We start from the raw sequence: 72089 nt of genomic DNA, 5'->3' as shown, positions 1-72089 counted from the left end.
AGTGACGATTTGAATTTTGTCACTAAAAATGCTCTATTAGTGACGGTTATGAAAAACCGTCACTACTAGTTTGAGTATTAGTGACGATTTTGACAACCGTCACTAATACTTATGTCACTAAAAACTAGTTTCCCCATGCAAACCATCATGGGAAACCACTTTTTGCACGGGAATCCCAAAAAAATATTAGCGACGATTCTTGGGGTATTAGTGACGATTTCAATGCATCACTAAAAGGATAGACTATTAGTGACGGTTAATTCTGTTATTAATGACAATTCTCTAAACTGTCACTAATAGTATGTTATTAGCGACACTATTAGTGACGATTTATGGAAACCATCACTAATAGTCTAGTATTAGTGACGGTTTATGAAACCGTCACTAATAATTTTCTTGATCTAAAAAATATAAAAACAATTTATTCAACTATATTAGTAACAGCTCCAAATCTTCGTCGCTATTAGTCTATTACTAGTGACGGTTTCCTAAACCGTCTCTAATAGTTTTTTATTTTAAATAAATATAAAAATAATGTAATTAACTATATTAGTGATGGTTTGAAAAATCCGTCGCTAATAGTCCAGTATTAGTGACGGTTTATGAAACCACCACTAATAATTTTCATTATTTAAAAAATATAAAAAGAATTTATTTAACTATATTAGTGACGGTTTTCTTAGACTATCACTAATAGCCTATTAATAGCTACAGTTTATGAAAATCATCACTAATAGTATTTTTTGTATTTTAAAAATATAAAAAAATTTATTTAACTATATTAACGATGTAGACACCCTATTTTTGCCCTAACCAAATAGAACAAGGGGTTCCTTTTTTGTTATTATTTTATTATTATTATTATTACTTTCTTATAATTATTTTTATTATTTATTATTATTATTAATTTACTATAATTATTTTGGATTATTACTATTGCCACTACTATTTTTACCATTACCTTATTATTATTATTATTATTATTATTATTATTATTATTATTATTATTATTATTATTTTCTTCAAAATTAATACTTTATTATTATTTTATTATTATTATTATTATATTTTATTATTTTCCTATATTACTAGCATATCTATAGAGGTGACGACCGTTCGTCAACATCAGCTCCAGCGGCAGCGGCGGTGTCCCCCTTCACGATCCCAGACCACCTTGCTGTTTCAACCGCCATATATAGTCATCAAGCTCCGGCAACGAACCTACCCCAGCACCACCGTCACCAACCTCGCATCACTCACAGCAGCACCATCTCCAAGAACACATTGCCATTGCAACAGAACCACCCCTCCGCCGTCGTCACCTCAGGGCTACCGTCGTCGCCTTTGCGTCATCGCCATCGCCGTCAAGCTCACTGTCTGTCCAACCTCCACGCACCGGCCGCCAGCCCTCTGCTGCTACACCGCCATCCGAGTGAACCTACCGCCAGCCCTCTGTTCCTGCGCAGCCATCCGAGTGAACCTGCCGCCAACCCTCTGTTCCTGCACAGCCTCCAACTGAGAGTCTCCTGCTTCGACAGTTACCTGTTTCAGCTGCAGAGACCATCCGAAGCACGAGGTTCCCTCCTCAGTCCGCCACCTCACGGCTACCTAACGCCAGCACGGACAGACCACGGACACCATCTATAGGATCTCCGGCCATCAGCTCCTCACGGCCGTAGTCACAGTGTTCTCAAAGGTGGAATTTTTATGTGATTATTAGGGAAGTACCTGTATTATTATTATGTATATAGATTTTCATTCTATATTATTTCTACTATAATATACATATTGCAGGTTATTATTTTATATTGTTATGCAATATCTCGGCTTACCATATTATGCTGTCACCATTATTTTTTGTTTTGTTAATTTTGTGTATATATTTTATCATTGTTTATGAGGCTATTATTATCATATGGTATTATCATTTAACATGCATATTTTTTATTTATTATTATTGTTGTTGTATAACATGTCGTATATATTTTAATATTTAACATATGTGGGTTTCTTTCGCTTTTGTTAAATGTTATTGTCATTATATTTACTATATGCATACTCATATTAGTATTTTAACACATTTAGTATCAGTATTCTAGGACTTTGTCATATTCATATACAAGGGTATCGATTATTAGGTCGAGTTTGACATTTTGGTATATATTAGGTAAGTTACTATTATATTTAGTATGATAATACATAGAATATTATGGTGTTATTATTTTTTTTATATTAGGTATTATTTATTAAGGTATTTTTTTTTTATTCTAATATACGTGATATTATGTTTTACAGTGTCTTTAGTATCTTAATATATATAGTGTTATGGTATCTTGTCACTTATCTTGACATTCATAATATTTTAGTAGATATGTGTTGCTTATTACCCTATTACCATATATTAAAACCTCCCATATTAATATTTTCCTATAAAAAAAATTCCTATAAAATTTCCAAAATTTGGGAGTGTACTTTCCTAAGTATTTTCTTAATTTTTTATCCCTATGATTTAATTGCGGGGGGTATTAGCCTTTGAGCTTTACGTACCTTAAGCTCTGAGGGAATATATATATATATATATATATATATATATATGTATATATTTATTTATTTATTTATTTTTTACATGTATTTATAAATTCATAAAAAGGAATAATTTAAGAATTATTAGATTAACTTAGGGATAATTTCAAATTAATTAGGTACCGTTCGTAAGAACGGGCGCGTAGGGGGTGCTCGTACCTTCCCCTCGCGTAACCGAACTCCCGACCCCAACTCTAGTAATGTAGACCGATTCTACCCCTAACAGGGTAGTAATCATGTGTTCTAACCGCACTAAAGGTTAGTGGCGACTCCTATACCATATTTTTCCTGAAAACATTAAATTGATTTTTGATTTCGCCGCCCGGGGCACCCGCGCCCCTGGGACGCCGCGACAGCTTGGCGACTCCGCTGGGGACTTAGAGAGTCGAGCCATTAATTAATTAGAAATTATCCTAAGTTCTAATTTAATAAATCTTTTAATTACTCCTTATTTTGTGAATATTTTAATTTGTAAATAACTTTAATTAATTGTAAATATCTTGCTTCCATAATTTACAAATAACCCTACTTAATTAAAAATATTTTGTTTCCTAATTGTGGGAATATTAATTGTAGATATTTTGTTTCTAAATATTCTAAATAGAGCCTATTAATTGTAAGATATTTTGAATAAGTAGATATTTTGTATACTAATCGTAAATATTTTGTTTCCTTATTTTTGTTTCCAAATTTTTTGTGAATAAACATATTAATTGCATATATTGTGTTTCCTTATCTTTTGAATATATATATTAATTGTAAATATCTTGTTTCCATATTGTTTATAGCATGTGAATAAATGTGGGGATAGTGGGATTAGGTTAAAAATTAAAATCACACACTCTCACGCTCTATACCCGAGCTTTCCTTACTAGGATTAGATAGGAGTGTAATAGCGTTTGTCCCCACGTGGCAGGGCTTGTGGGGACCCGCGAACCACTTCGCTCAATTTAAACTTTGTCTAAACCCCTCTTGGGTGAGGATGGAGGTTAGATTGGGAACCTTTTGTATATAAGAATTAGAGCCTACCCACACATATTTGTCTATAGTCTTCCTTAACTAGGATAGAGCCATGAAGAATCCTGTATATATATACCTACCTTGGGTTGGGACAGGAGCCACATCCTACTCCACGTATAGTATGTTGTATATATGGTGTGAGATACCTTGTATTATACCATGCATTCTGCATTCATTTTAGACTTACATACTACTTAGCCAGTATTCTGAAAAAACTCAATAATGAGACCATGGCCCATCCTTTCAAAAAAACGAAGCACTTGGCCCAAACATTTTAAAAATATGGGTCGGCCCAACCCTTTTCAAATAACTCGGGCCCAATTCTTTAAAAGCAAACTTGGGCCCGACCTTTTTCTAAGCAAAAACTTGGCCCATGCCTTATTTTCAAAACGGGTCAAACCCAGATTTCAAAAGAGTGCTTCAACCCCATTGCCTAAAAATTCGGGCCAACATTTTTTCAAGTAATCCAAGCCCAATTCCTTTTCAACTAAGGCCTCAGCCCATCATGAAATATGGGTCGACCAAATCCTTTTCAAATAAATCGGGCCCAATTCTTTAAAAACAAACCTAGGCCCGACATTTTCCTAAGTGAAAACTTGGCCCAGACATGATTTCCAAAGAGGGTCAAACCCAGATTTCCAAAAATGGGCTTCAGCCCTATCACCTAAAAATTCGGGCCAACATTTTTTTAATCCAAGCCCAATTCCTTTTCAACTAGGACCTTAACCCATCATGAAATAATTCGAAGCCCATATTTTAAAATACTTGAGGCCCAAGTGCACACTAAAGTCCATAAGTCCACATTAAATGAATCCGATGGGTTGACTAGCCTGGGTCAACCCCAACCTCAGAACATAATTTGACCATTTATAGAATCTAAGGTACATGGACCATCATCAAGGAAATGAATGGGTAAGGGAGAAATTGAATTGAAATCATGGCCCATCAATGGTCATGTTAATCTTGACCCGTTTTATTAGTGGGATTTTTCTAGAATTCTAGCTAAGTAGTAATTTAGGACATCATATTCATGCATTTCATTTCATACATAGTCATGCACGATAGGCTGCATGCATGTTTATATCTTTGCTTGTATATATAAGTGCACTAGTTGCATCCATGCATAAACACCTATTGCATACCCTAATCATGCATCAAAACACATTCACTCATGTAGTACATAATTGTGCATTCATGATTCTAAAGAGGAAATTGTTGGTTTTCAGTTCAAAGAGGTCGTTTGAGTAATATAAAGCAATAATTGAGACCACCACGCATCAGTACAATACCAGGCGAAGAGCGAGAGAAATGAGTGAACAATTGGAAAATAGAGTCTTGGGTCTAGAACAAGGACAAGAAGAGATAAATGACAAGATAAGTAAGGTTCTGGAGTTACTAATGAACAAGGGAAAGGCAGTGCATGTTGATCCCTAAGTAGATGTGGACCCCGCTCATCCCCCAGGTTTCACCCCAGATCATGGACAAACATCAATTCCACCGCCTGGTGTCATGGGGGGTCCACCGCCAAATATGCCTCCTTTCATCCCTGCTATGCCAGCACAGGGGTTCCCAGTGGTAGGAACTCCTCCGTTAGTACCGTCTGATATGGGAATAAGCAAATCTGAGGCTGAGCGTCGCTGCGACGTATTAGAAGAGCGTTTAAAAGCAATGGAAGGTTCTAATACTTTCGATTCAGTTAATCCAAATGACCTTTGCTTGGTACCGAAAGTCACCCTGCCGCCGAAGTTTAAAATGCCAGACTTTGAAAAGTTTGACGGGACCCGGTGCCCTCGAACACATCTAGTGATGTACTGCCAAGCAATGGCCGCTTACTCGGACGATGAAAAACTAATGATGCATTGCTTTCAAAGAAGTTTGACTGGATCCGCTATCCGTTGGTACATTCGACAAGATAAGGCTCGGGTCCGCACTTGGAAGGACTTGGCTAGTGCCTTTATCACTCACTACTGCCATGTGACGGAAATGGCGCCTAATCGCATGACTCTACAAGAAATGGAGAAGAAACCCACCGAAACATTCAGAGAATATGCTTATAGGTGGAGGGATATGTCAATCCAAGTGGACCCCCCGGTGAGTGACCGAGAGGCCATCTCCTTGTTCGTGAGCACATTAAAAGACCCCTACCGTACGCACCTTCGGGGAGCAACTCCCCATGATTTTATGGACATTGTGGCTGCGGGAGGAAGAATTGAAGGAGATATCAAGGCAGGCCTAGTCAAGGATAGCGGCACAGAAACTGGTTTAGGCAAAAGGTGGACTAATAGGAAGAAGGAGGAAGAGGCACAAATGATACAGGGGCAGTTTAATTGGAAGAATCAGTACAACAGAGGTGGGAACCAATGGCCCAAAAGAAACTTTGGTTTTGAGACCATGGTAAACCAAATGGCGCATACAGGCACAAGGCCCCAGATTGTTCACTTTGGTCCATCGAATCAACAAGCACAAGATAGGAATGTGACTAGAAACTTCCGAAAGGTGGACCCCATTCCTATGACATATGCTGAATTATTTCCGCAGCTGCGAGAAAGGGGGATGGTATCTGCAATCCCTGGGACACCCGTTGCGAACCCTCCTCCACAGTGGTATGATCCTGGGGTTCGTTGTGAGTACCATGCTAACTCTCCCGGCCATACTATTGACAGATGTTGGGCCTTTAAGCATAAGGTGCAATCATTAAGAGATGCTGGATGGTTAGCGTTCGACGACAAGCAACCGGGGGTCCAGTGGAATCCTTTGCCCAAACACGAGGAAGGAAGTGGTTAACATATCCAGGAGGTTCCCAAATCAATGGTTTCAGTCATTATCCGCCGAGGCTAAAGTGATGGAGTACCAAACTTTTGACTATCTAATCCTTTTCAGTTGATGTTCTTTTGTTTTCCATTGTTATTTGCTTTTCGTAATCCGTGGACGCCTGTGTCTCGGAATAGTTTCTATATTCAATAAGATGAATTATGCATTTCGTTATCTCACTTGCATCATGAGTCCCATTGCCAAATTATGTTTGCTTATGTTTCATGCCGGAATAGGGAAAGTAATATTGCCAGTGTTCATGAGCTAGAAAGAGATGTTAAAAGATGAAACAATCATTGAATTCAGACGTTATGAAGAAGTTTTTTGTTACTTTCAGAAGTGGCTACGCTGTTCTGATAATTTCCTATCAATTAATCTCACATGCTTTGATCAAATGATGGATAGCCCTCTTTGGCCAACCAGTTATCCCTAAAAAGAACCCAAACAATGATTTACCATTTGTTAACCAAATTGAGCCTGAATGTTAAACCATCTTTTTCTTAAAAGTCAGATCACCAAAAATCCAACCTGGGTTTGGGTCCCTTAATGTTTGGCAAATCATTTGAGACAATAGTCATTACCAAAATGATGGCAGGCCACTTTTCTGCTATCCAAAAAGTAAAAGAAGAAATCCCTTGACAACCTTTTTGAGCCTGAAAAATTCATTCCTTGATTAACCCGTCAAAGGATCACACCCCACACTGGGGCAGTTTTTAAAAGATTGGTCCCAATTGAAGTTCAAATGAAAATGATGTCAAGATTCCTTGATAAAAGGAAAAGTGAAAGTTGCAGTAAAAGAAGGGAAAAAAAAAAAGCAGAAGGAAGAAGAAAGAAAATAAGGGACTTACTACATATGTGATCTTTGACCAAATTACCCTTGATGAAATTGATGATTTTGAGCCTTATGTATTTCCTTTCTTCTTTAACCCATATCCTTAGCCTACATTACGGTTCAAATGAAAGTCCTGACCAGATTGGTATACATTGTTGTCTTAAATGATTTGTCAGACTCAATACTGAGTCTGAACTACATAATGACCTGATCCTGAAAAGGTATGTAGGCAGCTTGTTTAAATAACAAGTTCGGTCAACATTTTGCCAAAGCGCCTCAACTCGAACTGGGGGCATAACACATTATTTGGGGTGGTATTATTGAGCCTTAGTTTCCCTTTTATTCTGAAATCCTACATCCTTAAGCCTACGTTTCGTCCTGAGTCTTAAAGACCATATTGAGATCAAAGCATGGGTTGATGAAACAGGGGCAGTGGAAGAGAAGGACAGTCATCTAGGCTTGGAAATCAACATTATACGACTTTTGAATACTGGTATGAATTTTTCCTATGATAGCATTGAAACATAGTAAAACATTTATTTTGTGCGGATGGCCTTTTGATTTAGTAAGTTGATGTCATAGTTGCATAATCATTCCTCGTTCTTTAAAATCATAAAAAAAAAAAAAAAAAAAGTAAAAAAGGGAACCCTTCTTATTCTTTAGAGCATTAAAAGAGGATGGATAGTCAAAGAGTTTTAGAACCACCAGAAATTTCTATAAAGAAGATCCTTGTGGGGAAAGAGCAGTCAAACTGGGGCAAATGTTATGTCAAGTTCAAAAGGAATCCAATAATAGAGGCAAGATCGGTGGCAGATGAATTTAACTGGGGCAAATCCCGAGTTGAGTCTCAGTAGGTCCCGTTCAAGCACTTTCTTATCAGATTGGAATAGGAAATAAGAGTCAAGATCAGCTGTAGGTCCATTCAACTGGGGCATATTTTGTGATTTTTGAGCTGAGTCAATCACTTTCTTGATTGGATGAATAAAGAAGATTAAGTCAAGATCAATTACAGATCCATTCAAATGTGGTGAATTTCATGTAGAGACCAAAGATGAGGTCATTGGGAGAAAAGATTCATGCATTACCATACATCTCATGCATTGCCATGTATTTCATGCATCACCTAAGATTTCATGCATTTTCATGCATTCCATGCATTACCATACATCTCATGCATTGTCATGCATTTCATGCATGCATTATCATCCATTGCATGCATTACCTATACTTCATGAATTACCATACATCTTATGCATTACCCTGCATTTCCCGCATTACCATACATCTTACGCATCGTCATACCTACATTTCATATATTACCATACATCTTATGCATTGCCATGCATTTCAGGCATTACCATACGTCTTATGCATCGCCATGCATTTCATGCATTACCCTACATTTTCACACATTACCACACATCTTATGCATTTCATGTATAATCATGCATTTCATGTATTATCATGCATCTCATGCATTGTCATGCATTTCATGTATTACCATGCATCTTATGCGTTGTCATGCATTTCACGCATTACCATACATCTCATGCATTGCCATTGTGCGTTTCATACATTACACAAAAAATAAAAATGCATACATATAATCACAAGTTAGTAACATGCATATTAATAGCAACATATCATTGCATTATATGTTAGCAACATGCATATATATAGCAGCATATCATTGCATTCTAGCATCACAAGCAGCAATAGAGCACCCTTCACACTTGTTTTGAGCTTTCGAATGATTATTTGACATCCTTGATGGAGAGATTCATGTTGTGAGCTGGGGTAGCTGACCCCAAGCACACATGGATTTACTTGGAAAATTAGGGCAAGTTGACCCCAGACACATATTGATTTATTTTGAACTGGAGCAATAGATCCCAAAGACAAGGGGATTCATTCATTGACATTCGGACTTTACCCCAAGTGTATTCTCCAAATAGAGTAACAACTTTCAAAACTTTGCTTGCACACCTTGTTACTGGTTGAGATGGCTAGATCATCGTGTTCCTACGGCTCGGATTCTTACATTCGAAGCAAGCCATCATCGTGTCCCTACGGCTCGGATTCTTACATTCGAAGCAGGCCATCATTGTGTCCCATGGCTGGATCATCGTGTCCCTACGGCTCGGATTCTTACATTCGAAGCAGGCCATCATTGTGTCCCATGGCTGGATCATCGTGTCCCTACGGCTCGGATTCTTACATTCGAAGCAAGCCATCATTGTGTCCCATGGCTGGATCATCGTGTCCCTACGGCTCGGATTCTTACATTCGAAGCAATCCATCATTGTACTTTGGCGCTCGGGTTCTCAAACCCAATGCAAGTCATTCTCATGTACTTTGGCGCTCGAGTTCTCAAACCCAGTGCAAGTCATTCTCATTGTGCTTCGGTGCTCGGGTTCTCAAACCCAGTGCAAGTCATCATCATTGTACTTTGGCGCTCAGGTTCTCAAACTCAGTGCAAGTCATTCTCATGTGCTTTGGCGCTCGGGTTCTCAAACCGAGTGCAAGTCATTCTCATGTGCTTTGGCGCTCGGGTTCTCAAACCCAGTGCAAGTCATTCTCACATACTTTGGCGTTTGGATTCTTACATTCGACGCAAATTATCCTTGATTGGCAAAAGCAAACAATACCTGATTGAAAAGCCCAGACAGTTGAATGGCTTGGCTAAAATAGGTGTCTTTTATCTTTACAGGCTTGTTGCTACAAAAATGTAGGAGAGTTCCTACCGTTACATTGAAGCAACTAAGCCTTCAAAGAGGGGCAGCTGTAGACACCCTATTTTTGCCCTAACCAAATAGAACAAGAGGTTCCTTTTTTGTTATTATTTTATTATTATTATTATTACTTTCTTATAATTATTTTTATTATTTATTATTATTATTAATTTACTATAATTATTTTGGATTATTACTATTGCCACTACTATTTTTACCATTACCTTATTATTATTATTATTATTATTATTATTATTATTATTATTATTATTATTATTTTCTTCAAAATTAATACTTTATTATTATTTTATTATTATTATTATTATTATATTTTATTATTTTCCTATATTACTAGCATATCTATTATCATTATTATTATTTTTCATTTTTATTTATTATTACTAGTACGTTTATTTTATTTTTACTTTACTATAATTACTTGTATTTTTCATTTATTTTTTTTGGATTATTTATTATTTATTATTATTATTATTATTATTATTATTTTTATGTTATCATTATTATTATTATTACTTTTAATAATAGTATTATTATTTTATTTTTATTAGTATTAATATTATTATTATTATTATTATTTTATCTTTATTATTTTCTTACTATAATTATTTATTACTATTTACTATTTAGTAGTATTATTATTACCTTATTGATATTTGTATTATTATGATTATTATTATTAATATTGTTTCCCTCTTCATTATTACCAAAAGCATAGAAAAATAAAATAAAATCAAATCAAGAGGGGAAGGTTTGTTTTAGGGTTGCCAATTTTTTTTTATATATGGGGGCACAGCGCTGCAAACACAGCCACGGGGGGGCAAGACCAGAAGAAAAAAACACCAAGAGAAAAAAACCTAGCCGTAGACTCTGATCCTCTCCTCTCACATTGACTCCCAGCCGCAGCCCTCCATCCTCCCATAATCATCTCGCAGACACCATCCATCCAAAACCTCCAGCTTAATCAAACCCCACGCTCCCTCTCCTCACTCTCTTCTCCATCCTCACATAACCCCACGGCCAGCCCAACTTCTTCTCACCTTCACGCTCGTGCCCATCCTAGAGGTGACGACCGTTCGTCAACATCAGCTCCGGCAGCAGCGGCGATGTCCCCCTTCACGATCCCAGACCACCTTGCTGTTTCAACCGCCATATATAGTCATCAAGCTCCGGCAACGAACCTACCCCAGCACCACCGTCACCAACCTCGCATCACTCACAGCAGCACCATCTCCAAGAACACATTGCCATTGCAACAGAACCACCCCTCCGCCGTCGTCACCTCAGGGCTACCGTCGTCGCCTTTGCGTCATCGCCATCGCCGTCAAGCTCACTGTCTGTCCAACCTTCACGCACAGGCCGCCAGCCCTCTGCTGCTACACCGCCATCCGAGTGAACCTACCGCCAGCCCTCTGTTCCTGCGCAGCCATCCGAGTGAACCTGCCGCCAACCCTCTGTTCCTGCACAGCCTCCAACTGAGAGTCTCCTGCTTCGACAGTTACCTGTTTCAGCTGCAGAGACCATCCGAAGCACGAGGTTCCCTCCTCAGTCCGCCACCTCACGGCTACCTAACGCCAGCACGGACAGACCACGGACACCATCTATAGGATCTCCGGCCATCAGCTCCTCACGGCCGTAGTCACAGTGTTCTCAAAGGTGGAATTTTTATGTGATTATTAGGGAAGTACCTGTATTATTATTATGTATATAGATTTTCAGTCTATATTATTTCTACTATCATATACATATTGCAGGTTATTATTTTATATTGTTATGCAATATCTCGGCTTACCATATTATGCTGTCACCATTATTTTTTGTTTTGTTAATTTTGTGTATATATTTTATCATTGTTTATGAGGCTATTATTATCATATGGTATTATCATTTAACATGCATATTTTTTATTTATTATTATTGTTGTTGTATAACATGTCGTATATATTTTAATATTTAACATATGTGGGTTTTCTTTCGCTTTTGTTAAATGTTATTGTCATTATATTTACTATATGCATACTCATATTAGTATTTTAACACATTTAGTATCAGTATTCTAGGACTTTGTCATATTCATATACAAGGGTATCGATTATTAGGTCGAGTTTGACATTTTGGTATATATTAGGTAAGCTACTATTATATTTAGTATGATAATACATAGAATATTATGGTGTTATTATTTTTTTTATATTAGGTATTATTTATTAAGGTATTTTTTTTTATTCTAATATACGTGATATTATGTTTTACAGTGTCTTTAGTATCTTAATATATATAGTGTTATGGTATCTTGTCACTTATCTTGACATTCATAATATTTTAGTAGATATGTGTTGCTTATTACCCTATTACCATATATTAAAACCTCCCATATTAATATTTTCCTATAAAAAAAATTCCTATAAAATTTCCAAAATTTGGGAGTGTACTTTCCTAAGTATTTTCTTAATTTTTTATCCCTATGATTTAATTGCGGGGGGTATTAGCCTTTGGGCTTTACGTACCTTAAGCTCTGAGGGAATATATATATATATATATATATATATATATATATATATATATATATATATATATATATATATTTTATATATATATATATATTTATATATTTATTTATTTATTTATTTTTTACATGTATTTATAAATTCATAAAAAGGAATAATTTAAAGAATTATTAGATTAACTTAGGGATAATTTCAAATTAATTAGGTACCGTTCGTAAGAACGGGCGCGTAAGGGGTGCTCGTACCTTCCTCTCGCGTAACCGAACTCCCAACCCCAACTCTGGTAATGTAGACCGATTCTACCCCTAACAGGGTAGTAATCATGTGTTCTAACCGCACTAAAGGTTAGTGGCGACTCCTACACCATATTTTTCCTGAAAACATTAAATTGATTTTTGATTTCGCCGCCCGGGGCACCCGCGCCCCTGGGACGCCGCGACAAATGACAGTTTAGAAAAACTGTCACTAATACTCTGTTATTAGTGATGGTTTGTGAAAATCGTCGCTAATATTTATTATTAGCAATGGTTTATGAAAATCGTCACTAATAATGTTTTTTATTTAAAAAATAGAAAAAAAATTATTTAACTATATTAGTGACGATTTAGAAAAATCATCACTAATAGTCTATTATTAGCATTTTATGAAAATTGCCACTAATAGTGTTTTTTATTTAAAAAATATAAAAAGAATTATTTAACCATATTAGTGATGGTCTAGAAAAACCGTCAGTAATAATCTATTATTAGCGACGGTTTATGAAAACCGTCACTAATAGTATAAAAAGAATTTATTTAACTATAATAGTAACAGTTTAGAAAAACCATCACTAATAGTATATTATTAGTGGCGGTTTTACAAAACCGTTACTAATAGTATTTTTTATTTAAAAATATAAAAATAATTTATTTAACTATATTGGTGACGATTTAAAAAAACTGTCACTAATAGTCTATTATTAGCGACAGTTTTACGAAAACTGTCACTGATAGTTTTTTCTATTTAAAAAATATAAAATAATTTATTTAACTATATTAGTGACGGTTGAGGAAAACCGTCACTAATACTCTATTATTAGTGACAGTTTAGGAAAATCGTCACTAATAGTCTATTATTAGCGACCGTTTATGAAAACCGTCACTACTAATGTTTTTTATTATTATTTTTTTTTTGAAAGGATTTTAATAAAAATTTGGAAAATCAATAGTTTGGTTAAATGTGTAGAATTTTTTTTTAAAAAAATTTATTTATAGATTTCAATATAATTACAAAAAAAGATAACTTGTTTTCAATTTTTTAAAAGTTATATAAAATAAACTTTGAAATCGTTTATTTTTAGAGTTTGGATTTGAATTTATGAATTAGAAAAAAATTTACATTTGGTCAATATAATTAAAGTCCAAAATCTGAACTTCATCGTCTCATTCACAATGTAAAAGTTAGAAATCTATAAAATAATTAAAAAATATTTCCTAAATTTTATATATAAATTTGAAAATTTTGAAATAAAACTATTGTCAACAACTTAAAAATGAAAAAATAAAATTATTTCCATAAGCATATAGTGTGAAAATTATTTATTGTTATTTATTTATCTCATAAATTTTATAAAATGCAAAATTAGCTAGTTTATGTTTTTGTATCTTCTTGAAAAATTAAAATGAAAAACAATTCAGAATAGATCAAGAACTTCCGGGAAATTCTGGCTTGAATTTAGTTGAAAGAAGGTTGAATTCTTGCTTGTCCCGACAAGATCATTCCAAGTTGGAGTTTTCATTAGGTACTACAACTAGTGGAAGAGTCATATATTGACTCGAGCAAAAGTAATGAACTATATGTTTATAAAAACGAGTAATCCTAAGACTTCACCATCTGATCAAACAAGAATGCACAGGAAAGGTTGCAATGCCTCAGCATTGAGGAATCTTAGCAATCCTAGTAAAGGACCTTCCAAGATCAAGGTAGAGCCGGTAAATGAATAGAGCAATGAAGAGGAAGATTTCCCACCGGATACGGAGGATCAACCCAATGCTAGGGTGACTCTAATATGAAATCAAAAGTGACACCAATGGTTCCACTAGAAAAGGGTGAAAGAAGTTGTCATGACTCAGTCGCATCAAGGAGTACTCTAAAATTGTCACTCATATAAGACTACTAGTGACGGTCTTGTTGGGAGAAACAACAATACTCAAACTCTCTCTTTGTATGAATATGTAGGAAACTATAAAATAGAGCAATATACATGTGGAAAATATATATCCAAACACCACAAGCACAAGACACACGATTTTTACGTGTAAAACCTTCCCGATGTGAGAAGGAAAAGCCACGAACTGTAGTCCACTCAAACAATTTCACTATCAATAATTACAGGAATACATGAGTCTTCTCTAGTCTTAATTAGGTGCATACAATCAACAACAATCTTTAAGAAATAGAATTTCTTGGCATAAATCAACTTCTACAAGAATTAAAAAAAGATCTCACCAAAACAAAGGCTACTGTTCACGAGCTAAAAAAAATAATAAAAAATGTTTAGAATCCAATCTCCATCTTTCACAATGAAGATTCGACCAAACCGACCATGAATTCTTGTTAATCAGACCAGTTGATCAAAATTGGAAAGATTTCCCACTCTGTGGCAGCGGAAAAAACCGAGGCTACTGTTTATGGGCTGAAAATCAATGCTTAATACTCATAATCCAATCTTTACCGTTAACAATGAATTTTCACGTGTTATGAACATCCATGTAAAGTTTCAGCTCAATCGGACCACGAATGCTTATTGATCGGAGTTGTTGATCAAGGCTGGACAACTTTCTCTCTCTGTGGCGACGGGAAAAACTGAGCCTACTGTTCATGAGCTAAAAATAATAATAAAAAATGCTCAGAATCCAATCTCCACAATTCACAATGAAGATTCACCTATCATAAATATCTCTATAATATTTCAGCTCAATCGGACTATGAATTCTTGTTGATCGGACCAGTTGATCTAGATTAGGCAGATTTCTATCTGTGGCAGCGGAAAAAACCGAGGCTACTGTTCATGGGCTGAAAATCGATACTGAATGCTCAGAATCTAATCTCCACCATTCATAATGAAGTTTCACGTGTTATGGACATCCCTGTAAATTTTAGCTCAATCAGACCACGAATGCTTGCTGATTGGAGTTGTTGATCAAGGCTGGACAGCTTTCTCTCTCTGTGGCTGTAGGAAAGACTGAGGCTACTGTTCATGGGTTGAAAACCAACACCGAATGCTCAGAATCCAATCTCCACCATTCACAATGAAGTTTCACGTGTCAAGGCTACATTGCAGTAGTATTTTTTTTGCAAGACTGGTCATTGATACAACATTTTTATGTTCAATTTTAAATGGCAAAGTATTAGTGACAGTTTTTTTAAACCATCATTAATAGTCTGTTATTAGTGACGGTTTAGAAAATCGTCAACGATTTAGAACAACTATCACTAATAGTCTGTTATTAGTGATGGTTTAGAAAAACTTGTACTACTTTTAAATGACAGAATATTAGTGACGGTTCATGAACAACCGTCACTAATACTCTGCTATTAGTGACGATTTTTAGAAACCGTCACTAATATTATTTTTTATTTTAAACATATAAAAACTATTTATTTAAATATTAGTAGTGATTTTTAAGAGTATTAGTGACAGTTTTAAAACCGTCACAAATACTCTAGCTGAGTAAAACCTTTGTATCCGTGCGAATTTCCCTTTTTTTTTCCAATGTTCCGCCTCAATCCCCACTCCTCTCCCTCCTCCCTCCTTTTCTCCTCCCTCATTTCTTCTTTCCAGCCTGTGCGCATCCTCTTCAGCCATCCCCGCCGCCACCGTTGCTCACATGAGTGTGTGTGTGTGTGTGTGTCTGTGTGTATTGAATACTGTAAAGAGGAAAATTGATGGTTTATGGTTGTGTAAGTTGCAAGGGATGTGGATCCTATGTGTGTGGAGGTAGATCTATTGATCTGCAATACTTTTTCCTTTTTTTTTCCTTTGTTGAAATCAATAGGATAAAACATTTTTTATTTGTTTTATTTGTATATATTATGAGATTTCGAGTAGAAAAAAAAATATTTTCATGGATTTTCTGTATATTACAAAATTAAAAGGATAAAATGAAAAAAAAATTTTATTTGAATTTTTTAAATATTGTGAAATTCTAAAAAAAAAATTAATTTTTATTGTTAGATTTTTTGCATATTACAAAAGTAAGGAATAAAAAAAAAATAGGGAGAGGGAACTGTTTGTCCATGTAGCTGCAACTCTACCAATTCTGATTATTTATTATTATGCTACATGAAAGGAGTTCCAATTTTTTTATAAATTTTACCAACTTTTAAGTAATCTACAAGGGCTAGCCACCGCTGCTGTGAAAATTTTCTGATCATTTTATCTAAAAGCCACATTGAAATTGATTTTAATCTTGCAGGGATCGAGGTCTCCAAATCCTTTTAGCTACTAGATTGGTATTGCCTTGCTAAGTGATATCCTGGGCATTTTATGTTAAGACCCTATGAGCAACCAAAAAGATGTGACACCAGAAATTTAACATGGTTCGGTTAATATCTACCTATGTCCACGGAGCACACACCCCAAATTCACTATTCGCCAAAAAATTACAACTCTTACACTCTCTCTCCCTCTCGTCCTCCTCTCTTTCTTCCCTCTGCTCTCTAAGCTTCTCTTCTCTTGTGTTCATATCACATTCCTCAGCTCTCTATTTATAGGGCTGATATTTAAATCACAATTAATACATTAAATTACAAATTTGGGAGTTTCATTCATCAAGATAAAATCAAAATAAATGGAGAGATAAATGGACCGCGTTTCCAACTCAGCTCCAGCTCATGGCTGTCTCTTGGCTCCAGCTACAACAATCTCTTACTTGGAGATAGAGACGCCTCCTCAACCAGTATCATGAGTAAATGATGTGCTCAAAATATGTCTTCAGGCATAAAGACCAACTGAAGTTGAACACAACTTCAGCTTCTCTATAGTCACCACCTTCCTGTCTGCTCGATTCCTACGGACTAATCTGATTGTTGTTAGCTTCACAACTAGTGCAAAGATGCCAGTGTAGTCAACCTCTTCCTTCTGTTCGAAGCCTTTGACTACCAACCGAGGCTTGTACCTTCTGGGGCCGTCATGCTCCTCTTTGATTCTGTACACCCACTTGTTGTGAAGGACCTTCTTACCTTTGGGCAACTCATCTAGTTCCAACATTCCGTTGGAGGTGAGGGACTTCATCTCGTCCTTCATCGCAAGCTCCCACTTGCTCAAATCTCCTGCCTGACATACGTCAACATAGCATTCAGGTTCTCCTCCATCTGTAAGAAGTAAGTAATCAATATATCTTCTGTTTGGTATATGGGACTGAGTAGATCTCCTAAGTTTCGGAGCTAGAGTAAGAGGCGGTGGTGCGATGATTTGTTCCACTAGTTCCTCCACCTGAGGATTCTTGGCATTTTACTGTTGTGTCCCGACACATTCTGAGTGGACTAGTTCTAGTCCCTTCTTCTTTGGGGCATGGGTGTTTATCTGGAAACTGACTCTCTTCTGTTTCCCGACTATACAATCCTCACACATGTCAATTTGTACTGACTGTAGACCACTTAATTTTTCCTTTAAGTGCATCATCCCGAGTCCCTTCTCGCTCATGTGACCGAGTCGTTCGTGCCAGATGTTGTTATCGTCATTTCTTGCAACAACTGAAATAGACGTGGAGACATTGGAGGTTAGAAAAAGTGTTCCGATTTTCTTACCTCACGCAATCATTAGTACACCCTTTGAAACTTTTCATTCATCGCCAATGAATTTCGTCATGTATCCCTCATCTGCCAACTAACCAACTGAGATCAAATTCTTTCTCAGGTCTAGAATATATCTGACATCCTTCAGCTTCCATACTAACCCATTTATATTGATCTTCACAACTCTCTTGCCGGTTATGTCGCAAGGTTGATCTTTGCCAAGGTACATCTTACCAAAATTATCTGGTATGTACTCCTTTAGGCAATCTCTGCAGCAAGTGGCATGAAATGAGGCTCCGAAGTCTAAGACCCAAGAGTTATGTTTGCCCTCCAATGAGTAGATCAACAACTCTTCATTTTTTAAAGCAACATTGGCTGCTGTCTTTGCTCTCATCTCGTATTCTTCCTTTTGACTTCTACACTGGTTCTAGTAATGACCAGTTTTTCCACAGTTCTAACACTCAATAACTTTTGTGCTCTGGGAACCTATATCCTGAGAACCTCTGGGATTTCTGGATTTAAACCACCTAGGCCTAGATCTGGCGCGGTTATTTGATCTTCCATTCCTGTATCCTCTGCCTCGACTCTCCATGTTCAAGGCTGAACTCGAAGTGGAGTCATGGTTCGACTGCATTCTGATTTCCTCCGTCAAAATCATGCTAACGACCTCATCGTATACAAGCTTCGATTTTACAGTGGAGCTACTGATGGCAGTAACAACACCATTCCAACTTTTAGGCAACTGATTGAGAATCAGTAGGGCACAAATCTCATTATCAAACATTATCCCGACTGAGGTGAGTTGATCTGACAATTTGTTGAAATTATTCAAATGTCTGCTGAAACTTTCACCTGCAAACATGCTCATCGTAAATAGTCTTTTCATGAGATGTACCTTGTTTGCAGCTGAAGGCTACTCGTACATATTAGAGAAAGCATCCATCAGAGACTCCAAAAAACTCGGTCAAAGTTTTCAGGTCAAACCTGGTCAACTGGTCAACGTTGACGTGGCAATGCTGTCGTGGCCAATGATGCTAACGTGGCAGTGGGGCCCACCTGCTGACATGGTAATGGGGCCGGGTTGACTTAGCGTCGCTGACGTGGCCGGTTCTGATCAACACATGCGGCGCATGAGCAGCTGGTCACCAGTGCATGACTGGCACGTGTCGAAGCATCTTGCTTCAGCAAGGCATGTTTGGCTTCGTCCTAGCTCCTTTCGAGCTTTGAATTGCACTGTTGGCTTTGTCTCGGCAAGCTGAATGTGATTGTGGCCTCAAAACTTAGTTTCGAGCCACTGGACAGAGCTTTGATTTCAGTATCACTTCCGATCTGGCTTTCCTACTCCAACCGGGCTCTGATACCACTTGTTAGGACCCTGTAAGCAACCAGAAAGATGTGACACCAGAAATTTATTATGGTTCAGTCAATATCGACCTACGTCCATAGAGCACACACCACAAATTCACTATTCGCCAGAAAATTACAACTCTTACACTCTCTCTCCCTCTCTTCCTCCTCTCTTTCTTCCCTCTGCTCTCTGAGCTTCTCTTCTCTTGTGTTCATATCACATTCCTCAGCTCTCTATTTATAGGGCTAATATTTAAATCACAATTAATACATTTAAATTAAAAATTTGGGAGTTTCATCCATCAAGATAAAATCAAAATAAATGGAGAGATAAATGGACCGCGTTTCCAACTCAGCTCTAGCTCTTGGCTGTCTCTTGGCTCCAGCTACAACATTTTAGTAAGCAGTGTTTTTCTCCTTCAACTCTTTGACCAACCTGCTTGGATTAACACTTTTGTTGGTAAATATCAAATCATTTCTCACTTTCCTGGATGAATGTGTTATTTGGAAGAAATTAATATCTATGCAAATTATTTAATTGGGAAATAAAGAAAGTAATGTGAGGATGTGAGTTAGTATTTGGAATATAGAAGATATGTTGGTTTCATGATTATCTATTACTACACTCTTAATAATAATTAATAAATATAAGAAAGGCATTTGTATCTTTTAAAGAAGATCCCATTGATTAAAGTTTGGCACTTTAATGTTTGAGGTATGAAGTTAGAAACATAAGAGGTATAGGAAGAGGTAGGAGATCAAAAAACAAGCTACCTCCATTTATGTAGTCTAATCTTATTGCTTTCAAAAATAAAAAATAAAAAAAAAAAGGAAGTCAAACCATTTCAAACTTGAATATGGTGATAAGAAACAAAAGATCCACTCTTAGAAAATCTTTAGAATTGCAATCATTCTCACAAATCATTATAACTTTCCAAGATCACCATGTTTATTCAGTAGGCTTTACCATTCATATTATCAACCCTCTAGTAGTTGAATTATTTTTTCCTTGGGTGAAGTTACAAAAAATGACATTGTAAAGTCCATTATTTCACCATCTAGCATTGATGGAAGACAGCGAAGAAAAGGTAGCGGAAGAGTAACAATTGTTGTATTATTTGAAGGGAATAAGTTAAATCTAAACAGAACGGTCCTTGCTAATAAGATAATGAAGTTTGAAAAGATATCCAAAAAGATAGAAATATGATATTTTATCATGATGTGATTGGGCATACCAATATGCTAAAAGGCACTATAAATGAAGAAATAAAACGAGAAATAAAATTAATACATTAATATTGATTCAAGGGAATGAGTCAATAAAAAAAAACTATTCCTATTGATTCGAGAAAGTGCGTAGCTTCTTGCCACAAATAAAAAAATATGCTCATTCATACACCATGTTAAGAAGAACGAGTTTGGTCAATCTTAAAAATGCACTTTCGAAAAGAGGAAGTGAGGGCAAAAGCATCAAAGAATAATAAATGAGTTAATTATTGACATATATATAGTTCAAAAAGTAGATTGCTTTGGAGCTTTTGATTGGGTTGAATAGCTAACATGTTTGCACTAGGTTTCAAATTAAAAGAAAGTTAAAATACCTAAGAAACCTATGCATGATCAGTTAAAATTTAAATTCATTCTAACTCATGTCCCTCACATGTTGAAATTCATAAGAAAAGAGGCAAAGTAGGCTTAAGACCCTGAATATATATTCATTGTGACTTTTTGGTCCGTTAAACCTAGAGCATTCAACACCAAGTCTAAACCATTGAAAATCTAAAACACTTGGCTAAGAAATTAAAAGATGAAAAGGGCATATAATGAGTGATAGCGCATAACTGAGGGGGAGCATCTGTCCTTCATAGCTATATTAATTAAATGCTCTTATGATCATTCTCTTTATGTCTATATGCCTTTATGGAAACAACATTGCAAATTACTATCCATAATACACTGAATGACTAAATCTTTTTTATGGATGGTATTATGTTATATGAATTGTTGATTGAACTAATGGAATACATGCTTGTGTTGAACATCAACTGCATGGATGATACAGTATATTGTGAATTACATGCTGGTAGTGGATTTAGGTTGTTGCATGTTTGAAATGATTTATTTGCTGAAAACAACCAAATTTTAGGTACAGGTTTTATTAGAAAATGTCCAATTTACAAATGGCATGCTGCCAAAATTTCATTAAAATTTTTCCAAAATAAAACCATATACAAAGATAATTATGATAAAATGAATGTTAAAATATTTTTGAAAAGATGAGTGATAGTTAAACGAATATTAAAATTCATCCTAACATAATAAGTACTATGTAATAATGCATAGTTTAATTATAAATTCTTAAAATTTAAAGTGATATTTGATAATATTAGAAAAGATGAATTAATTGTGTCTACAAGGACATCTCACTATTCTCATATCTCATTGTATTTGAAATGAAGAGGTTTTCGTGGAGAATAGTAAATAATACATGCACATCCTTCTTTGATGTGCCAATAAAATAATACAAATCCTTTTATAAATGCCAATTAAAATAGAATTATTTAGAAGAACTTCCATGACTAAGTGCAACTCATAGATCACATTTTTTATAGCCATACGATCCTGTGGAGACTCCGTTGAACAACCTAGTCCCACAACTATACACATCCCATTTTGGTGAGAGCTCACTTCCCAAACCCAGTTCCAAACTGTACACATTCTATTTTTTCATAAAACTATATTCTGATATAGATTGTTTGTGGGATGCATGAACACATTACATTATTTAATGCTTATTATATGAAATTCTTATGTTCTATAAAATTCATTATTGGTTGGATTATTGTGAACTTTTTATCGTAAACAACCAGGTTTAGAACATATCTCTATGGAAAATGTCCTATTTATAGACAAAATGCTACCAAAATTTTTCTAAACTTCTATAATTTTGGAAAGCGTAATCCTATGGACTTTCATGCATATCACTGTCTTTATTTTTTAGTCCTAAGGTTGTCTTGAGCACATTGAGCATCTACTATAAAAAAATAAGATTATTAGTGAAAGATCAAAATCGTCACTAATAGTTTTAGTGACGGTTTTCTAAGTATTAGTGACAGTTTTGAAATAGTTGTCATAACTGCGGTTACTAATAATTATTAGTGACGAATTTTAAAATTCGTCACCGCTAATAGAATATTAATGACGGATTATAACCATCACTAAAACACTTGTACCGTCACTATAAATTCTACATTGACTCAGCTCAAAATCATCACTAATAGTAAACTAGTAGTGGCGAATTTCAAAACGTCACTAATACTAGAGTAATAGTGACGAACATAGAATTCGTCACTACTAATCTGCTATTAGTGATGGGTTTGAACTTCGTCACTACTAGTTCAATATTAGCGACGATTTTAATATTCGTCACTACTATTCTTTTATTAGTGACAATTTTAAAATTCGTCACTACTTTCCTGATAGTAGTGATGGTTTTGAAATTCGTCACCAATACTTAAAAATGACATTTATTAGTCACGATTTTGAAACCATCACTAATAATTTAAAATTATTATTATTATTTTTTAATCATTAATTCTTGTAAAAATCTATAATTACATTTTCACACACATAACATTAAACCATAATTACAAAAAAAAATTCATAAATTATTGAAAACTCTAATTCAAATTTGAAATTCAAATACAAATATATTATTGAAATTCAATTAGAATACAAAAATTCCATATGTTTAGATAACAAAAAAAATTCAAAATTCAAATTCAAATTCAAATACAGATACATTATGAAAATTCAAATTCAAATAAAGAAATTATATCTGTTCAGATAAAAAAAATATTAAAAAAATAATCAAAAGCTGCATTTGACTGTGGTGCATGACATCGTGCTGATGTTGTAACAGCCGCAAACCCTACAAATCAAGAATTATAAAAAATATTAGTATATGATTTTTGAACATATATGTATACATATTATAAGTATCAATGATTTAAAAACAAACAAAATTAGATATTCGAACATAGTTAAAAAAAAATGATACAATTTTAAATAGCTAAGTTTTATCAGTTTAGAAAAATTTTGGCAGCATTTGGTTTGTAAATAGGACATTTTCCATAGAGATATGCTCCAAACCTGAGTGTTTACAATAAACAGTACACAATAATCCAACCAGTAATGAATTTTATAAGTGCATCAGAACTTCATATAATAAACATTAAATAATAAAATTTTAACAGCATGCCTTCTGTAAATTAGACATTTTCCCATAAAATCTATACCTGAAACCTGATTGTTTTCAACAAATAAATCATTTCAAACATACAACAACCTAAATCCACAACCAGCATATAATTCACAATATACTGCATCAGCCATGCAGTTGGCGTTCAACACAAGCATGTATTCCAGTAGTTCAATAATATAATATCATCGTCTCTTATATTGCAGAAAACATAATAATAAAACTTAGAATTCCTTTCATTTCTCCACATTTGATTAATCTCTCACAAGACCACAGATATCACATCAAGCTAAAAAATTCATGACACCCCAACGTTCAATTTTTACTAGCTCCAATAGTTTCTAAAACAAAGCACAAAGAATTTTATGAGATTAGTTGAACTAAGATCTTAACATGACAGTGTATAAGAAGAAGCACCTTATTGTTGCAAGGAGCCACCGTCTGTAAATTTGACATTTTCTCATAAAACATGTACTTGAAACCTGGTTGTTTTCATCAAATAAATCATTTAAAGCATGCAACAACCTAAATCCACTGCCAACATGCAATTCACAATATACTGCATCAGTCATGCAGTTGGCGTTCAACACAAGTATGTATTCTAGTAGTAGCAAACAAAGATCTTGGTTTTTTAAATTACCGCCAAGGGTGGTGGGGTTAAGAATTTTTTAATGAAGCAATAACTATCAAGGGTTTGAAAGATGAAAGCTTGTAGTTCGCAAGCTGTGAGTTTCAAGAACCAACATCAGCAATACAAAGAATTCATCTTCATAGTCCAACACCCTATGCAGGAATGATCTTCTTAATGTCAACACCTAAAAGATCAAATTTATCCCTAATTTTAGCAACATAAAGGGAAAGTAGGCAAGATAAGTAGCATTTTCTCATGTCAATATTTAAGGAACAAAGAGATCATATTCTACCCTCACGTTAATTTGATTGTTGTTCCCCATCAAGTCATACATTACGACAGAAAGGAAAGAAGGTAATAAGGCTTCTTAGGAAAATTTCCAACGTTTGTGCAATGCTTATGATAAGGAGATCAAACTCACCTACACTTTCGCTATGCATAATGGGTATACATTTCAACTCGATCTAAAGTCTATAAAGCACAGCTCTTAGGATGCAAAATGAGTAGCCTTGTACTAATAAGTAGAATAAAAAAGTCGTCGCTCAATTCCAATACAATTCACTTTTGTGGGCTCACACAAAGCCTCCCAACCACCCTTCTTTATTTTTACTTTAAGTTAGCCATCAAAATAGACTCTTTATTTTAAATTAATCATTGGGTGCAGTGGGAGTACTCCAGGGCTGCATGACAGTAATGTTTTTTGCATAAAAAATATGGGCTTAGTTACTAATTCCTAATAGTAGTCTTCCACACCAGATTCCATTCAAAATTTTTTTTTTCAAAAAAAAAAAAATTCACACGTGGCTTTCACCCAAAATTAAACTAATTTCTAGTGTCATTAAATGGATGAAATTCAATTATTCATTTATTTACTCATCCTTTCAAAATATACAGGACATTGGAATCATTTTAGCATGCATTTTAATGATTGTAGTCATGTATGAGATTTCTAACGACATTTCGGCAACATGCCGTCTATAAATAGAACATTTCTCGAACCTGCAAATCATGAAAACAATAAAAATACAATTCATTTGAATCCCTAAGATAGTTAAATTTAGGCTAGCTCACAAAGGATGAAGTTCAGCTTCCCTGTGTGTTCTCATGTGTTCAATCCAAACATGAAACAACCTAATCAACTACCAGCATGTAGTTCATAAGATTCTACATCAGCCATGCAGATGACGTTCAGTTCAAGCATGCAATTCAGTATACTGGAAATTCAGTTGGGTTCATCCTCATGAAATTCAGCTGGCCAAATGTACCTTTTCATATCTCTTTGAAGTTCTAAGATATTTATCAGTCTTGAACAATGCATTTCCTTCTTCTTTCTTTTTACCAACAACTTCAATCTTCTCCTGAGTGCTTATATCCTAGGACTCCTCCTAGAGACAAATAAAAATCAAATACTTGAAAACACAATTTCCATTTGTCCTCCTTCAAAAAAACGAAAATACGCCACAAGAAGGAGAAAAAAAGTGAACACTTATCTACCTACCTTATCTGTGTAAGTAACATCTGCATAGAATCCAGAAATAGCCATAAAAACGTAATGATACAATGAAGCACAAAATATAGGTAGAAACCGAAAGCACCATGTATTTTCATTAATTTCAGAGCATATAATGTAGATAGAAAAGAAAAGTTGTAATTTGGTGTTTAATATTAATTAGAAGAATGTGTGTTTTCATGGGTTTTAGGTAGTATGTGATTTTATATATCATAATAAGAGTGATCCAAGATGATCATTCTTGTTGCTTTGGTAGTCTAGATTACTTAATTTTTTTTGGAAAAAAAAAATTCTTAATCATGTTAGTAAATAAACAACAAAAATTTGATTTTCCCTATCATTAACATTTGATTTTTATATTTTCAAAGTTCTTAATCATGTTAGTACAAAATTTCATTTTTAATGATGTCTAATATAAAAAGAAAGCACTTGGAAAATAAGTTTCCAACCTACTTTCTTTTTCACTCCTTTCTTCAAACAAAATTCTAGGTAATTGACTTTTTATTTAGCTTTAAAAAGGAATTGTGAAAAGAAAAAGCTGCATTGCTTTCATGTTTTCAAACATATATAAGAACAGCTTGGAAAACAATAAACGAAAAATGTTAGAGAACTTGAAACAATGAGAGAAACTTTTGTAATTCTTTGGAAAACTGAATAAAAAATAAAAATTGTTTTTTCACAACTAAACTGATCCTAAGGCCCTTCAAACAAACAAAAATGAATACTTCGCATCAACAAGGCCCCGAATTTCCCAAAAGGATAATCAAACATATACCAAAAACTAATTAAAGTAAATTTCAAATACTGCAACCAATTAATTCATATAAATATCCTAAGCATCAAACTAGCCCAAGACTTCCATAAAAATCATAACATATAGTCACATAAAAAACTATCCACCTTCTACGAGAGAAGGAGACTTTTAGAAAGGAAGAATCAATCGATATAACCTAAAAATATGCCTATACACAATTATGAAATGAAGACATGATACAGGGATGCACTCATAGAAAGGTGAGTGAATACGATATGAACAAACGAAAGATTCTAGGACCTTTTAAGGGATTTCGGGAATAGTATATCGAAAAATACTAACCTCCCTGGTGACGGCAAAGGCGAGGGGCTGTGATGGCGACGGGTTCTATGAACGAACGACGACAGGCCCTCGAAATGCAACGGTCTGCGAACGGCGATGGGCCCTCTAGCTGCAACGAATGGCGACAACGCTGCGACGGACAGAGGAGAATCCGGAGGAGAGGATCGGGAGAGGAGGCAAGAAAGAGATAAGGGAAAGGAGGGAAATGAGGAAGATTGGGTCAAAACCCGGTAAATAAAAGAACTAGTAATGACGAATCCCATAACCGTCACTACTAGTGTGAAATGAATTTTTTTTTTTTTTTTTTTTTAAAAGAACTAGTAGTGATGAAGCTTCCAAACCGTCACTACAAATGGACTAATAGTGACAAATATTCCAAACCGTCACTACTAATTTGAAATAAATTTATTTTATTTATTGAAAGAAAAGAATTAGTAGTGATGAAGCATCCGAATCGTCACTACTAATGGACTAATAGTGACGAATATGATAAACCGTCACTGTAAAGACTCAGAGAATTATAGCAAATAAACAATAAAAGAAATGAGAGAAAATGATTTTTCAAAAGGGTATTCAGCAGGGTCTCATTGACAAGTGCAGAGTGCTCGTCGACAAACAAGCTTTTTAGGCTCGTCAACACGGACGCATGTCTCGTCAATGAGAACTTACTGAGAGGGGTTTAGCAGAACCTAAAGTTCGTTGACGAGGGTTACAAGTTCGTCAATGAACTCCTTTCATGAACTCGTCAACAAGGTGACGTGTCTCGTCGATGAATCCGCACTTTATAAATAAGCTGAGCTCGAGTTTTTTAGCTGGAAACTGCATATAAATTCCCTCTCTCTCTCTCTCTAGAATTTTGACTCCCTCACCTTCTCTCTAGATTTTCGGCTTCGTTCTTCACCGGTTCGACGATTGAAAGTCGCCACACTACTCCTGGGAAGATTCTCTTCAAGTCTACTGGAGTAGTTCGTTGGTTAGGCCAACTTGAGCACCATCCCAAAATTTAGGTAAGTTGGTTATTTTAAGTTTTATAAGGTATTTAGTATTTCTGGACTGAGAAAAGTGTAGTAGATGAAATAATACTGAAGTTTTGTTTGGGAAAATGTAAATTTCTGGGTGTTGAGCTGGGAACACCGTGAGTGTAGGTTTGGATTAAATTGCGTGCAACTCAATAAGTTAGGTAAGGAGAATAAATTATAGCAGGAATTTTTGTGAAATACTGGGTGAATTATATGCGAAACGAATTATTGTATTTTTCCTAAAATTCTTATGATATGATTAATAAATGAAATTTGTGTGGCATATGATCATATGAAAATGATGAAATGTTAATTGCGATTTCTGGATAATAATGAAATGGGATAAAAGGATGTATGGAAATGATTTTTATGAAAACAGGGAAAGTATGAAATACTGATGTTTAAGTATATAGAGAAATGTGGAAATATATAAAATATGGAACGGGTTTTATGAAATGAGGGAAATATGAAATATTGAAATGTGCATACTCGAAATGATGAAACATGTGATATGTAATATATTGTTATAAAAGGAAACTGGTATTGAAATACTGAGAATTTATCGGTAAACAAATGTGATTATTGATTGGTAAATACTGAATTGTGAATGGTGATTGTGAATATTGGGAATGTAAACATTGTAACTAACAATTGCAATGAATATTGAATTTGGAAATGCTGATATGAGGAAAATGAAATAGTGGAAAAGAAAACCCTGATGGAATGGATATGTAAACCCCAGCGATGGGTTATGATATCGAGCACAGTACCGATGCTAGTGGATGAAAAGTGCAACCACACGGACTCGTGGAGCGTGTGGTGAGGCAGTACAAATGGGCCAGAGAAGGGTTGTATATTGCTCCCTAGATTTCGGACCAGGGTATATGGCAGGTCATTCGTTACTACAAACAGGTATATAGTATTATTTGATCTAACCGAGTCGGCCAACTGCGATTAGATCCAGCCTTTAGATCGCACAACCCTGACCATGGGGGGAAGCATGGCATGGAGAAAAATCCTCAGGGCAGTCATGAGTTATAGACATGGGTGTATGAGTTACCGAGGATACTCATGTGCTAGATATGGAAATGGAAATGGAAAATGGAAAAGAAATGGAAATGAAAAATGGAAAAGAAATGAAAATGGAAATTAAATGAAAATGAGTAATGAAATTGTGAGAGTACATAAATAATTAAAGCGAAGTAAGACACACCGCCTGAAGGCTTACTAAGTAAGGTAAGTGCTCTGATAAGTATCAGTTGTAGCTGAACCCAGGGTAATCGGGTTAGGCTGCAAACGATTTCAGGGCAGAGGGAAGCAGCTTGTATGGGCGGGTAAGTTTCCTTATTCTTAAGAACTTTGCAGGTAAACTTGGATTATGAATGAATGATTTTGGAAAAGGAAGTAAAAGCTTATGAAAGTTTGTGTTGTATATCTATATGATTATGATTATGGAAATGATATATTTTCTCAAAAGATACTATCACTGATATCTTATATGCTATGAAACAATGAATCTCATATTACCACACACTGTAAATAATTTATTCCATCTTACTGAGATATGTCTCACCTAATCATCTAAATATTTCAGGAAACCGAGATCAAGCAGGTGATAGAGCTCCCAGATAGAGTGGAGCTGGTACCCTGACATACAGGGTGAGTGTGTAAACTAGGGATGGATGATTCCCCTAGAATTTTGGTTATTTTGGGATGTATGTTGATGTATAAACTTCTGGTTAGTTGACACTCTGGTGTGTGTTTTCACTATGATGTATATATGTATATATTTTGTGACTTCCGCTGATAGGAATATTGGTATGACCGTTTTATCAAGTACCCACTCTAGGTCGGGTCATGTTTAAATGGTATCGAGGTAGTGACATAACCGATGTGTTATGTGTGATAATATGTGGAAAAAAAAAATGGTAAGAAAAATCGAGGCGTCACAATCACTACTAGTTTGAAATAAATTTGTTTTATTTATTAAAAGAAAAGAACTAGTAGTGACGAAGCATTCGAATCGTCACTACTAATGGAGTAATAGTGACAAATATGACAAATCATCACTACTAGTTTAAAATTAATTTGTTTTATTTATAAAAAGAAAAGAACTAGTAGTGACGAAGCATCCGAACTGTCACTACTAATGGACTAATAGTGACGAATATGACAAACCATCACTACTAGTTTAAAATCAATTTATTTAATTTATTAAAAGAAAAGAACTAGTAGTGACGAAGCATCCGAACCGTCACTACTAATGGATTAATAGTGACGAATATAATAAACCGTCACTACTAGTTTAAATAAATTTATTTTATTTATTAAAAGAAAAGAACTAGTAATGATGAAGCATCTGAACCATCACTACTACTGGACTTATAGTGACGAATATGACAAACTGTCACTACTAGTTTAAAATCAATTTATTTTATTGATTAAAAGAAAAGAACTAGTAGTGACGAAGCATCCGAACCGTCACTACTAATGAACTAATAGTGACGAATATGACAAACCGTCATTACTAGTTGAAAATCAATTTGTTTTATTTATTAAAAAAAAAGAACTAGTAGTGACGAAACATCCAAACTGTCACTACCAATGGACTAATAGTGACGAATATAACAAACCGTCACTACTAGTTTAAAACAAATTTGTTTTATTTATTAAAATAAAAGAACTAGTAGTGACAAAGCATTCGAATTGTCACTAATAATGGACTAATAGTGACGAATATGACAAACCATCACTATTAGTTTAAAATCAATTTGTTTTATTTGTTAAAAGAAAAGAACTAGTAGTGACAAAACATCCGAACCGTCACTACTAATGGACTAATAAGGACGAATATAACAAACTGTCACTACTAGTTTAAAACAAATTTGTTTTATTTATTAATACAATAATAATAGTGACGGTTAATTAACCGTCACTAAAAAATTCCTTTTAGTGACACATTGAAATCGTCACTAATACCCAAATAATCATCGCTAATTGTTTCCCAGGATAGTTTTTGCGCGAAAAGTGGTTTCCTGTGCTGGTTTGAGCCGGGAAACTGGAGTATTAGTGACGCAAGTATTAGTGACAAATGAAATTTCGTCACTAATAATCGAACTATTAGTGATGTTTCTAAAAAACCGTCACTAATACTGCACTTTTAGTGACGAAATGACAGATGAAATTTCGTCACTAATAATTGAACTATTAGTGATGTTTCTAAAAAACCGTCACTAATACTGCACTTTTAGTGACAAAACTTCATCCGTCACTAATACTTCTGTCACTAAAAACTAGTTTTCTTGTAGTGATCTGTATAATGCAAAAATCTTGTGAATTTCATGTTTTGTGACTTGTAAGTTTGGGAAATGTTCTATTTACAGACGACGTGTTGCCGAAAATTTGTTAATTTTTTCCCAAAATAATCAAAGTCATATACCATATGCTCAGATGATTATAGTATGCTGAATGTTAAAATATTTTTGAAAGGATAAGTGAACTTCAAATGAATTTTGAACTTCATCTTTAAATTTACTTTTGCATATGCTAAGTGAAAATTCAATCAATCATGGACTCATTTGCATTATTTGATTATTATAGTTGTTTTTGAGTCCTAAGGAAGTCATGTAAACCATGGACATCACATTCTATTTTTTCATAGAGTTAGGTCAGTGCAACACGTCTATCACATCGAACTGGATGTGCTGGATTTGACGGTGCCCAAAAACTCTTCCCCGAAAGTTTTTTCCCCACTTAGAAGCAAAGTTAGAATACAAACAAACTTACTAAACATAGTTCATTTTAATCACTCAGGTGTCCAAGTCAGGCATACAAAGTCAAAATTAAGTGCGGTCAGTCCCAACACGTCTATCACATTGACCTGGATGTGCCAGAGCTAACGGTGCCCAAAAACTCTTCCCCGGGAGCTTTTTCCCCACTTAGAAGAAAAATTAGAATACAAACATAGTAGTTAAACTTAATTCATTTTAAGCACCTAGGAATTCAGTTCGAGTATACAAGGTCCAAACTGAATTGTGTTAGTCTCGACACGTCCGTCACATCGAACTGGATGTGCTGGATCTAACAGTGTCCAAAAACTCCTCCAAATAGCTTTTTCCCCACTTAGAAGCATAGTTAGAATGCAAACAAACTTAGCAAATATTTGTATTTTAAGCACTCAGGTGTCCAAGTTGGGCATACGAGATCCAAACCAACTGTAGTCAGTCTCAACACGTCCATGACATTCAGATCGATGTGCCGAAGCAGACATTGCTAAAAAAATTCATGCCAATTGAAAATTATGCGCTTAGAGGCGAACTTAGTGAACTAAATTGAATTTAACAATTCATACGAGGTCCAAACTAAGTTGGGTCAATCCCGACACGTCCGTCACATCGAATTGGACATGTAGATCTAATGGTGCCTAAAAACTTCTCCCCAAGAGCTTTTTTCCCACTTAGAAGGAAAGTCAGGAAAAAAAAAAAAACTTACTAAACTTAGTTTATTTTAAGCACTCTGGTGTCCAAGTCAAGCATATGAGGTCCAAACCAAATGTGGTCAGTCCCGACACATTCGTCACATTGACCTAGATGTGCCAGAGCTAATGGTGTCCAAAAACTCCACTCTGGGAGTTTTTTCCCACTTAGAAGTAAAGTTAGAATATAAACATAGTAATTAAACTTAGTTCATTTTAAGCAACCAAATGTCCAATTCGGGTATACGAGGTCCAAACTGAATTGCGTAGAACCCGACACGTCTGTTACATCGAACTGGACGTGCCGGATCTAACGGTGTCCAAAAACTCCTCCCTAAGAGCTTTTTTCCCACTTAGAAACAAAGTTAGAATGCAAACATAATAAACTTAGTTCATTTTAAGCACTCAGGTATCGAAGTTGGGCATACGAGGTCCAAACCGAGAGGGGTCAGTCTCAACATGTCCGTGACATTGAATTAGATGTGCTGGAGCTGATGGTGCCCGAAAACTCCACCCCGGCTGTTTTTTGCGAACTTAGAAGTAAAGTAAGAATAAAAACAAACTTAACAAACGTAGTTGCTATCAAATCATTTATACTTATAGTACATATACATATATGTTCAAAATTTGTACTGTAATTTTTTTATAATTATTATTTGTAGGGTTTGCGACTGTCACAACATTAGGACGATGTCAGGCACTTCAGTCGAATACAGCTTTTGAATTTTTCTATATTTTTTGTTATCTGAATAGAATGAATTTTTTTATTTTAATTTGAATTTGTATAATGTATTTGTATTTGTATTTGAATTTGAATTTTAAATAATTTATGATTTTTTTAGTAATTCTAGTTTAATATTATGTATGCTAAAATGTAATTACAGGTTTTTACAGGACTTAATGAATGAAATAAAAAAAAATTATTAATTTTAAATTATTAGTGACGGTTTTAAAACCGTCACTAATAGTCAATTATTAGTGACGGTTCTGAAACCGCCACTAAAAGTCAATATTTTAAAGTATTAGTGACGGTTTTATTCCATCACTAAAACTTTAAGACCATCACTATAAATATTACATTTTCTCGACTCAAAATCGTCACTAATAGTCTATTATTAGTGACGGTTCAAAAACCATCACTAATAGCTGCTCCAATGAGCATTAGTGACGGTTTTAAAATCGTTATTAATAATTGACTATTAGTCATGGTTTTAAAACCGTCATTAATAATAGACTATTAGTGACGATTTTGAGTCGAGAAAATATAGAATTTATAGTAATGGTCTTAGGGTTTTAGTGACGGAATAAAACTGTCACTAATGCTTTATTATTAATGACGGTTTATGAAAATCGTCACTAATAAGTAGTAGTAACCAAAAATATAGTGACAAATTTAAAATCATCACTAATACTGATAGAACCGTGACAAATACTATTAGTGACGATTTTTTTATTATTAGTGACGGTTTTAAATTGTCACTAATAGCCTTATTTTTTGTAGTGTTTACTTATTATCAATTATATTTCAAAATTTTCAATTTCAGTTTCGACAATAGGTGTGTGTAAATGTGCAACCCTCTCTTGATTATCTTTAAGAGGAAAATTATGTTTAAATGATTTCGCAATTTTGGTGTCCACTATTATGTTAACCCAACCTATCACTTTACAAAACCAACAACTTACAAGCAAAATCGTCTTTTACATATTCAATAACATATATTCTAAAGTTCTAGGTCCAATTTTTTCTTTTCAAGTTCTAGCAACATAATGTTAGCCAAACATCCCCACACTTTAAAGTATTTTAAGTTAGGATTGTAGGCCCTCCATAGTATGCACATACAACATTTTTTTCAAATTTCCTTGTAAGGACTTTTATTATGAAAGTGATAGGAAAAGAAACTTCTCCCAAAAAATTGTTTGTAGCTCATGAACATATTAGCAGATGCATTAAGCTACCAATTATCTTAAATTATTTTGATTGAGATACATTGTCAACTTTATTCTTCTTTAATTATGAATTTGCATCATAAAGTGGGAAATTGGTCTCTAGTCAAAATGACTGAATTTCTTAATTACTATTTTTATATGATGTTTTGGAGACAAAATTATCCCATTATTTTGTTCTAGTAAAACCCAATATAGCATTAACCTCTTTGAAGTCTTTCATATCAATTGTAAGGCTAGAAAACATTTAGATGTTTCCACCATTTCCAAATAAGACCATAAATTAACTTGTCACCAACATAAAGACTAATGATAACACAAATTTATTTTCAATCTTAAGTATATACACATTTATCCACATCAAGAGTAAAGAAACCATTGCACTCCAATACTTTGTTGAATTCACCATGCCATTCTTCAGGTGCTCTTTTTTAGACTATAAAGAGATTTTAACAATTTGCATACTTTGTTTTACTAATCTATGATTACACACTTGCAGGTTGTGATATGTACATATATACCAAAAGCACCATTCATAAAAGTAGTTTTCAAATCCATTTGGTGAATTATGAGTTTGTACATCGAGGCCAGGACATCTAAAACTCTAATTTGGAAAATTCTAGTTACTAGTGCAAATGAATCAAAATCATCCACATTTTTTCTATTTTGTGTAAAACCTTAGCAACAGCACATGCTTCAAATTTATCAATTGACTTATCAAGTTCAAACTCCTTTTTAATATCCACTCACACCTTATAAGTTTAGCGCCATCAGACAAATCCATTAATTCCTAAGTGTGGTTATACAAGATGATCCAATCTCATTGTTATTGTTGTTTATGGTGTGGCTCTTATACTTTGGAGTTCGTAAACAAAGAAGGAAGAAAAACATGAAAGGGCAACACAGCAAGGACTCGTCGATGAGTGCCCTGTGCTCGTCGACGAGTAGATCTTAAGAGCAAAAAAATCTTAGAGTTATGCACTCATCGACGAGAACAGGGCATTCATCGACGAGTCCCCTGTACTTGTTGACGAATGTGCCTGGGCTGCGAGCAGTTTTTCTAAATTTTGAATTTGGACATTGGGGTGGTTGGGTAATTAGAAGGAAACCTCTGAAGAAAGTCTATTTATCCCTATCTGAGGGTATTGTGAGACATGAGAGAGATCTTTGTGAAGTGTATTGTGTATTCTCAAATTTCTTAGTGAAATTTTTGTGTCGAGTGCTTCCGTGGATGTAGGCTTTGCCGAACCACATATATCTTGTTGTTGTACTTGTTATTTCATGTTTTCTAGTTGAGTTTGATTTACTTGTTGTATTTTTATTCCGTTGTGCATCCTATATCTGATACATTATTACAACAAATTGGTATCAAAGCGATTGTTGATATGGTTTCGGGATCATCTTCTACAAGATTTAACTTTATCAAATTTGATGGAACCAGGAACTTTGGTTTATGTCAGAGGAGAGTGAAAGATATACTTGTGCAACAAGGAATGACTAAGGTTCTACGTTCAACCGGCTGGAATGGATAAGGCAACATGGAGGGAATTGGAAGCAAAGGTCGTTTCTACAATACGCATGTGTTTGGCCAATGAAATTCTCTATCATGTGATGGAGGAGGATTCTCTAACGGCTGTGTAGCAAAAGTTAGAAAGCTGGTATATGTCTAAATCCTTGTCAAATAAACTTTTTCTTAAGCAAAGGTTGTATTGGCTTAAGATGGTTGAGGGTTCGGGTTTGAACCAACATATCAACACTTTCAATCAAATTTTTTTGTGATTTGGCACGTGTTGATGTAAAATTCGAGGAGGAAGACAAAGCATTGATGCTATTAAATTCCTTACCTACATCTCAAACTTATGAGAATTTGGTTACAACTCTTACATTGGGCAAGGATAGCCTGAATTTGGAAGAGATGACAAATGCATTACTTGGTTTTCATCCAAGAAAAATGATTAGTAATGAAGCTTCATATGGTGAAAGACTTGTTGTGAAAAGTAATCAACAACATGGGAGACATAAGTCCCAAAGAAAATATTGGTTTCAATCGAAGAAGAAGAAGAAGAAAGACGTGAAATGTTTTAAGTACGGTAAAATTGGGCACATAAGACCTAAATGTCCGGAGTGGAAGAAAAGGAATTCTAAAAATCAGCAAGATCTGTCAGAATCTGCAAATGTAGTTGAAGAAGCTTCAGAGTGCAGTGATGGGGATATGCTATGTATTTCATCAGGTTTAAAGTGTCTCACGGATGATTCTTGGATCCTAGATACCAGATGCTCTTATCACATGACAGCAAATAGAAAATGGTTTGACACCTACAGGTCAGTTTGGTTGTGTTTTGATGGGAAATAATATTTCATGCAAAATACTTGGTATTGGAAATTTCAAAATCAAAATAGATGATAGTGTTGTAAGAACCACATGTGATGTAAGACATGTTGAGGGTCTAAGAAAGAATGTTATTTCATTGGGTATTTTAGACTCTAATGGATTTTGTTACAAGTCTTAAAAAGGAGAAATGAAAGTGTGTGAAGGCAACTCTATAGTGATGAAAGGGGAAAATATAGCGAGAAATATCTATGTACTGCAGGGTGTTACCATTATAGGTGGAGATATAACTGTTGAATCTGAATCAGATACTTTGTGGCATATGCAATTGAAGCATATGGATGACTACAAGTATTCAGATGTTTGGAGACCGGTGATGATAGCATCAAAGGATAGACATATGTTTTTTCATGAATGTATCACGAAAGGTCTTGATTTATCTCATGTGGCACAAGCCTAATGTTGAGATGTTGTGGTTGAGGTGGAGTACCAGACCAGGAGATAAATCCTCATATCAACCATTGGTACTGAGTACGCTGGTTTTGCTCAAGGAGTTTTGTGAACAAGGCAGCTTATATGCAGGGCTTGCAGGGTACTTCTTGGTGAAGTCAGTGAGTATGACGCATTTCTCGTGTGATCGATCGCTAAAGGCATCACTAAATGGGAAATTTGCAAGTGAATTGTGGGCAGGTTTTGCAATAGACTACTCGGTTGTGAGTGGATGTCCACTAGTACACTATTCTAGTGATGAAGGATCTAGGCTTGGTATTATGTCCGGACAATACATCTTTCTAGGTTATAATAAAGGTGGGTACAAACTGGGTGATCCTATGGCAAACAAAGGGGTAATTGAGGACATAACTTTTGGTGATAAAGCCATGGGGTAGCGTACTCAAGTAAAGGAAGAGAAACAAATGCTAGAAAACTATAGTAGTAGCAATCATGTTATTCAAGTCGAGTTAGGGACTCAAGGCTGAAATGTGGGGAGTTTCATCTCGGGTCAACATTATCATGGTATGAATGGGCATGTGATGCAGGTGGAGTAACAGACTCAGGGAAAAGTTGACATTGGTCATATTGCAAGGAGTTTCAGCTTGGGAGACCAGCAGGATCACGGTGGGTCTATGTGCACTATCAAACCACCATTCAGGTATAAATTGGTGAGGCTTCCAGTTGGGAAGAGGGTGATAGTGATGTATGAAGTGATATATTTGTTGTATGTGAATGACATGTTATTGGCTAGACATGTTTTAACTGAGACTAATCAGTTGGGAACTCTGTTGAAAGTTTTTGATATGTATATGTTGGGCATAGCCAAGATGGGTCTTGGTTTACTGATTGGGATGGACAGAGCTACAGGGAGATTGGTGTTAGGGTGGCTTTATGGACAGAACCATAGGGAGACTTCGTTTGCTGTCTCAGGGGGGTTCTGTGTAGAATCAAAATGGAATTTCTACCACTCAGTACTCAATGACAAGCCTGTGATGTCCGGGATATGTCAAAGGTCCTCCATGATTATGTAGTGGAGTTTTTCAGCAGGCAATAGAGTGAACCGTCAATTGTTAGTTTTGTTGAAGACTATCTAGGGGGCTTTGGTGATATAAGACTTGCAGCAGTTTTTGTGATTACTGTTGTGGGAAGCTCTTATTGGAAGCCTAGGGCGAAGTTTTTGGGTGTTGAATCTACAACTAAATCAAGGTTGATAGTAGAAGCTAAAGCTGCCATCGGCAAGTTCAAGCGATGTTGTTTGGACTTGGTGCATGTCTCCAAATGCTAGAAGGGAAGTGGTCCCAACCGAGTGTTCTGAGTTCAAGGTAGAGCAGTCACTTGTGTTTTTCGGGTTCTCCTAAGGGGCGTATCATCGCCAAGGTGGAGATTGTTGTTTATGGTGTGACTCTTATACTTCGGAGTCCATAAACAAAGAAGGAATAAAAACAATGAAAGGGTAACACAGTAGGGACTCGTCGACGAGTGCACTGTGCTCGTCAACGAGTAGATCCCGGGAGCAGGAAAATCTCAGAGTTTTGGACTCATTAACAAATGTCCTGTTCTCGTCGACGAATGGTCTTCTATGGATCGTCGACAGATCCCCTGTACTTGTCGACGAATGCGCCTGGGCTGCGAGCAGTTTTTCTAAATTTTGAATTTGAATGTTGGGGTAGTTGGGTAATTGGAGGGAAACCTCTGAAGAAAGTCTATTTATCCATATCTGAGGGTATTGTGAGACATGAGAGAAATCTTTGTGAAGTTTATTATACATTCTCAAATTTCTTAGTAAACTTTTTTGTGTCGATTGCTTCTGTGGATGTAGGCTTTGCCGAACCACGTATATCTTGTTGTTGTACTTGTTATTTCATGTTTTCTAGTTGAGTTTGATTTACTTGTTGTGTTTTTATTCCGCTGTGCATCCTAAAAAGGTGCATCAATAGGGGATATAGTTTCATCATAAGTAAAAGGATCACCATCAAGCAAATAAATGTAAAATTGATACCGAAGTTTCTTTCCTTTGTCTTTTTATTTTTTTCTCTATTATGTTTCAAAAATTTCAATTTAATTTTCAATATTAGGAGTGTAAAGGGGAAAATGCGTTCAAATAAATTTGTGCTTTTAATTTCTATTATTGTGCTATAATCCAACACTTCACTTTTAAGAACTAACAACACTATATTCTACACATCCAATAAATTGAGTCTGAGTTCTGAGTCCAATCTTTCTCTTTTAGTTAAGCCAAACAACCCCACACATTAAAGTAATTAAGTTAGGATTATAGCCTTTCAACAATACATAGCGCCTTTCCAGTTTTCTCGTAAGGATTCTACTTTGATTGTGATAGCTAATAGAATTGTTTTTCCCTACAAGTTGTTTGGAACGCTCAACTCATTAACATAGAGTTCATCATTTGTTTTATAGGTTAGCTTTTCCTTCAAGTGAGTAGAGAGGAGTGACTTCATGTATATATTATTCCTTATTTTTCACATATTTCATTTATAGGTCCAAATTCATATTTCCCTCTTTTATCAGACTAAAATCTTTTAATTTTCCTTTATATGCATTATTCCTTCTTTCACACATATTCATTTAAAAGTCTAGATTCATATTCCCCTTTTTTCATGTCTTAGTCTTTAATATTCCTCTTTAGTTGGTTTTCAACTTCACTCTTAATTATATTTTATTTACTCCTTAGAAGACATATTTAAGAGTGTCTAAAGTAGTCATTAATAAAAGTAATGTAGTGTCTCTTTCCTCCTTTAGTCATAGTTTTTGTTAAATCACCTAAATTTCTATGAATAAAATTCAATAATTCAATTTATCTATTTTATTGATCAAACATGTTATTTTTCAGTTCTTTTAGCTTTAGTATATATTTCACACTTATGCAAAATTGAGTTAAAAAAGGAATCGAGCCTATTTCATTCATTTTTTTTTTAGGTAAGATAAACTAACATGTCCTAATCTACCATTCCAAAAATTAATAGAATCACTTAAGCGAAAGAAGATGAGCATTTCCATTTATAGCTTCGAGTACGTTTAGGATGAAGAGACCTTGACTACAATACCCCTTATCCACAAACATATTATTTTATTGGTAAGTACAAGATTATCTCAAATGAGACTTTAACCTTGACCTTTTGTAGCAATGATACTAACACAAGATTTAATCAAATGCCAAGGACATACATCACATTAGAAAAAGAAGAGACGCCCATGAACAGTAATTCTTCCCTTGCCCTAACCGAAGTATGTGAAGTCAAGGCACTTCTGTTCTTCTCTAGCTACAAAAATGCATGGCAGTTTACCACCTACTCCATCTTGTCTTTAGCCATGTTTACTTGAGAAATGACAACATTAATAGTATTTATTTCAACTAGGTTTGCACTTGGTTTGGCAAGGTTTTCATTCCTCTTCTTGTGTCCGCATTGGGAAGTGTGGTGTCCCGATTTCCGCAAACATAAAGAAATTTCCTATTTTCTTAAAGGTTGAGTTGTTAATTTTGGGTTTGTTGTTAAATCTCTTACACTTGTTGTGTTTGAATTTTTCATTTTTCAATTTGGGCTTTGTTGTCTAAATCAATTTAGCCTTGGATGATGATAACTCCTTTGCCTCTGAAGTATTTATTTAAAGCACGTTCTTTTCCTCTATATATGATTATGTGTTATTGGCTTTTTGAATTCAATCCCTATTTTAATACTAACAAAGTACAAGTTATTTATGTGTGTATTTAGCACGTGAACAGATTCATTAATTTAACACACACATAAGGGAACAGAAATAGAAGCTATAAAGACACATAAAACTCATACATCTGACGTTTTCTATGAAGAGAAGCAAAGAAGATAAAGAAGATATTTATTTTTATTTGTAATGCATTTAAGTTTTTATTACTTTGATATGTAATAATGCATGCATCTACATGATATGTTTAAATGCTCAGATGACCATAGGTTAACCATAAGACACCCAACATTTCACCAAAAACCTTTTTTTAAAAAAAATTAAAATCATACAAGATTTTTTAAATAGCTTTAGAGTCAAATTAAGGCTTACAAAGACTTTGGTCGACCGACGTTAGGTTTTTTAGACTTAATTAAAAGTCTCGGTCGACTGAACCATTCCAGTTCAAATCACCTCAGTCGACCAAATTGAGAAATTGACCAAAGTCAAAACTTCAGTCGACCAACCCAATTTGAACGCACCTTCCAAGGTCGACCGACCATATAACTTGACTTTTTCCACTTGTCCCGGCCGACCGAACTAGTAGTTCAAATTGACCTCGGTCGACCGAGTTCAAGACTCGACAAACCAAATCCTCACTGGGCAATCGAAACCATGAAGCTCTGAGAAAATCACCTTGCTCAGCCGATCGACCATTGGCCACGGTCGACCGAAATGGAAAATTTCGTAAGGGCCTTCATGAGTGTTCGGGCGACCGAACCTCTCGGGTTGTCGTGCTTTTACCATGGTAATTGGGATTAAAATTTAATTAAAATTTTCTAAACTTTCCAATATGTCCCCAATAGTCATAAATTTCTGAAACTCTATATATACCCCATCACAAGTCAAAATTAGCAACTTTGATTAGCAAATATTTTCTCTCAAATTTTTCACTTAATCAAAGTTCCCCCACATAATCTTTTATTTCAAAAAATATTTTAGGGTTAAATTTTTCATACTCTCCAACTCTCTTTGTTATATTCTTTAAAATATTTTTTAAAGAGAGTATTTTATTTGGACATTTATTTTTAATTGTATTTATTGCACATATACTTTTAAGCTTAAAATCTCAAATTCTTCAAATATTTTTATTTGCAAAAATCTTTATTAGAGAGCGTATTTATCATATATATATATATATATATATATATATATATATATATATGTATTCACATATATTTTATTTGTGCAAAAACTATTTGAAGAGCAAACCCTAGGTTCTCCTATACTTGTATTGAAATATATTTTTGAGAGAAAATTTTAATAGGGTCACATCTTTGAGTATTTTATCATACACATCGTTTCTCAAAGATTGAAAAAATTGTTTTGAAAAAACACCATTTCTCTACTGAACATTATTGCATATCATATTAGAGTGCTTGTATTGAGCTTTTAATGTTGTACATCTTTATTTGTATTTACAAACATTTTTATATGTACAAAAATATTTTTATTGTACCGGTTGGATTCATCCTGTAATTGAACAAGGGAGTCTCAGCCCCGTAAGTGAAATCGGTTGAGTTCAGCCCATTAATTAAAAGGGGGAATCTCAGCTCCATTAGTGAGACCGATTCAGTTCAGCCCGAAAATTGAATTGGGGAGTCTCCGCCCTGTAAAGGAGACTAGTTGGGCTCAGTCTGGTAATTGAGCTGGGGTTTTCCTTACCCCGTAAGGAGAGGATGTAAACGGTTTCTGCTCCACCCGGTTAAGTCAATAGAGTTAGTGTCCTTGGGGGGTATGCCCAAGGTAGGGACGTAAGCTGATTTGGCTGAACCTCGATAACAAATCTGGTATCGCTCTCTCTCTATCTTATTTAAATTCTTACACTTTAATTTCAGCATATGTATGAATATTTATTTAATGTCATAATTATTTGCATACACACATTTGATTTAAATAAGATATATTGTACAGGTGTATGTTTGTTTTCATTGTTAAAATTATTTTACATACACGTGTGTATATTGCATGGGACATGAATTGTGTTGAATTGGAAAATATTTGAATTTAGCCAAAAAGTTTTTAAAACCCAATTCATCCCCCCGGGATCACACCAATTCCAACATGTGCACCATGACATCCTCAAAAGACTTTTGCTTTTCCCAAACACAGTTAAAAATAGTTGTTTTATAAACTATAGTCTTATCAATTAGTTTAGTTTACACTATAATCAAAATAAGTCTATTTACTACAAAGTTCCCCTTTTATCTCCCCATTCATGGCAAAGATTGGAAAATTATCCTTCAACCTAATTTGGATTCATAAAATGTTTATCTAATCATGCTTATCAAATATAGGAAAGGTCAAAGAATTTCCATCTTCATGGAAATAGAAGAGTTCGAGAAGTTTCTCCATGCATGGAAGGATTTCTAAAGTAAGGAGTAGCCTACAAAATAGCAAGTAGGGGAGATTTATAAAACCTTAAGGCCTTAGATTGGGCCAAATTTCATAACTAGTTTTTACTTTTCCCTTTATGGCCCTTTCATCTCTTTTGTCCCCTCTTTGCCAAGTGGAAAGCACAAACAAATGTCCCACCATCTAGCCCTTCTTTCTTAAGTTCAAATCCAATAATCCCCTCCCTCCATCAAGCCTATCAAGCCCCCTTCCCCCAAATCCTTTATTACATACTACCTCATATTCAAAACTAGTGCTCATGATCAGTAACATAAGTACATAACCCTTCTCCACCTAGTTACTGTTGGGAAAGTAACAAGACAACTAGCATAGCGGATAAATCTTTTCCAAAAATTAAATCTGTGATGAGCAAAAATAACCAACCAACAATAATAATAAATCACACACCACAATAGGAATGCCACGATTTTTAACGTGGAAAGCCCATCCAATGTGAAAGGTAAAAACCACAAGGCCTATGAAAACCAATAAAATTTCCACTATAATAGAAGCAAAAATTACAAAAGTACAATCACCATAAATGCCCACAAACTTAGAGCAAAAAGGATTCCCAAAAGAATCGCGATAAAATAAGAATAAGCAAAAAGAAGTCACCCGAATGCAGTTATTATCACTACTACAAAATCAGGTCCTCAAAAGCTCTGAAATAGATATTCACCGTCTAGATCGAAGGTCAACAAATCTCAAACGTGCTCTCCAAATTTTAACCAAATCGGATTACACAAAACCTTCCGATCGTCGAGTTAATGAAGATTGCACAATACTCTACTGTTGCACACATTGCCACACACACTATTTTACACGGCTGCGGTGCTCACCCTTTTTTTTTTTTCTTTCTCAGTGTGTGGCAGCACTCCAATTGCCGCCTCCTTTAATTTGCCCTAATGGGCTTTCAGCACATGGGCGCCCCCCCCCCCCCTTTTTTTTATTACTTATGTTAGCTAGACCCAACAAATCTCCCCTCCAGCCCATAAAAGGAAGGAGACATTCATTAATATTATCAAACAATTTTGATACTGGCTGCCTTGGCACACAACTCAAGCTCCATACGAGGCACCACCTTTGTCATCATATCAGCAGCATTCTTATTAGTGTGGATCTTCTCAAGTTCAAGCAACTTAGAATCTAAAATATCTCAAATCTAATGATATCTCACATCAATATGCTTTGATTTACCATGAAAGGTTGAATTCTTACTAAGATGAACAACACTTTGGTTATCACAAAATAACACATACCTCTTCTGAGTGAATCCAAGTTCACGAACGAATTTCTTCATCCACAATAACTCTTTACATGCTTCAGTAGCGACAATGAACTCAGCTTCTATAGTGGACAAAGCAACACATTTTACAACCTAGATTGCCAAGACACAGCTCCCCCTACAAAGGTAATCAAATAATCTAAAGTAGATTTCCTCGAGTCCGAATCTCCAGCCATGTCTGAATCTGTATAACTAACCAGAACAGGTTTTTCAAAACCAAAACAAAGTTTCAAATCAGCTATACCACGGAGATACCTCATAATCCATTTCACAGCATTCCAATGCTTTCTACCTGGATTAGAGAGAAATCTACTAACTACACCAACTGCATGAACTAAATCTGACCTTGTGCAAACCATGACATACATTAAGCTACCAACTGCAGATACATATGGAACACTTTCCATGTCTCTCTTTTCTTCATCATTAGAAGGAGACTGTTTACTACTTAACTTGAAATGTGTAACAAGAGGAGTACTTGCCACTTTGGCTTGTGAAACCGTTGAAGTACCTTCTCAATATACTTTTCCTAAGATAACCATAACTTCTTAGCACTTCTGTCATGTGAGATTCTTATGACAATAATTTGTTTCACTGGTCCCAAGTCTTTCATGGCAAAATACTTGCTCAACACGTGCTTTAACCTGTCAAATCTAGAAGCATTGTGACCAATAATGAGCATGTCATCAACATAAAGCAACAAAATAATGAAATCATTATTAGAGAATTTTTGAACAAATACACAATGGTCTAAAGTCGTCTTCCTATAGCCATGTTGAACCATGACAGACTCGAACTTCTTATACTATTGTCTAGGAGCTTGTTTCAGGCTATACAAGCTCTTCTTCAATCTGCAAACATAAATCTCCTTACCTTTCACCAAAAAACCCTTAGGATAGTTCATATAAATTTCTTCCTCGAGATCGCCATGGAGGAAAGCGGTTTTCACATCCATTTGCTCGACCTCCAAATCATGACTAGCAGTCAAGCCCAAAACAACACGGATTGACGACATTTTCACTACCGGTGAGAAAATATCCCCAAAATCAATCCCTTTTTTCTGACTGAAGCCTTTGAAAACTAATCTAACTTTGTACCGTGGGAGTGAAGAATTCTCTTCTAGTTTTAATCTATAGACTCGCCGATTTTTCAAAGCTCTCTTACTTCTAGGTAATTTTACCAGCTCAAAAGTATGGTTGTCATGTAGAGATTTCATATCATCTTCCATTGCACTAAACTATTGTTGTTTCTACTCACTTTCAACGGCTTCTTCATAACACTGTGGTCCTCCCTCATCACTTAGAAGAATATACTCATCTATAGGATATCTCGTGGAGGGCTGTCGATCTCTGGTAGACCTCATAAGTGAAGATGTAGGTGGTTCAATAGTCGAAGTACCTTCCTCATCAACAGTTTTGTGATCTTCCACCACATGATCATTTTGAACATTTGCCTCTGTATCATACTGCTTGCCAATCTCAACTGTATCAGGAAAATTTTCAAAAGGATCCAAGTCAATTGAGCCATCATTATTCTGAAATTGAGAATTTTTTGTCTTGCCACTGTCTTCAATGGTTTGATCCTCCATGAAGACTACACCACGGCTTCTCACAAGTTTCTTTTCCACTAGATCATGAAACCTATAGCCAAACTCATCCTGACCATACCCAATAAAAATGCACTACCTTGCCTTGGCATATGACTTGGACCTTTCATCTTTAGGCACATAAACAAAGGCTTTGCAACCAAACACACGTATATGGTTATAGGAAACATCCTTCCCATACCATATTCTATCAAGGACATCAGTTTGCAGCACAACAGTAGAAGACAAGCTAATTACATAAACAACAGTATATAATGCCTCACCCAAAAATGATCCAGGTAGTTTTGCTCCTGAAAGCAAACATATAACTTTCTTTACCAGTCTTCTGTTCATCTTTTCTACCAAACCATTCAACTGAGGAGTCTTTAGGAGGTGTCTTCTGATGTCAGATGCTCTGTTGTCTACAATACATATCAAATGGACCACAATACTCGCCACCATTATCAATGCGAATACATTTTATCTTCTTTCCTGTTTCTCTCTCAACTAAAGCCCAAAAATCTTTAAACATATCAAGCACCTGATATTTAGATTTCAAAGCATAAACCCAAAGCTTTCTTGAATGATCATCAATAAAATTAACAAAATAAAGTACACCACGAAGTGTCCTTACCTTCATTGGGCCACAAACATCTGAATGAATCAATTCAAGTAACTATTTTTTTCTGGAAGAATGATGACTCCTAAATGAAACCCTTTTCTTCTTCCCGGCCAAACAGTGAACACATCTTTTTAGTTTTGCATCACTTAAGCCTGACAGCAATTTTTTCTTGGCCAAGCAATCAAGTTCTTTCTCACTTATATGACTAAGACATTTGTACCATAACTCTGATGTGCTATTGCTATCAACTGCATTCACAAAATTCAAGCAAATAGAAGCATTCATAAAATATAAATTAGAAAATTTGTTACCTTGGGCTACAATAAAATTTCATCTAGTAAGTCTCCATTGTCCATTACCAAAGAAGTTGCAATATCCATCATCATCAAGTCTTCCAGCAGAGATCAAACGCAGACAAACACTAGGAGCATGCCAGACATTATTGAGCACCAATTATGTTCCATTGTTGGTCTTTAAGCAAACAGTTCCAGTGCCAACTATCAATACCACAACATCATTTCTCATCTTCAAAACTTCAAAGTCATCGGAAGTATATGAATTGAAGGAATCCTTCCTTGATGTCACGTGAAAAGAGGCACCGCTGTCAACCACCCAACTAATTTCATTACATGCAACACTAATTACATTATCATCATAAGCAAGAACCAAATCATCTCCAATAGTAGTGGCAACATGATCATTATTATCCTGATCCTTCTTTTCTTACTTGTCACTATTACTTTTATTTTCTCTCTTCCACTTGTAACAGTACTTCTAGATATGACCATTTTTACCACAATAATGACACTCAAGATTTTTAAATCTTGACCTTGACTTGCTTCTACTTTTACTTTTACCCCTTCATTTTTATATCAGCTTCTCCCTCAATCTTCTGTAACAAGTACCTGGGTATTATCTGTACTCATTTCTTTCCTTCTGGTCTCTTCATTAAACAAGTTATCTTTAACAAACGACAGGGTCAACACATCATTTGGGGCTGAGTTGCTAAGAGATACTACAAGAGTCTCCCAATTATCTGACAAAGAATTTAATCGCAACAAAACTTATAGTTTATCATCTAAAATTATCTTCATGTTGGTTAACTAATTTACCAAATTCTGAAAATCGCTCAAATGTTCGGTAATAGACTTTCCTTCTCTAAGCTTTAAATTTACAAGCTTTCTAATTGAAAAATTTTTGTTGTGAGCAGTCTTTCTCTCACAAAGACTCTCCAACTTCTTCCAAAGTATTTAGGCATCTATCTCTTAAGTCACATAATGAAAAACATTATTATCTACCCACTGTCTGATTTTGTCAACTGCTTTCCTATGCATTTTCTTCCACTAGGCTTCAGTTTGTTTTTCCGGCTTATCACTACCCAACTCAATCGATTAAATAAATCCTTACAATAAAGAATATCCTCCATCTTTGGTTTCCAAATTGAATAATTTGAAGTTGTGAGCTTGCACATAGTACCTACGTTATCTTCCATATTTTAAATGAACCTGGTTGTGATACCACTTGTTGGGAAAGTAACAAGACAACTAGCACAGCGGATAAATCTTTCCCAAAAATTAAATCAGTGATGAGCAAAAATAATCAACCAATAATAATAATAAATCACACCCCACAATATAGGAACACCACAATTTTTAACGTGGAAAACCCCTCCAATGTGAAGGGTAAAAACCACAGAACCTATGAGACTCAATAAAATTTTCACTATAATAGAGACAACAATTATAGCAGTACAATTACCAAAAATGCTCACAAATTTAGAGGAAAAAAGATTCTCAAAAGAATCGCGATAAAATAAGAATGAGCGGAAAGAAGTCATCCAAACGCAGTTATCGTCAGTAATACAAAATCAGGTCCTCTAAAACTCTGAAACAGATCTCCACCATCCAGATCAAAGGTCAACAAATCCAGAACATGCTCTCCAAATTTTAGCAAAATTGGATCACAAAAGACCTTCCGATTGTCGAGTTGATAAAGACTACACAATACTCTACTGTTGCACACATTGCCATACACATTGTTTTACACAGCAGCGCTCACCTTTTTTTTTTTCTTTCTTTCTTAGTGTGTGCCGGCACTCCAATTGCCGCTTCCTTTAATTTGCCCTAATAGGCTTTTAGCACATGGGCTTCCCATTTTATTTTATTTTTATTACTTATGTGGGCTAGACCCAATAGTTACAATTAGTGTTTTTTCTTATCTACACAAAGGTGACAATAGTTTGGCCCTTATACGTGTCTTCTATACTAGTTTTGAACACATATTTGATGAAAATCAAAAGAGAATGGATAGTGACCGCAAAAATTACAAGGAGAAGAGGGTGCTTTAGATGGTTAGTAAGGTTCTTGGTATATGTGTTGAAAATTTGGAGGAAAAGGATGTGAACCTTATTTTAGGTGAACTCAAAATATTAGAGAAATGAAAGAAAAATATGAAGGAATTATTATTTTCATGTTTTGTTAACAAGGAAAATAAGAATGAAAATAAAAAATATGTCAAATTTATGAACAAAAATTTAATTTTATATATTGTTATTATTATTTTTTATATAATTTTTAGTTATATTAAAACAAATTTTTATTTTTCATGGTATTAAACAAAGAATGAAAATATAAAGAAAAATTAATTTCCTTCTTATTTTCCTTTCCTTTTCTTTTTCCCACGTAAAATCCTTGATTCAAACGGACCATTAGATTCCGTTTCGAAGTTGGAAAATATTTGGAAAAGGAAAGAAAAATATCAAGGAATCCACATTTTTATTTTTAGTTATCAAGGAAAGTGAGAAAAAAAATAAAAAATAGATCAAATTTATGAAAAAAAAATTAATTTTACACATCATCAGTATTTAGTTGTTCTTAATTTTTAGTAATGTTAAAATAAATTTTTATTTTTAATAGTATTTAATAGAAAAGGAAAATACAAAGGAAAATGAATTTCTTCTTTATTTTTCTTTCTTTTCCTTTTCCTAAACAAAATCTTTGATCCAAACGAATAGAAATGAGAAAAACAAACAAGGGGAAAGAAAGCAAAAATCAGTTTCAAAAAACCTATAGGTAGTAGGAAAAAGGAAAAGAAAATGGGGACTAAAAGAAGGTTGGAGTTTTTGGTTAATTATGATAACTTGGAGCTTTCATATTTGAAAGATGAAGGTTGTAGTAGGGTTAATTACTTGTTCAGTTAGCAATTATGAAACTCATCTGAGATGAGTCAACATAATTCAGTTAAAATCGAATTAATCGATTAAATTCGATTGATTTAGTTCAGTTAACCGAATTAACTGAATAATATAAATTAATAATAAATACTTATATATATATATTATATTAAAATATTATATATACATTAAAAATTTATTTATTTTTATATATTATATACATTAAAATTTTATATATATTATTTATATTTTATATATACATTAAAAGTCTATATTATATATATATATATATATATATCAAAATATTAAATCGGTTAAAATTAGTTAACCGATTTAACCAAAATTTGGTTCGGTCGGTTTTGAATTTGGTTAAATATGAAATTTCGATCAATTCGGTTAATGAGTTTTTTAACTGAAAGTTTTTGGTCAATTCGGTTAATTAACCGAATTCACCAAACTGACCGAACGCTAACCCCCGTCTCTTCATGCCACAAGGCTTCATGTAAATCAGTTTTGAAGTATGTTTTTGCTTTGTAGATACATGTATAGTTGGTCCTGTTGTAAACTAACACAAAGCTAGTACAATAATATCAAACACCAATATAAGTTAAATTGCCAGTTTCCAACTTAATTAATATAAGGTGCTTATTTCTTACTGAAAAATAAGCAGAATTCAATATTTTTTATATACAACTTCTTATGTATTAGTAATTACCTATTTATATACATTGTTGTTTATTAGTTTTTTTTTTTTTTTTTTTTTTTTGAAGTTACTAATTTTATTCACTTATTGTTTAGTTAATGATTTTTTTTCTTATTTAAATAAATTTCGATTATATTATGTAGGGGGTACTTATCGACTTATGATTTTAATCCTCATAGTTATCTTTCAAATAAGAACAGTTGATTTATTAAAAATGGTTCACTCAAGTTATTTTGAGACATACATTCTTCAATAATATTCTTAGATTCATTTTATTTAACCAAATAAACTTTATTTCATTTTTAATCCTCATATTTTGTTTTTATTTGATTTTTCATTCTTCAATAACTTGTTTAAAATAAAACTTTAAAATGTAATTTACTTAATTTTGGTTGAATTTAATTATGTTGAAGAAAATTTTGTCTTTATTAATTAATATCTTTATAGACACAAAATTCATTTATTTAAGGATCAAAAGATCATTTAGTGAGTTTTTTTATTACTATAAATAAATTTGAATTTTTTATTTGAAAATATTTATAAATGTATGATTAAATTTTAAATATTTATCCTTTTTAGAAGTCCAACTTATTAGTTTGTTTAGATGATATCATTTTTATATAAATATATAATTGATCTTAATTACTTTTAATAATATTTTTTCTCATATATATAGAACGCTTAATAAATATTAAATTCAAAAAATATCTGATAAACAAAAATGCATCATCCTCGTTCTTTCTGATCCTGTAAAAACAAAATCAATATATTACTTCTCTCATTGAAATGTGTGATGAACTATTTATGCTGGCCATCCCTCCTTAATTAGTTAATGGAATTTAATCAACAAAAGCAAACAATTAAGGGCTTGCTAGCCAGATTTTCAGTTTCCATCTTTCTATATATCAGAAAAAAGAAATATATTGCAGATTATCACGATAAAAAAATTAAGACTATTAAAAAAGATAATTAAATATAAAAAAATCACAATTACAAGTGTGCTGCAACTGATATGCACGCTATAAATAACTAATAACAGATCGAGCAAAAGCCGAAGCTCTCACCGGAAAATTACGGCATGCATAGTGAATTTGACGAAGAACTACCGATCAGGTCGAGTCCCGAGCATGGAGGACATGGGAGAGAAGGGCCGGGCGGAAAGAGGGGTAGATCGCCGGAGAAAGATGGCAGAGAAGCGGATGGTGGACGTGAGAACTGAAGCCAAGTCGGCAAGCAAGCGTGCAGTTTCCCAGAAAACGGTGAGGCTCTTTCGCAGCATCACATTCACCACCACACTAAATATGGGCATTCTCTGAATATTTCTTCTATCTTGGATTTCTTCTCTAGCTCCTTGGGGATCGTCTGGTTTGGGAATTATTGGGTTTGATTTGGTTTGGTGTGTATTATTGCCCAGGGTGACGTTTGTTGATTCATGATTGCCGGCGCTTGATGCATTTATTAAAAATCAGACTGGCATGTGAAAATGATAGGGAGTGAAATTACCAGGGTGCCCTTTGGCATTTTCTCACTAGAAATGCATTTAATTTTATTTAATTGTGGAGGAAAAGTCCATAGGAGGTTTTAGTTTTTTAATAATCCTTGTTTGGTTGGCTAGAAAGGAAGGGGAAAATATGCTAGAAAAATAAATTTTTATTTTAATATAAATATTTAAAATTTATTAAACATTGTAGTTTTTTTAAGAAAAAAATAAAAGTTATTTTTCATAAGTGAGCAATTATGAGTTCTTCTTTACTTTATTTTTGATTTGGTTGAAGGAAAAAAATGAAAAAAAAAATAAATATACTTATTTCATTTTATTAAAAATGTAATTAACAATATATAATGGATAGACTACAAGGTTTGATGATAGTAGGAGGTTTTGAGTTCGATTTTGAAAGAAAGCTAATTCTTGATTTATCATAAGGGAATTGAGGATCTGATCACATCCTCTAATTATTTGTTATCGCATATGGGGATCCAAAGAACCTGTATAAATTAGAATTCTAAATTATAAAGGAAAAAGTATATCATGAAAGCATTACTCTCTAACCAACTAAAAATAAAACTAAATTAATTAATCTTAAAAATAGAGCAATATTATGATAGATGCCTAAATGAGGTGAGATTTTTCATATTTTGAAAGAATTCATAAAAATCTGAAAAAATGTTATCCATATTAGATAGTTTTAAATTTTAAATTTGCATGTACCTCAATCCATTTCGTTTCAAAACAAAATTATATATGTATCATGTATTGACTATAAAAGTAGCAAAATAAGTTGACAGGTCGAGTTTGGATGGATCACAAATGGGTGAAAGTTAAACGAGTTCATATTCGAGTTAACGTGTTTATTAACGGATGACTGATCTATAAATTGAAACTCGTTCATTTAATAAACGAGTCATAAACAGGTATCCATTAAGCACCTATTTTTAAAAATATAATTTATTTGTTTTACTTTTTCCTTCAATATTTTTTCAAAGTTGACGCAATATTTCTATAAAGAATCAGTACTTCCAAGAAAAAACACAGCTTGAAAGTGGATGACTCCAAAGGCTGAAGGGCCCAAGTCTTAAGAAGAGAAAAAAAGAGAAAAATATAAAGGGGTACTCCATCCAAGCACATCCATACTGTATATTAAACGGGTTGGCTTCGAATTGATCCATTTATAAATGGGTTATCTACTTTTAAACCCAAATCCGGTCTAAATAGGTGAGTAACGGATTACTAGTCGGACTTTAACTCATTTTGTTACAATACAATCCCAAACTTAATTGGGTAACCATTAACAATAACCATGTTATCATCTTCATCAATAGCTTCTATCTAAAAAATATTCATAATTTATAATTCAATAAGATTGAAATTTTAATATGATCAAAAGCTCACATCTCATGAATCATGACTATTAATTAAATGCCACCGTGAAGTGGTACATTATCCATTTGTCCCTAATAATATAATGAGAAGTCTTAACTTTGGGTAAGGAAATCAATATATTGCAGGTGTGTGGGTAAAATTGAAGCCAAGGTAAGGGTAATTTGGTAATTGAGAGTTAAGGACAACGGTGCGAATCGTGATGAGGACATTATGGAGTCATAGCGGAGAGAGGTAGTGCGATGCGGCTATATAAAATCGTCCGTTGCAGCCGCCGCCGAGATCAATAAACAACATATGTCGACACTCTCTAACTTGTCCCAACTCAATTGCTTGCTTTTATTTTCCTTTCATTTTTTTATTATTATTTTATTATTTTTTAACTTTTAATTATTACTTTATGTATTCAAACAAATTAAACTTTATAAGTAGAGGTAGCGGATATATGATCCTATACCCTTTAAATTTTAACTATTGGTATTAACCGAAGGAGATTTTATTTCTTTATATTTTTCAACAAAATATGATTAATTATATATAAATACCAGTTGAGATCTCGTATTATAGATAAGGTATAATTTCACAAATGATAATTTTAAAATTAAATTAATAATAAGTGGTATATACTACCATTACCTTAATTTCGTAATGATATATATTAATAATCTTTTTTGAAAAATATTCTAATAACAAGCATCTTTTATTACCTAAATTATTTATTATTTGTTCCCACAAAATTAATTGTTTCAAGATAAAAATAAAAAAATAATCAACTCGGAAGGGCAATCACAAGTTTCACACAAATGGATAGAAAACTTTTCTTTGAGACCTGAGAGCATTTCAGGGATCTACTTCATAAATGTCTACATCATTAGGTCGTCAAGTGGCAATTAGTTCAAATTTTTTACGAATGGTTAGCTGAGAGAGATAGGTTCATGGTTGATGCATCGTGCGGATGTACTTTCCTCACAAAGCACAAAAACGAGGCCTGCATTCTCTTTAAAAATTTAACTAAGAATTCTCAGCAGCATATGACCGCCACTCGTAGACTACCCAATCCACCAACCTCTAAACCTAAGGGAGTTTATAAGTTGGCCACAAGTCAGGACCTAGCCCCTGCACTACACACCATATCCCAGAAACTTGATCAGCTTTTGTATCAACGAGAACAACCATAATCAATGGCATGTGTAGAAGTTTATGTAAATTTGCTATGACCCTTCTCATACATGTTATAATTGCCCTCATGCGCATTCCCAACTTGAGCATGTGCAAGATGAGGTGAAAGCCACCCATAATTGGTATGATAAGTCGTCCAACGACCCTTATTCAAATTAATTATGAGTTAGTGTTTTTGGTTTTAGGTTATGAATGGTTTTGGGAAAGTTTTCTTTGATTAATTGTAATCTCCAAGGACCTTTATTGTAACCACGGTATTCCTCCGTCAAAAGTGAGGGTTATTAATAAATTTGGGACTGGGTGTAAGAATCCGATCCGAGATATGTAGATTGAATAAATAACAAAAGGGTAAAAAGGTAAATTTTGCAGGCTTCGTCGATGAAACCATTGTTCTCATTGACGAAGGCCCTCGTACTCTCCGTCGCCGAAATTCAGAGCCTTGTCGACGAAGAGATACCAAACGTGTTGTAAAATATCGAAATAGGGTTCGTCACCGAAGGAGCCGGTTCGTCAACGAAATGTGTGGATGATTCGTCGACAAAGGCGTCGTCTCGTCAACGAATTGGACTAGGTCAAGGGTCTATAAACATGATATTTTATTGCTTCATGGCTAAGTAAGCTAAAACCTCTCTCTCTCTCTCTCTCTCTCTCTCTCTCTCTCTAGAACTCGAATCTTCTCCCTCTCTCTCTTTCTATCTCTCTCTCTAGGATTTTAAGTCGTCAGTTTCCAGAATCAACGATCCTACGTTACCACGTGGATCAAGAGGAGAAGCTCTATGTTTGTAGCGAATCGGAAATTTGTTTTGAGGATTTTCGGGTTTTGACCCAAAAAACGAGGTAAGGATTCGAATTCAGTTTCGTTTCGGAATATATGTAGTAGTAAGAATTATAGTGAAGTATAGTTCTTGGATGTTTAGGTTTTGGGAACTAGGTTCGTAGTTTTGGAGCCATAAAGTTCGTATTTTGGTATTCGAGAAAAGGTAAGGGGATTCTGTTTATATAAGTTATTTTTGAAATCGGGATCTGTAAACCTGTAGTTTACGATTATATGTATGTTTTGGCTACTTATTTGGGAAAATCTATCGAGTGAAAATGCGGAATTTTTGAATTATAGTTTTTGGAAAAATTGGGGGTTTTGGGTATCATCTTTATTTCTGTTGGGAAATCATATGTTGTATAAAACTATAGTATTGAGATGATCGTACCTGTATTTGTATTAAACTGTATTTTTAGAACTAAAAATGATATGATTTGTATATGCTCAAATAAGTGTGGAATGAAATGTTGTATGTAAAATATTTCAGGGTTTTGTAAAACGGTTAGGGGGGCAGCTAATTATCGTACGCTGATGAGTATAAGAAAATGAGTTTCAAAATTGTTCCAAGTTTTGTAAAGCAGTTAGGGGCGGCTAATTAACGTACGCTGCCGCTATGTCTCGGCTAATTATCGTGGGCGAGAGTGTCCGACTTTATATCCAAGGGTGTGAAATATCACCAGTTTGTTCCAGGTGGTCACCGATATGGGTGTGAGTGGACACCGTACTAGCAACGATATCGATGTGAGGCTTCAGTTATTACAAGGTATCATGTGCTTAAGTGTGAGGACACTAACCGTACATTTGGTATCGTATATACTGGAACTAAATTGTGAAAAATACTAGAACTGTATCGTGTTATGTTTTATGTTGAAATAAAACTTGTATGTCACACACTGATATGACATACTTTCTTCCTTACTGAGAGGTGTCTCACCCCGAATATACAAATATTTTTCAGGTCCTTAGGGTAATCGAAACTAGTATCCTAGCGTCCAGAAGCGTGGCTGTTGGTTAGCTATATTTAGTACCTGTGTAAGTACGGGTTTTGTAACCGGGTTGTCAGTGTTGTGTTTTGTAGACACCCGAAGTATGTACTGTATTTTTGGAACGTAAATTCTAGTTATGTATAAACTCTGGTATGGTATGATATATGTATAGAAAGAACATTTTCACTACGTATTTGATGTGTATGGACATGTATGTAATTGTGTATAGATTTTACGTGTACCCCACGAGGTCAGACCCTCATTCAGTATAGTATCATGTATGTTTTAAATGATACAGAGACAGGTTAGGTTACTAAAATCACACTTGGGACCCATTCGTGAGTTCGGGGCATGACAACTTGGTATCAGAGCAAAACCAAGTTGTTAGGTCTTATAGACTTGGTTAGGCGTAGCTTTGTGTACATACCATAGTATAGGATGTAAGAAATGGGTAGAGTAGGTTGAGGGTTGTTTTGTTGCTAGACGTGGACTCATTGGCAATGTTCTGTGTTTTTCCTAGAATGACGATTTCAGTAGAATCACGGCAAACCATTGATGGATTCATGTCGATGTGGTAGGACAAACCTGGACCCATGAGAGTTGTAGTTAACATGATTAGTTTTCAATGATTGTATTAACTGTGTATGATATAGGAATGGTAATTAATTCTTATCTTATTTTCAAAATGGAGCCTAAGGATAACAACTTGGAAAGTAGTTCCAAAAGGACTGCGAGTGATGGGTCTCCTTCTATGCCTCGGGATTTGACGAGGTAGGTTATGCAGGAGATCGGGCGTAATGTTAGGAGACGTGAGCACTCTCCTACTGCCACGGGTTGTACCATAGAGAGGTTCACCTGCATGCACCCTCCAATGATTACGGGAGGACCCGATCTGATAGTGGTAGAAAATTGGGTGCAGAAGACCTAGAAGATATTGAAAGTTCTGCACTGCACCGACCAGCAGAAGGTTCTATATTCTACCTTTTAGCTGGCAGGAGAAGCGGAGAGATGGTGGATGGCGATGATTCTGCTTGAGAAGTAGAGATCTGGTCCATCTGGTATGACTTGGAGCCGGTTTCAAGGAGGTATTTTTTTAGAGATACTTCCCAACTTCCACTCATGACGCGAAGGCAGATGAGTTCTCAAGCCTGACGCAGGGAACCTTGATGGTGTAGAGATATGCTTCCAGATATATCGAGCTATCTCGTTTTTTGCCGTACTTGATCTTGAACAAGTACGAGAAGGCTCGGAGGTTTGAGAAGGGTCTGAGGAAGGGCATTTGCAGGCTTCTAGGGATGCTGCAGATTCGGGAGTTTTCTATCCTGGTGGATAAAGCCACCATAGTTAAGGCTGACCTTTAGGGGGATGAGATGATACAAGAATAGAGGAAGAGGCCAGTATTTTTTGGTTCTCAGACTGGTCCTTGACAGGGACAGTGGAAGAAGAAGAAGAACTATAGTTCGGGTTATTGCTAAAATACCGAACGACATAGTTCTTAGGGGGATCCGTCCTCCACACCATGTGCCAAGTGCCGTAAATGGCATGATGATGAATGTCAGCCATTTTGGGGTAATTTCTACAACTGTGGCAAACCGGGCCCCATATCCTGAAACTGTCAGGCACAAAGGAGTGATATGCCTGCACAGAGCCAGAACCATAGGAGTTATCAGATGCCTCAAGGAAATTATCAGGCAAACACGACTCCGGTGAGAGAATACTCTCTTACTCCAGTAGATGCGAAACACACTAGGAATGTGGTGACAAGTACCATGTTATTGCTTTCGAATAGAGCTGTTGTTTTATTTAATTCGGGAGCAACCCACTCTTTTGTATTTGCTAGTTTTGTGAAACTGTGTAGGGTTGAAACCCTAGTGATGGATGAGTGGTTATTGGTGGCTACACCGACTGGGAGTGTAACAATCTGTAGTAAGATGTTGGGAAACTACCCAGTGATTATTTAGGGAAGACTACTACTGGGGAACCTAGTAGTGTACGACATGTGTGGATTTAACGTCATACTGGAGATGGATTGCTTATTCTCCAGTTATATGGTGATTGATTGTCGTAAGAAGGTCGTAGTGTTCATACCTCTTGGGGAGCAAGAGTATGAGTTCGTGGGATCGTGTGTGCGTTCGACGCCACAAATTCTATCAGCTATACAGGCGAGAAGGTTACTCTTGGAGGGTTGTCAGGGGTACCTAGCTTGCGTGAAGGAACCACCTTGGGATGACATGAGACTTGAAGATATCTGGGTGGTTAACAAATTTTCGAATGTATTCCCAAAAGACTTACCCGATTTACCTCCTGATCGTGAGGTGGAGTTCGCTATTGACCTGCTACCAGGAGGCACATCGTTCTGGTGGAGTGGCATGAAAAAGGAGATTGCTTGGTTTGTGAAGCAATGTCTGACGGGTCAGCAAGTGAAAGCTAAACATTATAGGCCGGTAGGGCCGTTACAACCATTGAGTATTCCAGAGTGGAAATGGGAGCATATTTTCATGGACTTTGTCACCGGGTTACCACCAGCACTACACAAGCAGAATACAATCTAGGTGATCGTTGATAGGCTAACTAAATCTGCTCACTTTGTACCGATAAAGGCTAGTTATTCTTTGAGTAGGTTAGCAGATTTGTACATGTAGGAGATAGTCAATGCACGGGGTATTTAAAATAAATCTAGTAAAAAAAATTTTACACACACAAAATACAAGCCTAAATAAGTCTTGCAATAACAATGCAAAGATCCTCTTAGCTATATGTTGACCTTGTAGGTCACACCCGGTTTTGATGATGACAAATACTTAGGTATTTGATGGTTATCAAGTATTTGTGCAGGCTTAGATGAGCATCTTAAGGAATGACACTTGAAGCAACATGAAAACCCAGAGGATTCTCTTTCATATTGTAAATTCAATTAATGTAATATGAGTCTGTAATAGTAACTAGGTATATCAGTCTATAATAATCTCTGCATGTTCTCAGCCTCAGTAAGACCATAGTATGTCTCTAGGTCCGAACACTCACTCATATATCATGCAAAATACAGGAGTGTTAAAAATGTGCTTAAAATGAATATTATTAAGGAAATTGAGAGAGCTTGGGCGACCGAACCCCAAGAGTTCAAAACTCCTTGAGCGACCGAACTGTTGAGAAATCAACAATTGACTTAGGTTCTCGGGTGACCGAACCATTTTGTGCATACTGTCCACGGGCGCCCAAACCCTTCGAAAGGGACATTCCACCAACTCGAGTGATCGAGCCATTTAGTTCAAGTTGAGCCCCGGGCAACCGAACACACAACTTCGTGCTACCGAACATATGACTGGGCACCCGAAGTTACGTAGCAATGATACTACCTTTGATTCAAGTTACCAAACCATGACACGGGCAACCAAAATCATTTAAATTACTTTTATTCATGTGTCTGTTCGAGCGACCGAACCACAGTTCAGCCACCCGAACCTCGTCAGGTTAAAAATTAATTAATTGAAGTAAAATTGAGTTAATGAGGGTTAAATGAGCTTAAGCTTTTTGGAACTTTTCTAATAATACCCAATAGGTCCCAAACGGTTATATTTTTTACATTGTCAATAAATATGAGTTCATTTGTGAGGATTAGGGAAGATTAGCCAAAATAATTAGCAAAAACCCTCTCTATCTCAAAATCCCTTTTTGCCCAAAATACTCTCAAATATTTATTCCCTTGATAGATCTTGATATTATGAGAAGTTATTGTTTGTTCTTGTGTTTATTATATAGAGCTAATACTCCTATTTGTTTGGTTGATTGTTTGATTCTTTTTGGGAGTTTAGTTAAGTTTATCCCACAAATTTCAATATTATAAATCTTGTGCTGGGATAAACTAGTAAACTTAGGATATTTGCATTGTTATTGCAAGTGTTCCATAGTTTTGATTTTGGTGTGCAAAATATTTTTTCTACAAGTTAAAATATTTTCAAACTACTCTTGTGCTCATTACATTGAAGAAAAATCTTTTGAACTAGTTTGAATACTTGATTAACATCATTGAAACCCTAATTTGCTATTGAGATTTCATTTAACTTGTTTCAAAGATATAGTTTGTTTAGAACACTCTTGAGCATATTAGCAATTATATCTTGTTGAGTGTGGCTTGCACAAAAATACACATCACCGAACTTACATTTACCTACATTGTTGACGAGTATGCGATTGCATGTATTGGGTACATATCTGCTTTACATGAAAGCATAATCACTGCACCAGTTATTTTGTGAAAAATACTATTATATTTCCAGGCGTGGCCTGAGGGGGCTTGATTTAGCCCAGAAGGATCAGGTTGGGGTTAGCCCTATGAATTTGACCTAGGGTCTTCTCCGCCTCGCAAGGAGAATTTGTAAAGGTTGAGATCAATCCTGTGCTAATTGATCTGGTTGTATTAGGTGTCGCTTCACCTGTTAAGTGAGCATTAGTGGAATCCTCGGACTTGCAAGCTAGAGGCGGGGACATAGGCACAGTTGGCCAAACCCCGATAACTTATCTTGTATGCACGGTTTACTTTTTCTACAATTTACATTCTCATACATGTATGTTATAGTTGGTGAATGTTGCGGATGTTTTTAATCTCCGCATGCTATATTTATCTGTGCATTTGGAACTGCATAGATAGACCCTAAGTTGTGAATATACAGCTGCTATTTAGGTCAAACTTAAGAAAAAGTTTTAAATTCCAATTCACCCCTCTTTCTTGGGAATACACCAAAGCTAACACTATAGGATTTTTCCCACACAAGATTTATCAAATTAAATCGTTGGAGAAATCTTTGCTTAACCTTCAATATGAAAATCAAATATTTTAAACAAGATTTTAAAAAGCTCAAGCACAAGAGATATTTTTAAAAAACAAGTTTTGTCAAAAATATTTTTCTTCACAACACAAGACAAGCTTTTGAGTCTTGCAATGAGAGTACAAAGACTCGCAAGTTTAAGAAGGTTCCACAAATGAATTTATGAATTAAATCACTAGGAACACCTCTAGGCTTACTCTCACTAAAATCAAAAATCAATACACTTATATGAGAGTATAAGCACGTAGGAATTATATGGAACAACTCAAAATACTCTTTCTCAAAAGGGTTTTACAATAGAATGATCAATGGTCTCATATGGCTTTAAGTATGAAAAATATAGAAGTAGGGAAGATTTTGGGCAATAAAATTTTCAGAGAATTGTTTGCTAATCTAAAGCCCTAATCACGCCTTAATTTTGCAAATGAAATGATATATATAGAAATGGGACAAATTATAGCCATTGGGGACATATAGGGTATTATTAGGATTGTTTTAAACCATTTTAACACAATTAATCCCGTTTAAAAAATTTAACCGTGGTAAAAATAATTTGGAAACCCGAAAGCACTGGTCGACCGGACACGAGGTTCGGTTGACCAAGTGACGAGGTTCGGTCAACTGGGTAAAAATTGAACTGAAAGTTCGGTCGATCGGACTTAGTGTCCCAAGGGCGATTTTTCATTTCCGTGCGGTTCGGTCGACCAGGTGATTTTGAACTATGAAGTTCGGTGGACGAGGGCATTGGATTTTCCCACGTAGGGGTTCGGTCGACCAGGGCATTGCCCATTTAAATTTGGTCAGCCGACCGAAGAGTCAAAGGTTGACTCGGTGGGAGTTCGGTCAACCAAGTCTTATGAACTTGGTACAGAACGGTCGACTGAGCTATGGTCAAAATGTTGACTACTTGACCGATTCGGTTGACCGAATGATTTACACTGTGAAAGTTTGGTCAACCAAGCATGCATTTTTTAATGCATTTTGGTTCCAACTCCCTTATACATTCACCTTATTCATATAAGCAAATATATTTAAGCATGCTTGTGGATCCTAGGGTCATTTTAGGTCTTTTTGAGGACACCGAAAAAATTCGGCGTCAGTCAACCCCTAAGGTCTTTCTAAGGTCTTGATTTTGTATAGAGACCTAGAGTCATTCTAAGGTCTTTGAGTTCGTAGTTCCTACATGCATGATATGCATTAAATATTACAGACCTTTTTTCCTATTTACTATTACAAACCTGAATTGAATGATAATATAAATTACAACATCAACTAATTTTCAGGGTCTTCAGGTTTCAAGCTTTCACGTGCCATCAAATATGACTTGCCAAAAAGAACTTGCACACAAACTTGAAAGCCATCAAATACAAAGAGTATTTGTCATTATCAAAACTGGGAATGACCCATAGGGTCAACAGTAAACATCCTAGATCCTTTAAGGTTTGGCGTATTACACTGCCAACTTTCTCATGGAACAAAATCTCAAGCTCAATAATACCGATGGTGATCTTCTCTCCGATTCAAGCTCATTCCGGTGACTTGTTGGACGTTTGATATATCTCACCATCACCCGTCTCAACATTGTTTTCCAGTCAACATTCTCAGTCAATTTATGCACCAGCCCAGACAACCACATTATGATGCTGTTGTACATGTTCTTCGATACATTAAGGCATCTCCAGGACAGAACTTATTTTTTCCTACTGCCAACACTCTTCAAGTCTCTGCCTATTCTGATTCGGATTGGGCTAGTTGTCCCCTCACTCGTCGCTCCACCACTGTTTTTTTCCTTCAGCTGAGCACTAATCCAATTTCCTGGCGCACTAAGAAACAATCTATAGTGTCTCGCTCCTCCGCCGAAGCTGAGTACCGAGCGCTTGCTTCGGGTACTTGTGAACTTACATTACTCAAAACTCTTTTAAATGATCTTAGTGTACCGCATTCCTAGTCTATGCTCTTATATTGTAACAACTAAGCAGCTCTTCACATTGCCTAGAATCCTGTTTTCCACGAACGTACAAAACATATAGAAATTGATTGTCATATTGTTTGTGAAAAGTTACGGACTGATCTCTTTTTCACTAAGCATATTCCTACCTACAGTCAGTTTGATGATATTTTCACCAAAGGTTTGGGTCGTGAACATTTCCTAAACTTATCACGTAAGTTGGGCATTACAGATCTCCATGCTCCAACTTGAGGGGGAGTATTAGAGATACATATACACTTTCTATTTTTCATTTATTGTGTATTTATTATAAAATAGATATTTAGGAATAATTTGGGATCCTTGACTCATGTATAAATAGACCCTTATATTATTGAATAATGAAAATAGAAAAATCCCCTTATTCAATTTTAACAATTTATGACCATGAACAAAAATTATCATATGTTATCTTTATGGTTTTATTGCATGTAGTGTAAAGAAATTAATCTACACATATTTTATCCAACAGAACCAGTGGCTTGGCCATTTTGTTCTAGCAATGGAGGGTTATTGTGGCGGTTTTAGCTTTTACTAGCGGTGCGTTTGTTGTTGCGGGGAAAGGGCAGATGGATATCTATTTACAGAGCAAAAAGATGAAAGGAAACCAAAACCAAAAACCGAAGAAGGAAAGATTGTGATTTCTGCAGTGGGTTTCCACATCGGAAAGCATTGTAAATGGTAGTTAACTGTTGATTGTGATCGGGAAAGGAAAGAGTCAGGCCCCCATTCATGGATGGGCATTAGCTAATCAGGGGAAGGAGTTCCATTAGGCTTTAGACCAAACTGAGTACCGAATTTAGACTATAGATTGGAAAAAACCACTTAGTTAGGCAACCAAATTACAACATATTTTAAATGATTAACTAAATCTTCGTATTTTGAATGATTTAAAAAAAGTTAGATGGATAATTATTAATTAAAATTTCATTTAAAATTTTAAAATATAATTAAAATTTAAAATATGATGATATTACATGGCCTAGCTTAATAATTAATCTGTTAATTAGACTTATATTTTTAATTTTAAATTGCTCAGCCTATATATATAGTTGCTTCATAAGCCCACTAATTGGGCCAAAACCCAATATGACTTTGTAAATAATTAAAAAAAAAAAATTAAAGGATGTTGATTTCAAAGTTTCTCAAACAAAATGACCAAGTGTCTACCAAAAAAAAAAAATCATTTTTCTCTTGGCTTGACGGGCATAGCTCTTTAATTCATTGTTGAGATTTTTGTAAGCTTTAACTGCGTTATAAATTCTTATAGTGAAGGATTTAAAAGGTTAACGCACAAACACTAGCTATTTCGTTGGTTTATATAATATTAAAACCTTGAAAGTTTCAAAATTTATTAGATTTAAATTATGAGAATTGAGATTCTAATATAATTTAGTCAAAGTTTCGATGATTATCCAAACAACATGATTAGTTTAGCAATCAAACATTTGAAGCCCATAATTTTTCTTCCAACTAAAAATTAAGATTTTTGAATTTGAATCTCATGAAGGTCAAGTAATCATTCTAAACTATAGAAGCAGGAAGAAAAAAAAAGTATTATATTGTATGGTTTAAATCTTTAAAGATAATATATTTTATTAATGATTACACTTATAAGTAGTCTTACACTAGAAAAATAGAGTGGATAATGTACATGATTGAACCCAAAATCCAATAAGCTTAAGATTTTCGGTCAAGTTGATGCTTATTTATGTGTATCAAGTTCCCCTTAAAGACTCTCCCGATGCTAACAATATTAAATTATAAATTTTAAAAAAATAATATTTTAAAAATATTTTTAACTTAATATTTTTAAGAAATTAATATAATATTTTTAACTTAACATTTTTAAGAAATTAATATCTCCTAGGAATATGAGACAATATATTGCCACTATTGATGCAAATGACTTCACAAATAGAAATTGATGTTGAATTATCAAAATGTTTTTTTTTTTATTACATAAGAATTCCAGCCACCAACAAGTCTTTCGGACCCTCTGGTGCGGCACCAAACCTACAGATCAGCGTCCTCCCCCTAGGTCTCGCTGATTAGGTAAAGTTCGAAATGCGATCAAAATGTTCTCCTTATGAGGTATATTTGACTATTGTAATCATGTGATAGAAATTGATGTGAAATTATATAAACTTTGAATCTTAAGTTCACACAGACTGTACAAATTTAGAAATGCTCAAAAAATAAACTAGATAGTCAATTCAAGATGCATACTTATTAAATGTGCAGTTTGACACACATATTAGACATTATGTTTAGATACTATTGTAAATATATTTTTATTCACTTGCAATATCCCATGCATCCCATGACAGACACTATTAGGTTATAATGTTACAAATACATATTTTGTACTTTTTTATAGATTATTTAATCAAATTAAGTTGACTAATTAGCTCTTAAAATAGAAAAAAAAAAAAAAAGCCAAAAAATCATGTTTATAATTTTTTTTTTGAGATATTTTAAATTATAACTTTTATAATAATATTTTACTTATAAAGTTGTAATCTATAACTTTTAATTTTTATATATTATTTAATCAAATTAAATTGACTAATTAGCTTCTAGGTCGTTTTGGCTTGAGGCTTAAGCTTGCATGCTTTGTGTCCTTTTTTTTTTTTGGATGATGTGGAAGCTCCAATCACCTATGAGCCTTTTGGACCGCTCAGTGCGGCACCAAATGCCCAAGGCAACATCCTCCCCCTGATCTCGCCACTTAGATAAATCCAGATACGGTCACAACTTATGCACACTCAGGCCGGATGTTCGGGATGTGGTCACCCTCCTAGTGAACCCCCCTTAGGTGTGGATGGGTCCTGGAGAAGCGACAAAGCGCACCATGACTTTGCCTTTGCTGGGAATTGAACCTCCGACACTCCGTATAACCCTCTTGCTTTACCGCTGCGCAATGTTTCCGCATTCTAACCCTATCCCCGTGCCAGTGAAAAGACCCTATTAAAGTCTCCTACAATATACAATATATGGGTATTAAAGAAAATTTTGGTAACGAAAGATTCTTCTTATAAATGAATTTAAAAAATGGGGGCTTGCTTTGTGCCCATTTTGCTGGTATGTAGGTTGGTCAGCCTGGTCTTTTACTAGTTTTTTTTTTCTATTTTTGGTTTGGACCTCCCTGGGAGCCCAAGTTTCTTGCTTGAGTCTTCCTTTCTCTAATGCAATTACCCTTTCTTTTATAAAGAAGAAGTTGTGCAATATTACCCCCGGCCGCTGGCTCGGGTGGCAAAGGCGACCCGGCTGAGCCTGTGACCCAGGTTAGTTGCTCGGGATCGATTCCTACTGCCTTGAGTAAATCCTGATTTACCTCCCTACAAGGTCTTGGGGTGGGTTCTGTGGGGCGTGGGGATTAGTCTTGGCTGTGATGCATCTCAAGGTAATCTGGTAGATGCCGGCCGGGGACACCCGGACGATATCCAAAAAAAAAAAAAAAAGTTGTGCAATATTTGTACAGTCCAATATCCAGCACTTCACATGAATCTCTATTATAATATTTTATATATTTTATTTATATATTATTTATTTTTTATAACCCTTCACAAAAGCAAACTATCCATTCACACCATTTATTCTTATTCCAATAACGGAGAAGTCCCCATTTTTTATTTTTTATTTTTTATTTTTTCCCAACAAGTTACTCTTCCCCTTTTACTTTCTTACCCCAAAGACCTAAATAATTACCATAAATAACTACCAACCGCCCGTAACCCTTGCATTTGCATGCGTGCACCGACCACGCACGCATTCCATCATCAGTTCTGCCCAGTCTTCAGCTGCTGCACGGTGTCTGCTGACACCTTGAACGCGTTCGTGAGCACCTCGTCCGGCACGCTCGACCCGAACAAGCTCTTCGGCAGCGACACCTCGCCCGCGTTCGAGCTCCCGAACGCCGACATCGCCACGGCCTTGTTGCTCTTGTCGAAGTTAGCTTGGTAATGAACCAACCCCTTTGGGAAAACAAAAACATCTCCTTTCTGCAAGTCATTCTTGTACAGCTTCCCGGTGGTATCCACGGTTCCCACCGTCAAAGCCCCATCCAGCACGAAGAGGATTTCCCCAGCACGGGGGTGCGTGTGCGGTACGTTGAGGGCCCCGGGAGCAAACTCGAGGAGTTCCAAGGAGAGCCCCGTGCCACTGAGGGCCGGGAACTCCTTAACCGACACCAGCTTGCGGCCGAGGCCAACTCTGGAGGATGGCTCCCGACCCCGGAGGCCGGTGTAGGTGAAGAACACCCCATCAACCCTGGTTCTATCCAGGCCTTCGGGGACGGCGAAGTCGGAGACGAGCTCGGGGTCGCCGGCACAGACAGTGGCCGCAAGGAAGAGTAAGGCGAAGGCAACGGAAAGAGCCAGTAGCTTGGCCATTTTGCTCTGGGGAAGGATTTTAGATTTTACTAGTAGTGTGTTTGTTGTTGGGGAAAAGAGGAGATGGGTATCTCTATTTATAGAGGAGAAATATGAAAAAGAACCATAAAACTAAAGCAGAAGAAGGAAAGATGGTGATTAGTGAAGTGGGTCTCCGTGTCGGAAAACATTTTGAATGGGAATTAGTAGTGGATTGATTGTGATTGGGGATTGGGAAAATTGCAAGTATTGGCGCTGTTGGTTTCAGTATAGGATGTCACCTTCGTCCGTGGATTAGAGTAAATTTATGAGAACTAATGGAGGGTTAGTAGGAATCAACTATGCTATTAATGCTGGGGCATTTTACTCCCACTATTCATTCTCTACTCGTTGGGACACTGCCACATTTCATGATGGCGACAGATTCCTTAATTAATCATGTTATGAATACTACCTGCAAATTAGAGCACATTGGTCCGGTTGCTACCCAGGATGGCTTGAATAAGTTGCTTTAGAGGAAAATACTGATTTGAGATCTTCATGTTATCCCAATATTTGAAAAGATATTGGATTTAGAATTGTAATAAATTTGAATAATGTGATGTATAAAATTACATTAAAATTTATTCAAATTCATCTAAATTCAAATTTAAGGATCGAAATTCATGTTTTTAAACACTATCTTAGAGTTTACATTTGAATCATGAAAAGGGCAAGGAAGAATATGGAACCGTGTGTGTACTATCGCCCATTGTGTAATTTAGGCTAATACTATTGACATTCAATTAACCAAAAAAATGAAAAAAATGAAATACTAGGAGAAGACCCTCATCTCCTCTATGTAGCACATATACATTGTATGTTGGAATTTTCACACTTCATAAACAGAAGGATTTCATTTAAAATGGTACACGACCTCCACTAATGTCATGTCATTATGTGACTGATTATTTAAATATGTAAAACACTAATACTATGCATAGAAAAAAAACCAAAACTCATGCTGACTTAAGGGAAAATTTAGATGCATCCATTTTTATAACATATATTACATGTGTTAGTAATATGCCGACAAACTAGCTAGACCCACTTAGCCTTGATAATGTAATGACTTCAAATTTAATCTAAGTTATTCATTAATGTTGATTGTGATTGGGAAAGGAGAGGGTTAGCCCCCATTCATGGATGAGGATTAGCTAATGAGGGGAAGGAGTGAATGGCATTACCTAAGTTGTTTAGAGGAAAATACTTGAGATCTTCATGTTATCTCCATATTTGGAAAAATGTTTGATTTGGAGTTGTATCAAATTTGGATAAGATTATATATAAAATTGTATTGAAATTTATCCAAATCCACTCAAATCCAAATCCAAGGATCGAGATTCGTGCTTGCAAACACCATCTTAGAGTTTACATTTGAAGCATGAAAAGGATATGCTACCATGTGTGTACCATCACCTGTTGTGAAATTTAAGCTAATACCAATGTCATGTCAGATTATTTAAGTACGTAAAACACTAATATTATGCATAGAAAAAGAACCAAAACCCATGATTACTTGAGAAAAGACTTAGAATCATCATTTTTGTAACATGTATTGTACGCCGTTAGTAATATGCCAACAAACTAGTTAGACGCACTTATCCTTGATAATGTAATGACTTCAAAATTAATCTAGTTATTCATTAACTCTTGATTGTGATTGGGAAAGGAGAGGGTCAGGCCTCCATTCATGGATGGGCATTAGCTAATGAAGGGAAGGAGTTCGGTTAGGCTTTAGACCAAACTGAGTACATTGGAAAAACTACTTAGTTATGCACCAAATCACAATATGTTTTAAATGATTAATTAAATATTTATATTTTGAATGATTTAGAAAAAGTTAGATGGATAATTATTAATAAAAAATTATTTAAAATTTTAAAATATAATTAAAAATTTAAAATATGATGATATTAGAGAACCTAACTTAATAATTACTCTGTTAATTAGACTTATATTTTAAATTTTAAATTGCATCTGCCTATATATATAGTTGCTTCATAAGCTCACTAATTGAGAAAAAATCTAATATGGCTTTGTGAATGATTAAAATAAAATAAAAAGATGTTGATTTCGAAGATTCCCAAACAAAATGGTCGAGTTTCTTTTGGCTTGACTGGATATCTCTTAATTCATTGTTGAGATTTTGTAAACTTTAATTGCATTATAAATTCTTATAGTGAAGAATTTTAAATGTTTACATACAAATAACTAGCTACTTTGTTGGTTTATATAATATTAAAACCTCAAAATTTCTAAATTTTTTAGATTTAAATATTGAGGATTAAATGTAGAATCCGAAAACCATGATTACTTCAGCAAATAGACATTTGAAGGCCATGATTTTTGTTCCAACTAAAAACTAAGTTTTTTGAATTTGGTTCTAATGAAGGGCATCATTCTAAACTTTAGAAGCAGTGAGAAAAAAAAAATACTGAATGATTTAAATCTTTAAAGATTGTATAATGTATTTTATTAAAAATTAAATTTATGAGTTAGTCTCACAAATGGAGGGGATGATGTACGGAGTTGAACTCAAGATTCAATAAGTTTAAACTTTTGGATCAAGTTATTGCTCACTTATGTGTATCAAATTCCTATGAAAATTATCCCGATGCTAGCAATATTAAATTAATTGTAAATTTTATAAAAATATAATTTTGAAAATATTTTTAACTAAATATTTTTAATAAATTAATATCTCCTAGTAATATAAGACAATATATTGCCACTAATGATGTAAATGACTTCACAAATAGAAATTCGTGTTGAATTATCAAAATGTTCTTTTTGTTGCAACGTCCGAGAGAAAGGTCTGGAATGGCAAAGGGTAATAATATTAAAAGTTTAATGAAGTCGCCTCTAACCTGTTATTTTCCTAAGTGTAGTTAGTTCACCTAATTACTACTTGTTGATTGGTCTTTAGACTAATTCTATGCCGAGGAAGTAGTCTCGAACTGCATTTACCAGAGTTCAGATTAGGAGTTTAGTTATACGAGAGAAAGGTACTAGCACCGCTTACACACCTTTCTATAAACTACACCTAAGTAACTATGAATTATCCTTAAATTGAATCTAATGGTCTTAATTAATTCTTTAAAAAGTAAATAAATATTAAAATATTAAAAGAAAATGTGAAATAAGGTGTGATTTTGGAATGTCTAAGAATACCTCCAAAGGAATGGATCTTATTGGATAAACCTCCCTCAAAACTAGTATAGGTGTCGCGACATCCCGGAAATGCGGGCGGTTGTGCCTCGAGAAAGGCGAGGGAATAAAATATGATTTTAAAATTTTGAATTTTGGAGTTGCCACTAACATACTTTCCTTGGTCCGGTTAGAACACCTAATTTTCACTCATTTAATTGGTCTTTAGAATAAACTTAAACCAAGGAACCAGTAGTCTTAGTCTAAGTATACCAGGATTGCGATCGGGAGTTCAGTTATGCAAGGGGAAGGTATTCACACCCCTTACACACCTGTTCTACGAATGGTGTCTAATTAATTAAGAATTATCCCCAAATTTAATTTAATAATCTTTCAATTAACTCCTTTTAAAATAAACAAACTAATAAATTTACAAAATTAACAGAAGATTAAAAAAATTTGGGTGTGACTTACGAATGTCTAATAAAACCTCCAAAAGAGAGGATTATGTTAGAAAAACCCACCTCAGAGCCAATACAGGTGAGCTCTAAAAGTATCCCATTGACCTTTTTTAAATCATAGGGACATACCCACCTAAAAATTAAGAAAATAATCAGAAATATATTTTAAAAATATTCCCAAATTTTTCAAAAACTTTGTGAAAGTTTTCTAGAATTTTTCCATATTTTTCTAAAATTTTCTATGCTTTTTCAAAAAAATTTCCTCATTTTTTTAGCCAAAATAGCTCAAAATAATTTTCTTGACTTCAAAAATTTGTTCCAAAATTTTCCCTATTTTTCCTGATTTTTTTTAAAAAATTTTCTTCAATTTTTTTATACTACAAACTAATTACAATTTTAAATAAATGAAAAAAAATAAAACAAAATAAAAAAAATCAGGAACATACCAGTTTATCCGGTCTAAATCGGGTCAACCGATTCAAGGTAGTCGAGGGTGACACGTGGAAAAAAAAAAATTTATTCTTCTCT

At 34.8% G+C, this 72089-nt stretch overlaps 1 protein-coding gene, 1 long non-coding RNA gene and 1 other non-coding gene across 4 annotated transcripts; all 3 read right to left on the bottom strand.

The window, feature by feature from the left end:
- Positions 1–23318: 23318 nt before the first annotated feature.
- LOC131160144 (uncharacterized) lies at positions 23319–52299 on the bottom strand. 2 transcript variants are annotated; one of them, XR_009137938.1, is made up of 3 exons: positions 51930–52299; positions 25786–25905; positions 23319–23559 (listed from the first exon to the last, which is right to left on the bottom strand). It is a non-coding gene; the product is annotated as an uncharacterized LOC131160144 (long non-coding RNA). The 2 variants fall into 2 exon arrangements; XR_009137939.1 differs by lacking the exon at positions 25786–25905.
- A 2214-nt stretch (positions 52300–54513) lies between these two features.
- Positions 54514–54622, bottom strand: LOC131161135 (small nucleolar RNA R71). Its single transcript, XR_009138293.1, has one exon. It is a non-coding gene; the product is annotated as a small nucleolar RNA R71 (small nucleolar RNA).
- Positions 54623–67320: 12698 nt separating this feature from the next.
- Positions 67321–67932, bottom strand: LOC131160920 (germin-like protein 9-3). The gene has a single exon (XM_058116793.1). The coding sequence runs from the start codon at positions 67930–67932 to the stop codon at positions 67321–67323; it is 612 nt and encodes a 203-aa protein (XP_057972776.1).
- Between the last annotated feature and the right edge of the window lie 4157 nt (positions 67933–72089).

This window comes from Malania oleifera, chromosome 7 (genome assembly GCF_029873635.1).
Source record: "Malania oleifera isolate guangnan ecotype guangnan chromosome 7, ASM2987363v1, whole genome shotgun sequence".
Taxonomy (NCBI): domain Eukaryota; kingdom Viridiplantae; phylum Streptophyta; class Magnoliopsida; order Santalales; family Ximeniaceae; genus Malania; species Malania oleifera.
This window is presented reverse-complemented; position numbering and strand designations above follow the sequence as displayed.

Coding starts and splice junctions, on each gene's coding strand:
- LOC131160920 (XM_058116793.1), bottom strand. CDS start 67,932: ATGGCCAAGCTACTGGCTCTTTCCGTTGCCTTCGCCTTACTCTTCCTT.